The sequence below is a fragment of the Gallinula chloropus genome, assembly GCF_964237585.1.
Source record: "Gallinula chloropus genome assembly, chromosome: 8".
Taxonomy (NCBI): Eukaryota; Metazoa; Chordata; class Aves; order Gruiformes; family Rallidae; genus Gallinula; species Gallinula chloropus.
The window spans coordinates 25,646,008-25,705,951 of record NC_140093.1 but is presented as its reverse complement, the minus strand read 5'-3'; the positions used below and the strand labels follow the sequence as shown (position 1 = coordinate 25,705,951).

Genomic DNA, 59,944 nt, shown 5'->3' with positions numbered 1-59,944 from the left:
GCTCAGCCCTGGTGTAAGTAGATGACTGCTGCAGGTGTCTGCAAGCTGGAGGATGAATGAGCACTGAGCATCTCTGCCAGGTAAGAATACAAGGTGAAGTGAAAATGCTTCTAGCAGAAAAGACACAAATGTGTCATCGATGGCCAGTCTTAGCCCAGTACAAACCCCAGGATTAGATGTCATAATACACTGCCACAGGTAGTGTACAGGCACTAACTTGGGGGGAGAAGTAATGGCACAGCTCTATAGGGAGATACTGGTCTCTAACTGCTGCTGCCTCTCCTTTTGGAGATGACTGCAAACATCAAGACTACTTGGGGCAGGGGGTAGACTAGGTGACTCTTTAAAAGGTCCCTTCCAACCTAATGCATTCTGTGAAATCAATCTGGCTAGCTGTCTTTTATGGGATATATTAGCTGCCACCAAGTCATCCTAAGCTGGGAGAAAAGTGCTCCTGTGGCACTTGTCCTTGTGGGGCGTCCTGCACTCAGCTCCAAAGATGTGAATGGCAAAACTGGCATCATCTGTTCTCTTACTGTCTTTCAGCAGAGAAAGTGGAAGTGCACCATGCAGGTGGGGGTGTGAGAGGGAATCCAAACCAAAACCCCCAAAGACTTCAGTGTCTGATGTAACTAAAGGTCTGGTGCTGAGCAGGAAAGCTCTCCAGGTTGCCTTCAGCACCTTGCAACTCCTGGAGGCAAGAAGCAAAAGCAGTAACAGTTGTTGCTGATTTCTGTACAATTAGTGGCACTTGTGTTGATTTGTCTTGTGTCTACCTTGGACATGGCTTTTTCTGCAGAAATAAGAAGTGTCACCTCAGAAACAGTATGGGTAAGATCTGAGCTGGACTTCAGAAAGTGTGACGTATGTGGGAAGTGACTAATGGGGTGTGAGGTGCCACCTCAGGGCTCTGGGGCAGCCTGGGATTGTGTTTCAGACTACAGTACTGCTATCTTGATAAATAAAGCTGCAATAGGAGAGTGAATTCTCCAGGCCCTTCTCTTTGTGGTGAGAATTCAGGTATCAAGGGGTTGGCACTCGAGCTCCCCTAGGGCTTGCACACAGCAGCAGTGTGCACTCTGTGCTGAGAGTGGGACTGGGGTTAGATTTGGACAGGAAAATAAAATGCTGTGACTTCAGTCTTCAGGTTTGCTTTAGCACAGTTCCTCTGTAAACAACTGTTGGTCCCTTCTGTCAGTCCTAAAATAATTTGCAAAATAAGATGCTGGCTTGGAGCATGGAACAAAGAGTAACTGTGGGTGTTCCTTCCTCCCCCAGCCCAGCCAGAGCTGGGCACTGAGGAACATGGCTTGGCAAATGTGAACGTGGTTATTCAGCCTGGGACTACCTGCCCAAGCTGAGCTCTGAGCAAACTGGTGGGGAATGTCACATGTAGCAGCTACTTGGGAGCTTCAAGGTTCTGCAGGACAGGGGTGAAATATGTCTCTGCTTGGGAAAAGGGGTTTTCAGCTCTGTCACTTCTGACACTCCGAAGCGGGGTGCTGGGTTTGTGTTTGAAAGACAATATTGACAAAAGCAGGGTTGAACTAAGATGCTGGTGGTGTCTGCCTGTGAGCCAGGGAAAGGACATCGGGATGAAGGGAAGGGAAACAAAATCCTGGGAAAGAGGGGTTAGATTAGCTGCTAAGCTTCCCTTTTAGCCATGTTGTAAAGACACTGTGCTCAGTCCTGGGAGCTGGTTGCTATCAGATTTCCAGTCCTGCCCAACAGAGTAACTGGAGTTCTGGGTAATGTGTTGGTTTTAGGCCTGTGCCTACTGTCATCTTGTTAACCCTTGCTGCAGCTGTTTGGCTGCTCTGGCAAGGCTCTGGGGACTCAGGCAGCCTCTGCAGATTGCCAGTAGTTAATGTCTTAAATCTTCCTCTTGGTGTCCAGGCATATCAAGCCTAAGATGACTGCTCATGCTGCTTGGGACTGCTTCAATCAATTCCTCCTCTAACTTCCAGCTGCTTCACAACTAAACTTGACTTTCACTCTGTGGAAAAACAGGTGGTTTGGAGCACCCTGAACACTGCAACAGACACCCTGCACCCTGCTTGAGGACAGCAGGAAGGCTGGGGAGGAGTTCCTCTCAGGAAGGAACCAAGACTGGAAATGTAAAGCTTGTAACTTAGTGATGGATTGGTAACTTCAAGCATGAGGGTAACTATGCAGAATTGCAGCTCGGGCAGTCTCACTCTTTCCCTCTGCTGTACTGGCTGCTTTCCCTAGGTATGTCTCTTTCTCCATCCTTAAAACTGGAGGTAACGTATCCTTCGTCAGCTTTTCTGAGGTGGAAAGCCCAGAGAGTGTGTCAGCTCTTCAGGAATGTGAGACTGGAGCCCCGAGCCAGGGAATGATTGTGGCAAATGCTGGTGGTTAAAATTGCTTTAGCCTAGAGACTTAAGTAGGGAGGAAGAGTTTGGTAAAAGTCACCATATGTTTCCTGAGCCAGCTTTGTAATGAAGCAAGTGGTTATTTGTGAAATACTCAACAGGAAAAATAGTAGGCTATTAATCTGCTAAACTGTGTATCAACTTTGATTTTGTAACTTCAGAGAGCTCTAAAAAGGCTGCTTTTCTTTTACAGCTTCCATGTTTGGGGAGGGTAGAGATGGGGCCAGATCCTCAGCACAGGCCAAGGGACCACTGCTCTTCATCCCTTGGCATCACACCGAATTCCTGGCCAGCAACCCTCTTCCTACAGCAGCCTTTCCTTTCAAAGCATGGCTGAGTTTCCTCCCAGCAGTGGAGTGGGTTAATAAAGATGAAAAAGAGAAAGAAATTCCAATACCTCTTTGTAAGCAGCGTTCTAAAAACTCTCCCTTGTCTTTCAAAGCAATAGAAAGCCCTTTAGCTTAGCCCCATCAACTTAAACTGCATGTATGCATTAGCAATGCTACTGCTACCTGTAGTGGTTGAAACCAGTCTAATACTGGTAATAATTTCCAGTATCACTGTAATGCCAGGAGGCTGTGAAGATCTCATGTGCCCAGTGTGATACCTGGGAGGAGACAAGCCCTACTGAAGGCAGCAGGGCACCTGAAGGTAGAAGTTGTGGAGGGTGCTGCAGGCTGCCCTCCTCCCAGGAGGCTGGTGCTGAAGCTGATGCTTCTTGCTTGAAGAAGCCCTGCCCGTGGCCAGGCTCCCTCCACCCCAAGACAGCCCTTGCCTGCTGGGTCTCCCTGCTCCCATGCTGAAGTGCTGAGCAGTGTTGCCTTTCCAGGTGCTTGTAGCCCCTGTCACTGTCCTGTCCCTATGTGGGTCAATGTGCTGGGGAGAGAGGCAGTTGATTTGGGGGGGGTTCTTTATTTTCCCATTTTGTTTTGATGGCTGCCTGATGTCTGACTCTGATAACTATGTCTGGTTTAACTAAGAAAGATGTGGAGCAGTAACCTGGCTGATGGCTCTTTGCCTGTTAAAATGGGCTGGAAAAGAAAGTCGTCTTTTCCCAACAACAGAAGCCAGCCCAGAGGGCACTCCAGCAGAGAACTGCCCAGGTAAAGTGTGGTCCTGCTAAGGGCACAGAAGATGAAATGTGTTGTGCCATCTTCCTCTGGAGAGGCAGAAGCATGAGGAGCAGCAAGGGCCGGCCCAGGTAAGGAGCAGTACAAATGAGGAGTGGCTTTTATTGACAACAGAACAGCTCTTGCTGAACTGCTGCTGTAGAAGAGCTGATGTGATCCAGCCAAAGAAGTCTCAGTTTTTTCCCCAAGTGTTGTGAAGACAAATGGAGATCTTGCCACTCTGGTGTGAGGTGTCGTGTGTCTGTGGGGTATTTACCTGGGACAATGTTCCTTAAAACTAGACTGGCTGTCATGGCATGCTATGGTGTGAGTGGTTTCTGGAGCACAGGAGGATGGGGAGAAATGATGGTACTGTGTCTCATAGCTCTGTGAGGCAAGCTGGAGAAAGGGAGGATAAGGACAAAGGGTTTAGCTGTGACTCTGGAAGCAGGAAACATAAAGCATTTTCATACCCCTGCTACTGCAAAGGAGCTCAGGAGGAGATGGAAGAGCTGGTAGGATGATCTACCTCTGAGTCAAAACACACTTCTCCCACCATCCTAATTCAAGGTCTGCAGGATGATGTGTATCAGATGATGAGGCCAGAGGGGAACATCTTACATGATAAGAAAGGAAGGTTAAAATAAGGCAGACTTTAAAAAAGCTCATAACCAATAGTTATCTATCTGTCTTCAGACAGTCACTGAAAACATGTCTCTGTGGATATGCCATCCTACAGCTGCACAATCATATAAAGTCCCTGCTGGGAAGTCTCTGTGAAGGCAATGCCATCCCTTCTCTTCAGGCAGAGAGCCAGAGTCTCACTTCTGACAACTGGCATGAAATAAGCAGGTTGGGGTTTAAAAAGCAGAAAAATAGTTATGCATGAGTCTCAACAGCATTGGGCAGCAAGGTGGCTTCTGGTGGCTGCTTGGCTGACGAGCATGATTAGTTGTGATTACAGGTATGTGTGCTGGGCTAAGTGTGGTATTGATGTTTGCACAGCAAGCATGGGCAAGGCCTGAAATACTGTGTGTGGAGGATTTTAGGTCCAACTGTGCCATGTGTTGCACTGACATAGTCATTGCCTGCTGTCTGTACGGGGCTGATTTGTTTGACTAGACCTGGAGTAATATTCTTGTCCTTGGTGATAGTCAGACTGCCACACACCAGGTCCCCAGGGCTTCAGCCCAGGCTCTCATGGACCACCACAATGCCCAATAAACTAGTAAACTTACTGTGGAGCTTCTGGTACAGCTGGTCCTGGTATGAGGAACTGGTGAGATGTCCCTGCACAAGGGTGTGTGTCTGCAGCCAGCATCCCTGCGTGCAGTGGGCTGAGGGAGCAGGTCTGCTGGAGCTCAGCTTGGGAACAGGTATGGAGCAGTAAAGCACCAGGGGAAATCCTAAAGCTCCTTGGGGGCTACAGAAAGGGTAAGGTCTGTAGATATGGAGAGCGCTAGCCTCGAGGAAATAGATGCTTTGCTCCCCTGGATTCAAAGGGGATTCAGGCACCTGCACTCCTCCGAGGTTCTGGGCTGGGCTCTTGGAGTAACTGTGCCCAGAGGGTACCTCTTCTGGAAAGAGCTATTTCCCCCACACTACCTCATGCCCCCTCTCCCTCTCAAGCCTGGGTGAAGGCTCGCACAGCCCTGGAAGAAGCGAATGGAATCAGCCACCTCTTTGTTACAGGAGCATCCTCGTACAGCCTCCCCTCGTCAGAACCGTGGCAGACGGAGGGCTCCTCGTGGAAGATGTGAGGTACTGCAGGTCCGGTTGCGCTGGCTCCTTGGCTTGACTGGGGTGGGCAAAAACGGTTTAAGGAAGGCAAGAAATGGAGAGAAAACACAGTATATAAGCTTAGGAGCTGGGCAGAGAGGAACAGCGGCGAAAGAAGCACAGTGACACGGTCATGAGGTGAATGAGGGGGGAGGGTGCAGGTTCCAGGGGGGAAGAAGAAGGGAAGAAAAGTGGTCTCTGGAAATGCAGAGGAAGATTAGGAAATGGGGAAAGGCTGAAGCTGAAGGCAGAGCAGAGTGTATTTAACCACAGGTGTATTTTAAAAACTTCAAGCTCGACCTGTTCTTCCTCCTTCCTTTGCTGCCCAGCAAGTACCTGGGAAGCCCGGTAAGGCAGATACAACTTGTCTCTTGGGGCAGGCCAGGGGCTGGAACTGCTGCCTGCCCCCCTCCAGCCTCCTTAGGGCTCCAGCCGCAGGGCCCTGGGGCCTGAATGGGCCAGACCCCCTCCCCACTGCCAGCTTCCCCCACTGGGGCTTGTCTCTCCTGGGCTGTCCCAAGCAGCACTGGCGTCACCCAGCTCCTGTCTCAGCGGTGGCCTCGCTGCGCCTGCACACTGATGCCCGGGTATTCACACGTTTTCCAGGCCTGGGATTAGAAGCCCCATCTCTTCCCCTGAGCCGCAGCCAGAGCCGTGCCGGCAGCCGCTCCGGTTCCAGGCCGGACTCTGGGCTGTGCCGCGGTTGCAGCTGCCCCGAGGGGAAGGAGGGAGGGAGGGAGGGATGCTGCTGCGGGCTGCCCAGGCAGACGGGTAGCGGTACGGCACCGGGCCTGGGCCCCTCGGGGCGCGCTGCAGGGCGCTGGGCCACCCCCTCCGCGCCGCCCTCCTGCCAGCAAGGGGGGAGCCGCGCTCGGGGGAGCCGCGCTCGGGGGAGCCGCGCTCGGGGGAGCCGCGCTCGGGGGAGCCGCGCTCGGGGGAGCCGCGCTCAGGGGAGCGGGCCGGGCCCAAGGCCGCCTGTCCCGCAGGAAGCCGCAGCGCTCCGGGGAGGGGGAAGGGGGCTTCCCCGGCCCGCAGCTCTCCTGCCCTGCCGCGACACGCAGCCGGCGGCGCTTCTCTTCGAGCGAATACGGCGGTGCCCGCTCCCTGGCCTACGTCAGCGCGGCCGGGGCTGCGCCGCTACACGGGACACCTCGGCCCGGCGGGGCGGCGCCGCTACGCGCGGCGTGACGGCGGCGGCGGCCGGGCTTCCCCCGCGCAGTCAGCTGATGGGCGCCCGGCCGGTCCCGCGGCAACATGGCGGCCGAGATCCACTCGCGGCCGCAGAGCAGCCGGCCCGTCCTCCTCAGCAAGGTCGAGGGGCACCAGGACGTGGTGAGCGCCGCGCTCCTCATCCCCAAGGAGGACGGCGTCATCACGGCCAGCGAGGACAGGTAAGCGGCGGCTGCGGGCCGCGGCCCGGCCCGCCGCGGCGCCTCGCGGGGCGGTGAGGCCCCCGCGCCTCGGGGCACGCTCCTTGCTGGGGGCTCGGCGGGGAGGGGGGGGCGGCTAGCGCGGGGTGCCGCGGGCAGGCCCGGGTGGCCCCTCCGCCGCTCCCCTCCCTCGGCGGCCTCCGCTCCGTACGGGGCTGAGGCTGGGGCTGAGCCCCCCATCCCGGAGCGCCTGGAGACGGCGGCGCGGTCCCCGCGGAGCGTGGCAGCTGGCCGGGCCGGGCCAGGGTCTCGGCGGGGCGGGGGGGCGAAGTCAGTTTTCACGCCGTGAGTTCGCCAGGAGGCACGCAGCCGCGGCCCTGCGCCCGGAGCCATAAGGAAACAACCGAGGCTGCGGTTGGAGGCAGGAAAATAACATCGGCCGGCTTCCCGCTGTCGCGGGGCCCGGGGAGCGCGGCCCTCCTGCCGGGAGGCGGCCCGGCCCGCTTCGCAGCCGCTGCGGAGCACGGCTCGCCCGGCTGCCTGAGAGGGTTCCGCAGCCTTTACAAGGGGGAACCGGGAACGTGGGAGCGCGTTTTCCTTTGCCTTCGGCTGGGCGGGCTGGCTGAACTCCTTGTCGGTGCGTTCCTGCTTCTCCCCCGTGAGGCGAGCCGGGGCTGCCCGAGGTGCTCCAGGCGCAGCGAGCCCGCTCCGTGGCTCAGCCTGAAGGTCTCAAACCCGCTTCGCGCGGGCTGAAGCAGTTCGGGGAGTGAGTTGGCAAATCTGCGGGAGAGGTGGTGATGAGCTGCCGGGGACAGCGGTCTCTGGTTGGAAGGAAAAGTGCCTTCAGAGTCTAGTCCTGGTCCTCGGCACTGGCTCACATAGCACGGGAAAGGTCTGTCACAGAAACTGGTAGCGTCGTTAAGCAGATTTCGGGCAGATGGAAGCTGAAGGGAGTAAGCCAGGTAACGCAGGTAGGAGAGAGGTGTGGGGTCTGCAGCGTAGTGGTGAGAGTTGGAATTTCCCCCCTGCTATGTGGGAAGCAACGTGGAGGGGGGTAGGAGCTGCTGCTTTAGAGCTCCTGTCCAGAAACTGCAGCAATGTTTGAAGGGGGCAAGTTAAAATACAAAAGTGCATTCTTTGGGAGGTAGGTTGGTGGAAGGATAATTGCACTGCTGCAATATAAAACTTGAAAAACTCTTATTTGCGTTAACTTGTGCATGAATTCTCATTTGGGAGGCCTGCTCTTGTGAGGGTATGAGTATGGAAAGTCAGCAGAGCCAGAGGGTTACCTGCACTGGTACACTGTCTGGTTTTGGGCATTTATTACTGGGTCACAAAGACCAAACAGACCAGCTAGCAACAGCACACGCTGGCTTTAAAAGCTTACTGTTAGCCAAGGCATTCAGAATTTGGGGGGGGGCAAGGAGAACAGATGGAGTGCAAAGGGTGTAAACTCATCTTGGTTGAAGTTTACCGTGTATGGTTAGTTTTTAATTAGCTATCATTAAAGCAGTAAAATTCGTATAGGATGCGTAATGGTGCTTTCGTGCAGACCGGGTAGAAACGCTGTCAATTTGTCATGCTGCTCAGTGACCTGGCAAAATAAATCTGATACTAAAAATGTGAAGCTCTAGCTGTACGTATCGAAGCTGATTGCCAGCACTTCTGAGAAATCAGAAAGTGTTGGTCTGTTCATTTCCTTTGGAGAGGTGGCAGGAATGTATTCTTCTTTGGCATGCTAAGAATTGTTTTCAAGTGCCAGTTGAACTCTTAAGAAAACAGATGCTAGAAGTAGTTGAATCTGGAAGAGGAATGCTTAATAAGTAGTTCTTTAAAGTGGCTAATTGGATTTCCCCCCATTTTTTTTTTTCCCCTCCCTAAAGATTAGCACACTTAATTGTTAGCTCATCTAAGAATTACCAGGAGTAGAAACTCATCACTGAATTCTAAAAGCCTTAATGTACAAGTACTGTAAGTTTGGAGTAACTGAAGATGAAGATTTCCTTGTGTTGTTTAAAGGCTATCTGAAAATATTCTTCTGAAGCACTTGGAGTCAGGCTCCTGTTGCTCAAAAATACTTTTTTCAGCCATCAGATTGGGTGCCTGTTGTAAGAAGCTGTCAAAGAAGTGCCCTTAAGTGCATTAATATTAGTGTAGGGGGTTATACCATCACTTTCTTGCTTGTGGTAGGTATCTTCATCTTCTCGCCCAAGCTTCCAGAATGCTGGTGTTTGGGGTGCTGGAGACATTCAGCACTGCACTAGCAGGATCAGAGGATAAAAGGCATGTGCCCCTCAAGCAGTATAATTAGATACTGACATATTAAATACTTTCTGCTTTGAGATTGTAGGACATCATGCTGTGCAGTGTGTACACTGAAGGGTGGGTAGTCAGGGAACCAGAGTTTTGTGCCTCCACTGATCAGCACCTGCCTCTTCAGAGCTTGATTTTGCAACTTAGTAGGGCTTAGTGCAGAATTCAAGAGGTGAAAGAGCTGCTGTGTGCAGCCCCTTTGAGCAGCAGGCCAAAGGATTTTTTGATTAAATTTTGATACAGCTGAGGCTGACAAGTATTTCATAATAACTGGTCAGAGGAATGTGTTTACAAGTTAAGGGGTGAGGAAAACATAGGTGCACAAACATTCTCCAGGAATGGTACAGATTCTCCTCTTGTTAGAGGAGCTGTAGTTCTTTCTGTTTTAAATTGTATTTCCTAGAATGAGAAGTAAGAGGGGTTTTTGGGTGTGTTTTGAGGGTATGAAAGATGCCTCAGTAGATCTGTGAACATTGATAAAAATCTAGCTCTTTCTTTAAAGTTTGAGCCAAAAAAGGAAGCAAGAATATCTGCAGGAATTAAATGGTTAATTTTCCCAGTCTAAGTTTTTGGCTGGACACTTGCCAGTTGTGAAGCTTTCTCAGAACTTACCTAGAAAGGATGTTTAACTCTATGTCCCTACAGGCATCTTTCCTGATCCTGGCTCCAAGACAGTGTTTGGAATTGCTGCGGTGTGTCCCTCAGCTCAGGCACCAGCTGCGAGGCAGACCTGTCTGCTCAAGGCTGGCTGGTGTTTTCTTGGAGCTGAGATAAGGCCAGTGTGGGCTGTGTGGATTTGTGATACAGGCAGATCTCTGGACTTGGCCTTACTGTCTTTGCTCTTGGAAAGCAAATAAGTGTTTCCCAGACATAGCTGAGGATACTGAGGGTTGATAACTTAGTGTACAGGACATTAAATGCAAGATGATGGTTTTATATTCACCCCAGGCTAACAGCATCTAGGTCTCTAGAGTCACAAGCACATCTGAATGCAGGTGTGCTGTGGCCATCAGCATTGTGTTGCAGCTGCTGCTTAAACTGTGGTATTAGGGTGGGGTTTTTGTTATGGAACATACATATTGGTCCAAACTAATGTATTAGTGGGCAGAAATTTGATAAAAAGCATCAGCTGCAAGCTATGTCCTTGAGCTTGTGTTGCACTGTGATTAAAGCAGATTCCTAATGCTGTTTTGGGAACGCAGTCAATAGCAGTCTGAAGACTTCTAGCTTGTTTTGCTTATTGGAAAAATGTGTTGTTCTGTCTGTGCTAGGAGAGCAATTGTTAGTGGTTTAAAGGTGTCTTTATAGGCCCTTGACAAGGAATGCTTAAGAAAAGGTGAGTGGTAGCTGGCTCTTCCCAGGTACGGAGCTCAGGCCTCTTCATTACAGACCAGGTTTTGAGAAGAATGCTAAAGGCTCTGGGGCCAATATGGTTGTTCTCATAATGAAACAGTTCCGTGGTAGGAGACTGTGGAAGTGGCATTGCTGGAGGAGTTCTCTAGTCTTTTGAAGTAGAGCGGTGTGGTGGGTTCATTTCTCCTACCAAAGGAGATGCCCCCCAACAACAGATCTGTAGGAGGGAGAATGGAGAAGTGAGATTCTGGCCCAGGTTCTTTGCTGACTGCTGTGAAACAGTCTCTTCAAACTTTGCTCGGCCAAAGCTTAGTATAAAACTGTCTGACAGCTTCGGAAGCACAAGGCTAGGGAAGTCTAAATCTTACTTAAACCAAAATAAGAGGCTTTCAGAAGTTAATTTTGCTAACTCTTGCACGCACTTAGGCCCTCAACTTCAGCGAGGGACTGTATTGTTGATCATCAGTGCACACATTGAACTTCCAGGGCATTACTTGCTTAGAAAAAAGCAAATCCTCACTTCCATTGTATAAATTCCTGGTTTAGTGTAGTTGACCAGAGTACTGAGATGAAATAGTCTGCTTTGGGAAAACCAACATGTCTCCTTGTCTTTTTATATCAAAAATAATTACATGATTTTAGCCAGAAGTGAAAGCGTTGAATTAGTAAAGGTGGATGCTACCATCTGAGATGTTCAGAGTGGTTTGAGTATGATGGAACTGCTTTAAAAAGCAGATTAAAAATCCATTAAAATGAGTGCTAACCTGTGCTACTGCTGGCATTTGCATCATGACAATGACTTGGAAGCACTGTTTTTTTTTCCTTTCTCATGTTACTGAGAAGTAGCAGCTGCTCTTCTGAAGTGTTCACTTTGAGGTAGGGTGTGGATTATTGTAAAGAGGAAGCAATACCCTGTAACAGACAGTCTTAATGCAAATTATATAATGGACTGGAGTGATGTATATTTGCCAGTAAACTGGTGAAAAAGTGACTTGAATCAAAAGCTGGAAGTTGTTTTGTGGCAGCATGTACTTTTGTTGAACTCTTGCCAACAACCCTATGTGATATTCAGCAAATCTATTCCCTGGGGGTTTTTTTCCTAAAGAATATAAATACCAGGCCTTTTCTTAGCTAAAAATAAAGAGAACAGCTCATCTCAGTGAAGTCTCTTGACGGTGTGTCCAGGTACTGGTATTTACAGATCACTTAGGTTTCCATTTAGGAGCAAGGAAGTTGTTTTTAAGCAGTTACAAGAAGGCAAACAATGGTCTGGAGAGGAAATTTCAAGTAGGCTTAAAATAACCTTAACACAGCCTGCATGTGTGCTCTTAACTTCTTGGTGTAGTGCCTTTGAATCTGCACATTGTAAGAAAAACTTTAATTGACAATGACTTTCCACTTCCTTGTTGATTCTGCTGTATCCCAGTCGTGAGAGCAGTATAATGCTAAACGTTCTTAGAGCTGTTTATCCTTTCCTGCCAAGGCCAGATTCTGGAAGGTTACAAACTAAAATCAATTTTATGAAGAGCATGCTGTCCAAGTTGTCTTGTCAACCTCTTTCAGTTCCTGTTTGACTGGCTCACCAGTCCTGTTTGTGTTCAGGCCAGAGGAGCAGTGGTACTGATGCTGCCTGTCTTTTGCTCTCACATGTGAGGAAGAGAGGAAACAATGCTGAACTAGATATGATGTTCCCTGTGGATGCCTACATCAGTATTTGGGGGTGGAGGTGTCAATAATGTGCTGGTCCTTCTGTTACTAATATCTAGTGTCTGGCTTGCTGAAGGATGAGTTGCACAGGGGAGCTGTAAAAATTCAAAAATTCAGACTTCCATAATGGAATTATTTGGTATTAAAAAAAAAAATCAAACAGTTTACTATATAGCACACTCTGGTTTGCTCTGCCAAAGCTGGAAAGTTCCTGCAACTTGACTTTGACTTAAATCAGCTGGAGCCAAGGGGGAGGAATTAAAGGGATGCAGTATGGAGCAATTTGAGGTGACCTGAAATAATATTTCCGTTTCATACTTAGTGCAACTCAGTGTACAAATGGTTCTGAAGAAAACTCTTCAGAATCCAAGGGTGGCTATTCTTAGTGCTGTTACTCTTGCTGTGCTCCCATACTATTATTTCTATTACGCTGTTCCTCTGACCATTGTGTCTGAGTAGCACAAAAGCTAAGGGGATTGCAGCTGAGATAGAAGCAAAAAACTGGTTCAGAACCAAGGAATGATGCCCTTACATCTGTCTTCTCCCCATGGCACAGAACAATACGAGTATGGCTGAAGAGAGACAGTGGACAATACTGGCCCAGTATCTATCACACCATGTCATGTAAGTACAATGCTGGAGATGGTGAGCGGTGCCGAGCATCGCCTGGGGTTTGTACCTGTGTTTTGGGAGACAAGATCTCCTTCCTCTTTCCCCAGGTGCTGGGTTTACTTGGTCTTGAATTTAAGAACTTTGTAGCAACTCTACCTTAGACTTTAATTTGAAACTAGCTGTGTAGTGGGTGAGATCTAAGGCGGCGTTCTCTCAGAACCAGGTCCTTCACCAGGTGAATTGCAGATGTCTCAAATGCTAGTAAATAACTCATCTGCCAAATAAATGAGCTTTACAGACCACAAGCTGAAAGTTCAGAAATAAGAATGTTCACTGCTTTTCAAGCTGTGCACAATTTTTTTCCTTTTTTATGCATTTAGATCATTAAGGAAGCAGTACTGAGTAGCAGCTTCAGTGCTGGGTAGATCTGGAGTCAGATCTTTCCTGTAAATTCTTCAATGCTGCGTAGGCACTTACCAGGGAATACAATGGCAGAAGAACATGTTATATGGGCTGGATTCGTGCTTGTGCAGTATGACCATTGTAATATTCCAAACTGGTTTGTCTGACTTTAAATTTCTAATAATACATTCAGGGCCACATTTTCTGAGGGTCTTGGAGGGGAAGGTGTTAGTTTAGAAGACTCTATCCTTCTCATACTTGAAGTTTGCAGGCTGAATGGGGGCACTCTTCAGTGAAATTTTGTTGCAAAATTTTCATTAGCACACTTTGTTGTAACTTTATCAGTGCTTACCATATCTATTTTAAACCTTAATTTCAAAAAGGGAAGTAGGTTTTCTGCTAAGAGATGGTATGTAATCCCAAAAATGTGAGTCTCCAAATGGCAGATGTTGAGACATGATTGCATGTGAAGTCAACATGCAGTTACCTATTTCTGCCTAGCACTGTAATGATAGAGGCCTGAAATGTAAGGAATGGAATGTCATTCTTGTATACAACTCAGGGCTCAGATAGGTCTAGAGACCTCAGGTTCTTAAGTGTAGCTAGCTGCACATGCTGTTGCTGGTAACCAGGCTTTCAGCCTGGGTAAAATTCCTCTTACTGAGTTGCACCTCATGGCGGGAAATCGTGTTTGCATGTGGTTCCCTGTGGTATATCTGAGCTGCTCCATTAGTGTCCTGTTCCTCAGCTTCTCTTACGTGAAGTTAGCTGCCTTACCAAGGGATATTTCTATCAAGTTAGTAAATCTCACACAGCTTTTGTCCTGAGTGAAAGAATTGTTTTTATTAAGTCATGTGTGTCCTAATACCTCTGTTTCAATAACTGCAATGTGCTTGCTGTTTTTGACAGCACCATGTTCAGCCATGGCTTACCATCATGACAGCAGACGGATATTTGTGGGCCAGGATAACGGAGCTATCATGGTACGTTGCTGTGGCTTTTCTTCAGGGTGCAGTAGGGGATTGCTTAGATTGCCTGTGAGCACCAGGTGTTGCTGGAGCTGTTCATTTGTTTTCTTCTTGGAATGCAGCTACCACTGAATAGTTGAACTTCTTAGCAGTTCAGCTGTGGTGTTCATGGGAGGACTGCAAATAAACAAGGGTTCTTCTGGCTGGATGTGAGCCAGCTAATCTCAAAAGTCATTGAGCCATTAGTGTAGAAGTAAACCCAAACTTGTTAAACTTTGTGAAGGAATTCCTGAGAGAAATGCATTAAGCTGGGCATACTGCCATGGCATTGTGCTCACAGAGCTTGTGAACTGCAGCTGGCTCACGTCTGGCCAGAAGGAAGGTCTGCCTGCATCTCACCATGCATGTGTGTCTGGATTTTCTTGCTGCAGATCTTGTGATGTGGGAATTTCAATACTGGTTCTAGAGGTATGGAAGGAAGGGTTGGTTTATTTGCCTTCTGGGAAGTCTTCCTTCTCTCTTTCTATACTCTTGCTGTATTTGCTCTCCGTCTCCTAGAGAGCAGATGGATATGGCATAACAGAAAGTGGTTTCTTTGTTCTTCCCCTCTTCTTGTCAAAGGTGGGGTATCTTGTGACTCAAATGCTCTAATGTCTTCCTCTTTCTCTGAAAATAAAGTAAAAATAACTACTGACCTATAAGGAGCCAAGTTGCTCCATGAGTGTCATAAATAGTGATTCTACTGATAACTACTTAAAATTTTAAGCTAAGGCTTTGAAAATTTCAGTAAGCTTAATGGATCATGTAGAGAATACTTTCATTTAAATCTGTACATTATGACATCTCAGATGCTTAAATCCTAAATATTACAGGACACAGTTTTGTTTGTGCCTGCTGTGGATAAATGAAGTCTTCCTGTAATCTCCTTTCAGCAAACTTGGTTCTGAAATTGAAAATGCAGTTTGATAACTTTAATTTACAGTTGGTGGGTCAAGTGTGCTAAGCTGCAGCCTGAGAAACTGCTAGTTTTTAATGTGATATATTGTGCTATGCAAATTCTGACCTTTGAGGTTACTTTTTTTTTGATATCAGTATTGCTTGTGTCACCACAGTATCTTTTTTCTAACAGTTCCACTTTGCTTTTTAGGAGTTTCATATTTCAGAGGACTTTAATAAAATGAACTTTGTGAAGACCTATCCAGGTAAACCATTATCCAGTGTCTACACCAACGTTTGTGCGAAGGGGAGGTGTCTTACATGTTTAGGGAACTTGACACCATCACAGATTAATCAAATCCAAATATGCTTTAAATTTGGCTGACCTTCTAACTGTCACTTAGTTGGGGATAACTGCTGTAAGATAAATGCTCTGTTATTGAGTAATCCTTAGTCAGCTGAGACTTAGTTGCAGTCATTATCATTAAGTTCAGTACATCATTACCCTGCAAGTCCAGTGAACCAGATCTAGTGAGTTCAGATTTTGCTCCTCAAGTGCAGTAGTTTATACTGCATGAACATTAAGTTATACTGCATGAATGTTAGGGTTACAGCTTTCTAAAGGTGCATTTTGGTATTTGCAATTTCTGTCCTTTCTGTAACCACTGATCTTGGTTACTTCCAGCTGAAGATAAGAGTCCTTGCCTTCTCTGTCACCGTTACAGTAGAGATTTTTCCAGTATGTGAGGATTAGCGATTATTCTGTGGAGATGCTAATTGCAGAGTTTGTCTGCACGTCCTTAAAAGAAATTCAAAACTCAGTTGCTGGTTAAAATTGGAATATTAATGTGAAAGGCCTGAGGAGACTCGTAAAGACTGCAGATTATGTGGTGAAACAAAGTGCAGTTTGTCTTCTGACTCCCTGACGCTGATAGAAACGATGCTCTTGCTTAGGAGAAAAAGACCTTATTCTTAAAGCAACAAAATCCCCTTTTGTCCTAGAGAAGATGACTTGACAACTCAGTCAAGGGAAGTGCTTGCATCTTGGGCGGAGGGTGGGCTTCCTTCTGATGCTCATGTAGCTGCTTGCTTAGTGGCAGCATTGTAAACAATCCTGGGTGGGTTTTGGTTGCTGTCACAGGTAGCACTTTGAATGCCATGGACTAGATACGCTTTTAGGTGTTTAAAAGCATGAATCTGAGCATAGCTCCCCTGGGCTCAGCAAACAGGCACTTAAAGAAAGCAATTAAGGTTTCTTGATGTTGTGTTACTCCCCAGAAGTCCTGGCCAAACTGCATGAAGCTGAGAGTGTGCCTGCTGCTTAACCAGAGCATCTTGGGTATCTGGGCTGACCTTGGCTTCTTTCTCTGTGGGAGAAAGGCTTAAATTAGCTGACTGACATATTTTGTTCACTTAATCTATTCAGAAGGCAAATACCAAACAGAACAATGCTAACCTTTTAGTTCAGCCTAGAGGCAAGTGTAATATGATGATAAAAACATCTCCTCGGGTCCTTGCTTACATTCCATCTTCAGCCTGTGTGTCTGTGAATTAGAACACAAGAATGCATCACTTTGGTTTTTAGGAAAAACTAGCTGGAATCTTTTTCTTTTCACAGCTCATCAGAACCGAGTGTCTGCTATTACTTTCTGCCTGGCATCAGAGTGGGTTATCAGCACTGGTCATGACAAGTGTATCAGCTGGATGTGCACCAGGAGTGGCAGTATGCTGGGGAGACATTACTTTACCTCTTGGGCTTCATGTCTACAGTATCCTTTGAAAAATGATGGCTAACCTTGAACTGGGAGAGGATTTTTCCTTTCACTCAATCTGTTCCTTTTCATGTTAAAAAAAAAAAGTTAAATCTCTTACAAACCTGCAAATCCTTATTCTGGTTGGATGTTTAATGGATTTATTTCTGTTAGCTGTTGTTAGATGGTAAAAGTGATGTTGTTACAATGAGTTACAGAAGACACAGTGTGTAGCAGTTCCTAATTTTGAGATGTTTGCCTGTATCATGTTGTGGCAGCAACTAGTAATGGCATCTATCGCCTGACCTGTATGCTTCCCAGGTCACTTTCTTCGACAGATGCCAGTGTGCATTTGAGTCCTAGACAATAAAACAATGTGAAAACCCTTTGGATTGCTTTAGTTTTTCAGTCTTTGCTCATGTTACCCCGTAGCTTAAAGATAGAAAAGTTTATGTTGAAATTTCATTCTGGTAATAATTTGTGGGCATTTGTCTTTCCTGCAAATTGTTTTTAACTGCAGCATTTGTAGCTTAAGAACTGTTTTGTTAAGCCCTGAATACTTCAAGACATTCTTTATCCTATGTAAAAGACTTAGAAACCCAGTAGCTTAAAATGTAGTTCATATACCAGAGTGTACAGGTTTGTATCCTTGTGCTCTTGCTCTTCTTTGCTGTCCTTGCTTTAGAGTTCAGGGCGTTTGTGTCCCACAGAACACTTTGTCTACAGCTCACCTCAGCTGCCTGCAGTGCAGAGCTGGGTTAATACAGAATGGGGAGGTGTGTTAGGGGACCCAAAACTGTTGTGTCTCTGAGCCTTGCTATTTGAATGCTCTGGGCTCTACAGCTAATGCTGTTGCAGATAATGCAGCAATTTATTATGAAAACAGAGAAAAGAATATGACCTTTTCTATCAAGATAAAAATAAATTTCCACTGAGGACTTTGGCCTTTGAAAATGTATTGTAAGTGATCCTACCTTTGGACTTGTGCTTGGAAGAGCTAGCTCTCTGCTCTGTGTGTGTTCTAGGTGCTGGCTCTCTCTGTAGGAGATTGCTTAGGAGCTCTTTGTTAACAATCCTATGCGTGAGCTTCTGAAAAACCCAGCAGAGTTGCCTGTTCTCTACTGGTCTGTGGGGATGATGCTAGCCTGAACGTCCAAAATGAGGACAGAATCACATCTTCAGTGACTCAGTGGATTTGGTGAAAGCTAATTTTTAAGGCTTAAAAGATTTCAGAGTGTCATCAGATGGCAGAACCTCTGCTTTTTCACTTACAGTGGTGGGCATTTTGGTACCCTGACTTTTTTAAAGATAGCCTTTCCTCTTGTGTAGGATAGATTACTTTGCCTCTGGAAGGAGGGAAATGATCTGGTTCCATCCACCTTGCTGTACTTCAGTGGCTGGAGCCAACAGTTCCCTACTGACAAAACTGTCTGCTTGAAATGATCTAAATCTTGCCCTAAACTAGGGGACGGATTATCTCATGGCTTCTCTGGTGGCTGAGGTGAGGAGAAATGAGACATGAAAAGGTTTAACTATTATGGTCTCCAGCCCCTTTAGAAATAATTATGTAGTTATCTGGCATATTAAAATGTTCTTTTCCAATTTGTTGAGGCTCTGTACCTGACAGAAGCTTCTCCTTGACTGGTGTTCAGATATGATTATGAAACTCAGCATGCATTTGTTGGTGATTATTCTGGACAGATTACTCTCCTGAAGCTTGAGCAGAATACCTGCTCAGTTATCACAACACTGAAAGGGCATGAAGGTAAAGTAACCATTCCTCTTAATTCCATCTGACTCAGGTTATATTACCTCTGCAAATCAGGATGAGGTGCTCAGTTGGCTATCTAGCTCTTAAGGATAGACATCGGATAAGGGACTCCTGCAGCATGGCAGTTATCAAAAACTGTTCAACCTGTACACGTGGCTGGCTCTTAAAGGACAGGTGTGCTCTTGCTGAGGGGAAACACTAGCCTTATAAATACTGACAAGTGCTTTTGTTCTAGATAGATAGATGTGCGTTCAGTTAAACGCAAGTTACCCACTAGATGGCCACCTTTAAAAGCTTTAGTCTCCTAAGTTTGAAAAGAAAGGAGGAGCTTGTGCTACCTTTATTTTTCTTTTCTTCCAGACCTCGTAGCACTATGGTAATGCCTAAAGTAGCCTTAACAACCCCCAATCTAGATTCGAAAAAGCCATCTAATTTTTCCCAGTGCAGACTTTGCTGTTTTAATTGGTCTTTATGAGACTGTAGTTCAGTTTCCTGTGTTTAGCTGAAACTAAGCTATGTGCAAGAAATCTAGAGAGCTTTTTAGATCAAAACTGTCTAGTCAAAGACAATGTCACATTGTGTGTAGTAGAGCCAAAGCTCTTCTATCAGTTGAAGAACCAAATAGACTGCAACATGATATGGAGCCTCTGCTGTCACGAGTGAGGCAAGAGGACAAATCACAGAGGAATGTGTAATTTAATAATATCCTGAGAGAAATAAACAAGATTTGATGCCTCTTCCCATGTGGTACTGGCAACTTTCAAATCAGCTGATTAGTTTGCGTTTGGGTAAGGTGAATTACTGAGTCATAAGTCTCAGACCCACTGGAAAAGGCTGCCTTGTTTGATAGCTCCAAATACAGAGTAGACTTTGTTAAAGCTGCATAGACTCCTGATTTACAGATGACTGTAAAATGATAAAGGTGGCTTTGAGTGAGGGAGGAAAATTGAGATTTTTCAAATGATAAATGCCTGTCCTGCTTGCAAGCAGAATGTCAGATTGTGTCAATTAAGAACAAAATAGTTCTTCTGGTCCTGGAGGCTCCTTTAGCTCTGTATGCCCTTGCACTGCTCAGTTAATAGGCAGCTCCTCGATAGATACTGCTAGTCTGGAATCAGTACATCTGGACATGGCACTACATCTAGTGCATATTCTGCCTTTTTTAAAGCAAACCAGGTTATGTGTAGCCTTTCTACTCCACAATATTTGCGTAGTGTTTTCAAAGCCTAGTCGCTCTAAACTTAAATGGCATCTACTTCTTCTCTGAGTGCAGCTGTGTTTGTTTGCCAGACTTAAAGTATGACCTCATCTTATTTCCTTTCTAGCTCTTGTCTGCCTGACTACATAAGCAAGCAGGGTTTGCTTTGCAGTTTAAATGGTTTTAGGACTTGTCCTTCAACAGTCAGCTTCCAGAATTCTCCATATTTAATGGTGTACTCTGTGCAATGCTGAGATAATACTCAAGCAGCCTTTTATGGTTGGGATGGTCACTGTTCTCTGAGGCAACTATTTCCAGAGGTAACAAAAATGCTCCAGAGAACTGGAAAGGACTGATTTGGGCTGTAATTGCTGCTCATCTTACTTTCAAACTAAAAAGGCTTGTGATGGCAAGTGAGCAATGGAAGGATGCCTCAGAGGGAAGGATGTCTGTAAAGGAATAAAACGTTCCTGCAACTTCAAAACTATAGGTGGCATGAGTGACAAAATTACTTCTTTACTCCCCTGTATAAATTACTGTGTGTATGGGTTTAGTGCACAACTGCTGCTGTCATATGACTTGTTTCTTTCTGTGTCTGACTAATGAGGTGCACAGCCAGGCTGGGCCTTCTGAAATCTATTATTGTAGTTTAGTATGTAAGGGTCAGATTTACTAACAGCAGTAAAACTGCCACGAAGTTTCATATTCCAACTATTTTAAGGTTGTAAATGGAAGGGAGTTGGTTTACATGTGTCACTGCATGCTGTCCTTGAACTGCAGACCAAGCACCTTAGTGTACTGGAGATACTAGTCTCTGCTTGGTGAGTTTTGGTACTCTTCATCTTCCAAAGGTTGCAGCAGCCTGTTGACATAAGAGCTGCCTAAATGCAGGGGGCAGAAAGCTGTAACTCAGACTTTCTGGGTTTTTGCTTTGCATCTAACTCTATTCTTAAGGATGCTTTGTTCTGTTGTCAAATGCTCTTTGTCTCTCTAGCAGGGCTGTATCTTGCTGTTGCTGTGCTGTCCTTTGCCATTCAGCATGTTACCACAGTAAGGGAGCAGAACCTCAGGTCTCGCTTTAATGACCCAGCAGAGCATCACTGTGCTGGTGAGTGACTCCCTTAGCTCTAACTGCAGCGTGTTCTCTCCTAGGAAGTATCACTTCCCTGTGGTGGGATCCTGTTCAACGACTGCTCTTCTCAGGTGCCTCTGATCACAGCATTATCATGTGGGATATTGGTGGAAGGAAGGGGCGAACCCTGCTGCTCCAAGGACACCAGTATGTAATGGTCTCTTTTCTACAAGTTCTGTTATCACCACAGAGTCATCATCACCCCCAGAAAAAAAATACCATGGCAAAATATTTGAATCTTTGTGATTAATGGAGAAAATACCTTTATGCAGAACTCTGAAGACTTTGAGGGGAAGAAGGATAATTGATACCAGGAAAGCATTACTGATAATTTTGGGGGTTTTTTTACTCATGTTTGATATTTCTAAACCATAAAAGTAGGTTATAGAAAGAAGTTGGTAAAAATCCTAAATCATCTTCATTGGACTTTATGTAAAAGTTGCATGGGTCTGTATTGTAAGTATTCCAGTGACTTGCCTGTAAGGGTGGGGCTAGAAACTTAATGCACAAACATGTTCATGTACCTGTGTAAATAAGCTTTGGTAGGTTCCTCTTCTGTCTCTTTCTATCAGTGAGGTGATAAACTGATAAATTACAGGGGTGGGTCTCCAGGCTTCAGAAAAGCAGGTCACATCTGCACTGTTCTGTGGATTAGGTACCTGTCTGTATTAAGTCAACTCTTTATTTTTACAGCAACACAACACTAGGTGCCATTTTTAAACTAGGGTCTTAATTCAGTCTGACAAGCAGTTCACCACTGAAGATATATTGATGGAGTGGCAGTGGAGATCTTGTGTATGCTTAAAGATGTATTTGTGTAGTGCATTCTCCTCTTGTTTAATTCCATAGATGTCTCAATCCACCTTTGATCAAGACTGATAGCCTTAGCCCTAGAACTTTTGTTAAATCTGGAGGATTTAGTTTTATGGCTAATGAACTAATAATAGAGTTCTGGTTACAAGAAAGTAACTGGAGGACTTTATACTGCTGTTACTGCTGCATCATGTCCTGGTGAAGACTTGTAACGCTGTTAGTTTCACTTCAGCCATCACACTTTGCATCAAACTTCATACTGAATGAAAGTAAGTTCTTCTGAGAAGGAGAATGGCTTTTAAAATTCAGCTTGGATGTCGCAAAGCAGTCTCATACTGTTGAGATCTCTTTGTTTAGTTTCTTAGGGTAGATGATTATTTTGCCATGACTCTATTTAGGATTAAACTGTCTTACTGGTGAATGCATGCTTTGCTTTGCAGCTACAGACTTACTTATTGTGATTTGTTAGCAGAAGTGGAAGCTTTGTTTGCTTCCTAGCTGTATCTTGAAAGAAATATTTCTCTTTATTTTTCCAGTTCTTGTTTTGGTAACTGGCTGCTCTTGCCAGGACACAAGAGTATTTGCATGTACACACTGAGCCAGCTGACCCTCAGCTCACTGTCAGTGCTTACTACCAGCAAATGTTAACATGGAACTGTACCTCTGGCATTCTGGTCAGGCCTGTAAGAACGTTGTTCCAGGCAACATCCTGATGCTAGAGTGATGCTTAGGTGACAGCATCTGTTCACTCATCTTCATAGCTCTACTTGGTAGGCTTAGCAAAGTGTTTAGAAGTGAGTTTGGGCTTCCTAGGTAGCTTTACAAGGATAAATGGGGTTTTGCTGGGAAACTAAGCTTTGTTTAAATACTGATCCATGGGTGAATCATGTCTGCTTTGCAGTGACAAGGTGCAGGCTATCTGTTACATCCAGCTGACGCGGCAGCTCGTATCTTGTTCAGCTGATGGAGGAATTGCTGTTTGGAATATGGATATCAGCCGGGAAGAGGTAAGCTCATGTCCTAGGTCAAAGATTTGCTTCATTTTTTTTCCCTTTTCAGCAGCTGATACCACTTTGTGTAGTTCTGCACGCTGTTTAAGGCTGGATGATATTATTAAAACCTGCTCTATGGTATTGACTTTTCATACTAGGTTGTAGTAGATGGGCTCCCAGGACAGGAAAAGTGCAGAACAGATTTGGGACAGCTTAGAATCTTATCTCAGTGAGACACATTCACTGGAATGGGTACAGCCCTTGCAACTAGAACACTCTAAATCAGGCAAACCTTTGCAGTGAAGAAACCAATGGACTGTACTTCAGCAGGTCTGAATCAGTTCTTGAGTCATGTCAAAGCAGATAATGAAGTAAGATGCTGTTTTTGAGATGCAGCCCAGAATGTAGGGATTCAGTCCCCAGACATTTTTTGAAGACCTCAGTACACAGCAGCTGAGCCTGCCACACACATTCTTGCTGCATCAGTTTGTACCCATCCTAGGAGCTGAAAATATGTATATCACTACTATCTTTGATTAAGCCATAATTATAGCAGTTAGTTTGCCTCCATAAAGCAATATATTGCTTTTCCTTAAGTGTGGACGTGGTTAAGAGCTGGTTTCTGGCATGTGTTGAGCTGTCACCTTAAATACGCTGACTGCTGTATCTGATGCCCTGAATGTTTGCAGTGAGATCTCTTCAAAATTTCTGTGATACTACAAATCTTTGTTGTTGCAGGGAATTGACTTATTATACAATTGGGAAAACAAGATAGGGCCATTTCTTTTTTGATGTGCACACAATAATTACGAGATCATCTAAATAATAGGCAGTTGTTACACAATTAAAATAATCCAGTCAACTTAAACCAGCTGTGCTGTCTCAGATCTCATGGGAAAAACTTAATCAAGCCCAGTGCAAATGCAAAGAAACTAAATGTTTGAAGAATGATGAGCATACTGCCTCTGAATAATTAGTTAGCTAGTTGTGTTATAGGATGTCTTCAAATATGCACTAATGCACATAAGATTACAAGACAGACTTTTTTGATTGAAAAGCATGGAAACTCTGCTCAGAGCTGTACTGTTGATCTGTGGCAGTCCCAGTGGTATGTTGGTAGTAGTGCTGGTAGTGTTGCAAGGTTTTTACCTCCTATATAATGCCTGAAAGTAAGATGGAAAGAATAAGAGGGTATCCTGTTTCTTTGGAAGAGGGGAGCCAGAAGGTGGATTGACTTCTTAAAAATGCTCTTAAGTGAAAACTGCTGTGATAAGTAACTGAAAGAAGCCCTATGGAACATCTCACTTGGTGGAGAGGTGACTCAGTTCTTTTTGTAACTACCCTTTACAATATTTTCTCCTAGCATGGGGGCAGGAATGGGATGCCACCAAGGTTGAAGATGTGGGAACTGGACGTCTGTTATTAACCTTCAGATGGTGGTGCAACTAACGATACTATTGTTTTATTACTATCCAAATAGATGTAAATGAATTGGGAAGAAAAGCTTCTTTGTTCTACTTTTCCTTCTGTTGGGGTCAGGAAGGGTCCCCTGGCAGATGTGAAAAGTTGTATAGAATATACATGTTCTAATTCAAGTCTGTGCCTCTCTATCCCTTAGAGTGATGCTCAGTTAAAGTATCTGAAAGTGTTGAAATTTGTGAAAGCTCTGTTTTCATTTGGCCTGTTGCATTTATGGCAGGAAAAATATATGTGGGTGAGAGAAGAAATGTTTAATGAAGATGTGGGTGGAATGGAAAGTGCAGATGAGATCTTAATAATATCAAACTGCAATCCTAGGGAAGCAGAAAAAAAACATTTACTTCCAGAATTTACTTCTGGACCCCTCTTGGGGTGGGGGGAGGGACAGCACTGTCTAAATAACTTACTGGGTTACTGTAGCTCTTAAAAATCATCTAGGTAACCAGAACAGCAGTCTCTGAATGCCTGCAGCAAGTTAAACAACAGATGTTTGAGTTAGTTTTCTTATTAAGGCAGTAACATCACATATTGCTGTGGGCTTAAAAAGCATGGGAGGTGTATAGGAAACAAATAACTATAGTCTTGGGGGTTTTGCAGTAAACTTCCTATGTTCTGTATTCTAGGCACCCCATTGTAAGGTTCAAAGCTGAGACAGGGTATCTTTCCAAGTAAAAGTGTATTTTGGGTCCCTAAAAATTCTTTTCTTGTCTGTCATACGAGGGAGAGCAATTCTGAATGTTACATCTCTTGCTCTGTTGTAGGCTCCTCAGTGGCTAGAAAGTGATTCCTGTCAGAAGTGTGAACAACCTTTCTTCTGGAATATAAAGCAAATGTGGGACACAAAGACATTAGGTTTGAGACAGGTGAGATCACTGACTCGAGTGCACAAAATGCAAACAGAAAAACACTAAAGCTGTTAGAGTTAAATCTTTTAAACTCAGTATTTTTGCTGCTTTCAAGTGAGGGTTTATTGAAAGGTCACAGTTTCTAGGCAGTGCTAAGATAATTCCAAATCCTGTGATGTGTTGCATCAAACTTCATCACAGGGCAGAGCAGGCTGTGCTGGGATGTTCTGTTGGATTCTCTGAATATTTCTTTGCATTGGAGCTGTGGACAGCTTATCCTCAAGTGTTGTGTGAAGTGGCACACGGTGCCCTGTAACTGAGCAAACGGCAGCATAACATGTTGCAGGGCACCCAGTTCTGTGAGGCCTTGCTCTTACTGGGTGAAAGCATTCCAGAGAGTTTGCTTTTTGGAGGAAATGACAGTCTATTCTTGGCTTTGACTGTTATTTCCTTGGTTGCTTGTTCTACCATCTTTTCCCCCTGCTCCCAGAAGGAGCTTGCAAAAGGAGAAGGGGATGCACAGGGGTGATATGGAGGTAAACCCATTAATGGCCAAAAAGGCTGTTCAGAACTCCAGAGTCCTTGGTCTTTGCTTGAAGTAACAGAAGAGCTCCAAACAAGTTGCAACACAGATGCTTTGTTGTTACTGAATGAACACTTGGTAAGGTGGTCAGGTGGCATAATGCAGTGATTTGTTTGTTTGTTTGCTGTTCTTCCATGAAGCATCACTGCAGAAAGTGTGGGCAAGCAGTGTGTGGCAAGTGCAGCACCAAGCGGTCAAGCTACCCCATCATGGGGTTCGAGTTCCAGGTCCGTGTCTGTGATTCGTGTTTCGAGTCAATCAAGGATGAAGAGTGAGTATTAAATACCCAAATTAAAGTAATAATGCTGAGGTGCAGAAACACTTGTGCTTGCACCATGTCTGCACATAATGGTACACAGACGTGCCAAGCTGACACTGCTAGTAGACCACTTGCCTTGGGAACTCAAGGCACCTCAGTAGCAGAGATGCCTCACCTGGCTCTGCCAGCTGATTTGGACCAGATGTGGTATAACACTTTATCCACTTCATTTCTTCTTTTCCATAAGCCCAGATCTAGAATCAAAACATACTTACCTCAAAATTTCTGTTCAAACAAAAGGTTAAACATAACTTACTCTCCCATTAAACTCTTCTTAGCAATTAAGGAACCCCCTTTTTATCTTGATAGGAACAGCACTGTCCTGTAGCCAGCTTGGACATTTGGAGTGATAAAGGACCAAAGTAATCATATGCCATTTGGGGGGATATTTTGAGTTTCTTTTTTTGTTGTTGTTGTTGTTGATGTCATTATTAGTTGGAGGGGTATTTTTTGTTTGGGGGGGTTGTTTTCATTGCTTTGGGTTTTAAAGGGAGGTGCTGTGTGCTGGTTGACTCACTGTAGCCAGCAGGAAAACATGTAGCTGAGTTTGCCTTTATAACCAAGAGTAGAATTATTTACTATTGCAGTGTCCCACTTCTGCTCTGTTATTATTAACAGTCAGACTGCTGAAGGCCAGGAAATGTCACACCTGTGTAACTACACAAGCAGTGCTTTAGAGTGACTTGCTAATGTAATTCTGCCCCCTTTAATATGGCTCTGAAGTTCTCAGGTCTGATTTGTTAGTACTTGAGCAACTTAATTTTCTTCTGAGTTTATTTTGCACTGCTCTAATGATGCCACCAGCTTCATCTGATGGCTGCCTTTCATTGGAACTGTACTCTTGCAGCCGTACTTCCTTGGCAACCTTTCATGAAGGAAAACACAACATTTCACACATGTCCATGGACATCTCCAGAGGACTGATGGTGACTTGTGGGAGTGACCGGATTGTGAAGGTATTCACACACCTCTTCCCTGCGTTTACCGGAGAGATTTAACAGAGAACTAATGTTCGTGTATACTTCTTTCTTTCTGACAACTGTTGCTACAAAGCTGTCTGATGTGGGCAGCCAGGAACTGTATTAGTTGCAGACTGTTCTTTCTGCAGCTGAATGAGGAAATGACCTGTAACTCCAGTTACTGGTAACTGGTAACAGTTGGTTACTGGTAACTGTTGGTGTTGTCTGGACAAACAAAGCAGGTGTCAGCAGTAGGATAATCTGCCAGCAGCCTTAGAAGGCACAGGCATAATGGAATGTGCAGGCTGCCTTTACTCTGAGCCCCTGGCTGCTTGGAGCATTGCCACTAAAAGCCCTGGTTATGAGACAGTGACATGGAAGTCAGACTGATGCCGAATCTTGCCGTGCTTGAGCTAGGCAACCTCCATGTGTGTCAGAAGTGAGACTGTTCCACTCTGTCCCTGTTTCCCTGGGAGCATGTTTATAACAAACTGCATAGCGCTTTTCCTCACAGTTCTCTGATTTTAAGACTTGTGACCCTTAAGTTTGGCTTTTGGTTTGTAAGGCTGGTATAATTCTGTGACATTTTCCTCAAGTATTGCTTAAACAGGATTCGTTACCTTGTGTCCAGGGAGGTCTCTATGTTTGCTTCTGTGCCTCTTACAGTTATATCTCTTAGGTCCTGTAATGATGCTGTGTAATTCTCCGCAATATTTTCTTCCAGATCTGGGACATGACACCAGTAGTTGGTTGTAGCCTTGCAACTGGCTTCTCTTCACGCTGATCTCACACCTGACAGGTTTATGCACCTTATGTACAGCAATACGCACCGAGCGAACGGAATCCTCCCTACGAATACTACCGCAAACACTGGTCGCTTGATTCTTCTCCTGCTGCTGTTTGGGGATGGACAGTCACCTCTGTAGAGCACGGCTGTTCTGTTTGGGCTCCCTGGGAATCTCCTTGGTGCAGTTTGGCAGCCTCTTGGACTAACGTAAAATGGCTTACCTGCAATATGGCACCCTGATGGAAGGACCTGTTGTTTCTCGGTTTACATATGTAGTGTTAACAATGTGCTATCTCTGCTGATATATCTTGTACAGGTACCTTGTAGCCTCAACATTATCAGAGTAAAATGTGTGTAGTAAATTCAATTTGTGCAGGTAGTACCTTATCTTATCCTCTCTTCCACAAAGCAGTTCCGTAGAAATACTTCTGAGCAGCCACTGTCTCAACTGCCTCCAAAAGGTATGTTGGTTATTCCTGTGGAAGGAGGAGATACTTCAGAGTGGTGGGTAGCTTCTTTCAGATTGAGATAGTACAAGAACTTTTGATCACACAAGATTTCCTTTATTGGCTTTCTTGTAGTGTTTGTCTTCAAGTTCAGTTATTGGTGAAATCACTTTTGTGGGACAGCTGTTCTGTTTAGGTAGCTGGTGAGTCTTTGAACAATTCCAGGCTCTGTGAGTAGTGATTTAACATAGCTAATAAACCCCTATAGGTTCTTATGGAACGTGCAGCCCAGCTACTCTACTTTAAAGGCAGGTCGTAGGTATGAGCCATATACTTTGGCAGCTCTATAATGCTGTTAGACTGGGAAGCTAAGCAAATCTGCCTTGTTAAATGTAATGGCTTAAGAAAAAATGGCCAGCTAAATTTTAGGGGCTTTTTCCTGTGGAAAGGCTGATGTTTCTTTAATGGTAGCGAACCCATCTCTGCTAAAGTGCAGTGTCAATTAAAATACTGCCTTGACATTGCTTAAAACTAATGGATACTGAGCAATAATTACTGAGGTACAGAACAGTTGTTTTTTCACCTGCACCTAGGTCTGTTAATCCTGAGATCTGTATTGATCCTTTTGTGTTTCAGAGCTGAGACACAGAAAGGAGAACTGAGGGGGCTTTTTTAACTGCAATTGGCACATGCAGGAAATAACTGTCTGTCAGTTGTGTGACTTTCCTACATTTGAATACTGTAAGGAGAACTTATTTTGAAGCTTTGAAAGCTAAGGTAACATGTCACAGAGTTTAGGCTTGGGGTTAGTTAGATTTTTCTGAAAGCAGATGCACATGAGTAAGGACAAAAAATGTGGGTAGGTCAGCTGGCCCCAAACAGGTTGCACAACTCTCAAAGGTAAGAGGCTCTTTCTGGCAGAGGACCTGATGGTTAGACTGTCTTTATTTACAGCAACAATCAAGTGGTGCTATGAGTGAATTCAAGTCCTAGGTGTGTAACTTGACACTAATAATCTGCATTGGACCATGCTGTAGGCTGTAATAGACTAAGATTGTGACATCATTAGTACATCATTATTCACTTGCATTTTAAGCCAAAAAAACACCTGGTAGTCTCCAAAGGGCATTAGAATCCACAATATGGATTTGGAACTGGCTTTGTCTAGTTTTCCATGGGCCTTCTCTGGAAGTTTTGTGAAGAGCCTTCTGATTTGCTAGGTTTGTGGGGCCACTGAAACATAAACAAGTCTCTCTTCTGTGGAAATCACAAAACTTGTCTTGCCTTCAGTTAGGGATTCGTCACTTCTCACAGTGATTTGATTGATCCCTTGCTACATGCTGTATAGCTCGTGTTTTTGATGAAGGCTTATTTCTAAGCTATTAAGTGAAAATCAACTTGTACTGGAAAAATAGTTGCAGCTTTTTGCTCTGAAGGCCTTCACCCTTGTAAATTAGCAAGGAAACTGCGGGGTGGAAGGGTTGAATAAGCCCTGGTAATGCCCTGTGTTCACTCTCAGACTTCCCCCTGTCTGGCTGTGGAAGAGGATGGAAGCCTTCTTCCTTGCATTATGTAAGGCAGAACATGAGTTACATTCCTAGAACTGTTTAGGATCCTACAGTGCTGCGGTAAGGAGGATCTAGGGTCACGAGTTAAGCTGGGAGATCAATGTAGATATGAGTTGAATAGCATATTTTTCAAACCAGACATACTGAAACCTACACCAGTGATACTGAGGTGTAACTCCTTTGCAACTAGCACTCCTGAACTTCAGCTTTTTTTTAGTTCTGATTATTCAACATGCCCCTGCTCAGCATGCACCTCCCCCTCCCCTGTGAATACTTTCTCTGCTTCTTGACAGCCACTTACCTTACATTAGGGTTTGCCACTAGATAATATATTCTCTACTACATATTGTCAAACCTAAGGAATCTATTTTCTATAATTGATATCTTAAAGATAGCGTCAGTTCAGATATAACATGACAATTATGGCTGCTAATTAATTAGTCATTTAAGTATACTCTTGGTGTTGAGTGAGTAATGCTTACAAACCACTAAAGAGATAGTGTTTTGTTTATAAACAACTATTCTGAAGGCATTTGCTCTCTGGTGAAACTGAACATACTTCAACTGTCAGCTCAAGTGTGTGATGACTGAGAAGGCTTGATTTGAAGCATTACTAATCTCACTTGTATAACCTCCTTCAATGGGCAGGGAAGGGGAGCAAAGGGTACTTATATGTGCTAATTCTTTACTAGTTGTATTTCTGTACCCTGCATAGTTAAGAGATGCTAGATAATTCTGTCCCTTGCTCCTTCTTGTCTGTTTTTTAAACTTTGATTACATGTACAATAAAATATTTCTTGATATTCACTTAGTCCATTGGGATGACCCATCTTTCTTCCCTTCTGTGAATGAACAGTGCCTGCTTGTATACTCTGGCTCCTCCTTTCCATGGCCTGTGTCCAAACTCTAGGTTGGAGGGGAGCTTGTCAGATGTGTGCTCTTGGAGCTGAATGAGCTGCACTAGGGTTAAAAGCCCGAGATGAGAGGCAAACAACTGCTGCATGGGTCCAACTAGGGATGTATAACTCTATCCTGTGTCCTGCTTTCCAGCTTGTGTAGACCTCTGGTTCATCTGGTTGCCCTCCAGAGGTCTGCAGACGTTCTTACAACATAGAGTATCAGAGGATCAACCCCGTCCCCAAGATCCCTTGGACCTGTCAGAGGTATTAGAGAAATACTGATTTCTGCTGGATGGGATGAGCATTGTTCACAACACAATAGATACTGAGGACATAAAACTGCAGCCACCACAGGACGTGGTCACACTTGCCTTGTGATACTTTCTCACAGACAAAGGATGGGGACAAGCTGGGAAGCAGCCTTGTCCCTCACAGTTACTCAGAGCCTTCACAGACCCAAATACAGCACAGGCTGGGTTTGTAACACTTGGAAGGGCAGTGGTGGTCTGTGAATGTGGTGTAGCTCACTGCTCCCTAGGCTGTTCAGGAGCAATAGGAGGCATCTTTACCAACTCCTTCCATCTCTGAAGGAAGGGTGGCTGTGTAGTCTCTGTTTGTTTTGCTTTAACAAAACACTTCTCATTTGACCAGGTTAAACATCTCACCTTTCCCAGGGCAAAACACTCTTCCAGTTTCAACAAAAAGTGACTGGTAATGATCAAGCTGGTTACTGGTTTGTAGTCAGAAAAACCTGTGCAGACATCAGCGTATACCATCTTAAAGAATGTTTTAAATCAGGCTTATGAACTCTAGATTAGTCAAGTTTGAAAATGTTTGAGAACAGCAAACAATGTCCTTGTACTGAAAGCACTAAAATACATGTATTGGTTTTCTACAGGGGAATGCAGAGTTGTTCACTTCTCACACTCCTTACCTTGCAAATTTCATTTATGTTTCAGATAAGCTGTGTGAGAGGTCTTAGTGATGATTTTTTTGGTGTGGCATTGACTTACTCATTGGAGAGCTTTAGAATATCCTACATTGAGGAAAGAGACAGATTGGTATGTGGATCAGAGTTAACTACCACATACTTCAGAAGAAAGGCTTCTTGTCTCTGTAGATGAAGTCCTCAGTTCTGAATGACCTGGCTAACAGTGAAATACCATGAACAAATTCTACAGAAAATGATGAATTTCTGTCAGCTTAACATTTAAAAAAAATGTTGTCATCGACTAACCATCTTTCAGTGGGTTGCAACGTGGCCTTTGAAGGCTTGCTCTGCTTCTCTCATGGGTATAAGGCAAGCCTTCTCAATGCTCTCTTGAGTGACTGCTATCAAATGATTCTGCAAAGCTTTTTGCCCCTTCAGAGGAAGACTTAGCTCTGTGTGGTCTGCTCAACTCTATTAATATGTAAAAGCTAATAGTTGAACACGATGTTACTGGTTGTGTCAATTAAGCAATGGAAGAGATTATGAACAACTAATAAAAACTATACAATTTATACTTCATAAAATTAAACATAGAATATTTTATCAAGTAAAATCTGTGAGGCACTAAAAACTGAGGTATCTCATAGCATTTATCCAGCTCAAAACCAAGATAAATTTAAGTAGAAATACAGGTTGACTGTAGGATTTCCTATTTGTATTTTTATATATGATCTGTCCATTTTTCTTCTGAAACACTCTATTACTCTATTGTTCAGGACACTGGCTTGCATTAATGTTATAGAGGTACATGCTTTTGCTTTTCTCCTCTTTTAACTTGTTTATATGGAAAGACGCACAAGAGGATTTAATTTGCTCCTAGCTTTGCTACTATAGCTCTTCCAAATAAAGAAGATCCCCTGACCCTCACTATCCATCCTGATTATTTTTCTTTCTGAAGTCCATTTTCCTTAGGATTTCAGCTGCTGTCAGAATCCACATGCATGTGTCTGTCATGAACTGAAGCGCAGCCCTGTCTCGCTGGTGGGGAGCGGGCACTGCTTGCTAACACGCCTTAATGCAGATGCACTACTTTAGGTTCTTGTGCTGTCCTTTGTCTATGCTCTGTTCTCATTCATTTCTCCTTCTTTCTTAGCTTATGGCTCCTTCTTCAAGTTTCCTCCTCCTCCACAGCAGCATGTCCCTTGAGGCAGGTGGCAGCAGCTCCTGAAGCACAACTGAACTGCTTGCGTGAGCCTCCTGATCTGCAAGTGTGCAGTGGCGGAATTAAGGATGACAGAGGCAGCAGACGTGGAAGGTGAGTGCCATTTAGGAAACAACCCATCACCTCATCCTCAGTTACAAACCTGTCCTGTTAAGCACCCAGAGCAACGCAGCCATAACTGGCTCTTCTGTTTGCTACAGCCTTTGCAGTTTGGGAAAGATTACTGCAAAAGCCACTGCCTCTTAAATCTCCGTGTGGTGGACACCAGAGTTTTTAAGCTTGGTGATTAGTAGAGAAGGTCTGGTATCAACTGGATTGCCAATCGTCCTTAGAGGTTTTGGAGAACATCAGGGTGAAATCTGTAAGGGTAGAGAAATGTTGCATGTGGCTAAATGGTGTCTGTGGGACACTCAATCCTTGATCTTTATCTAAAAGAGAGAAACAAGGCTCTAAGCTGTGTTCATTGCAGTCCTTTTATGGAGAAGAAATGCTGGGAACATAAGCATGCTTCTAGGCAATGCGGGATGTTTCAGTCCTCCTACTCCACAACTGAAGTTCCCTTGTCTCATGGTGTGAGCATACCACCTGGGTGCTCAGCTGTTTTAGAGCATAGTCTGAATATACTTAGATTTTACAACCAGGAAAAATGTGAAAGAAACTGAGGCAAGGTGGAAAGGGCAAAGATCAGAATGGCAGCGTGGTTGGAGCCTTGATGTAAGGGATGTGACTGTGGATCCAACAGCTCATAATCCAACTGAACACAAGAGGGCTACAATAGCACATTTTCTCTTGATAGAGAGAGAGTTCTCCATGGAGCTTTATTAGTGTCTGCATGCTGTTGGGTCTGCTCTTTTATACAGCTGGGAAATGAAATAAAAAGCTACGTGACACCCTTTAAGGCGTGTACACCTGTCACGTCAGTACAGGCTGTAGGGATTTGAGACTCCTATTTTTAACATTTTTCTAGTGCTTTAAACTGCTTAAACATTGGGACTACTTGCTGACCACGCCACTGATAAGGTACCAAAATCTGTGGCACAGATACATAGTTGGGTATGTTCTCTGGTGATATGAATACTTTGTTCTGCCTTTAAATTGTGGAGAATCCAGATTGTGTGAGCAAGTCAGGAAAAGCCAACGCATGAAAAGCAGTGGAAGATTGTCTGGAAAAATACAAACCCCTGCCTAGTAACGAAGAGCAAGTGTTAGATTGCTTCTCTATTGATCCAAAGTGCAATTAAAAGCTGCCTCCTGCAGCTGAATTTAGATTGGGCTTTTAAAGTTTTCTCTTTCCCCTGTGGACCTAGTGTCAAGTGGAAAAAACCTGCACAGCGGGTCTCCTTATAAAATTACCAAGTGGAGTGTGCCTCAGCCTGAACTCCCTGGTTTGCTCAGGGCTGCTACCTGGAACAGGCTGTGGCTCTGTGTGCCTAAGCTCAGCTCAGGTGCTGGCTAGAATCAGGGTAAATGGCCAGTGTGCTGCTTCATTTGTTGGGGGACCCAGTGTTGCTAAAAAGGCTTCTTTCTGCAAAAAGCCAGGCAAGGCTTTGGTTTGTGGGGTTTTTTTCAGAAGGAGATCTTTTGTGGTGTTTTAGAAGGAAGGGAAAATGTTGTATTTTGTTCTCTCCCTGCTGTTATTTAGGCAGTGGTTTGTGTCTCTTAATTGGAGCAGTCAGGATTTGTTTGTTTCCCTGGAAATGTACCTGAATATGACTTCTCAATCAATTGTAAATGATTATAAATGTATAGATTTCCTTATGTGGTCCAGGATTAGCTTCTGCAGTCCATAAAGCCTGCAGAGATTAGGAGAGCCTAAGACAAAGCTTATTGGGGGTTTAGAGGTTCATCAGTCCGTGGCATCTGACATTTTAGCAGTGACTTCTTGTCAAATACATGATGTCCAGGCTCACCAGAACTTACACCTAGGAGCTAGAGAAGCTCATGGCAGCAGGTGTAGCACACAGGAGTCACTGAAGCCACTGTAACTCTCAGTGTGAACATTTTTTACTTCTGAATGTGATAGACTGCTGGAAGAGTGGGGAATATAAGCCAAGAGTACACAATATCCAGTAGCAGTAAAAAGCTGCTTGCTTCACTTAAAAGCCTGTTTTTCAAAGGGCCTTCAAAAAGAGAACATGAACATTTTCCTTCAGGCAGAGACAGAAGCCAAAAGAGAAGCAGCTCAAAGCCTTTTGCAGCCATTTTTGAATTAGAGAAATAAATTTGTGTTACTTTGCAAGCTTTTGTGTTCAGACTAATTAACTGGGCCTAAGGGAAGGACCCAAAGGAGTCCACGATCTGGCATTTTTCTGGCATGCAATCACCCTCCCAGTTCACCTGGCACAACTACTTGCGGCAGCTGCCTCCCCCTGCTCCCAGCCACCAGTAGTGCCCACCTGGGAAGTCTGAGCTGTTTTCTTTCTCCTAACATTATGCAGGCACACAGTGCTAGCAGGAGGTGGGGAGGGGAGAATTCCAACTCCTTACTGCTTCTAGTTAGGCAGTCATTAAGCACAGGCTGGCTTTCTGTGCAGGAAAGCATCTAATTTAGGCATGGTCCTATATCTGCAGTCTTCTTTCTGTAGGGGAGCAAAATTCTTGTCTCTTGCTAACATGCCAGATTGGCCACTGTGGTCGATGTGCACCATATGCAGGATGTGTTTGCTGCTACCTGTTTTCCTGATGTGCTTGCAAAACCACAAAAGCAGCAGGCTGGTTTTCTTGAGTTCATGAGCCTAATTAGGTAAGGCCTTGGCATAGAAAAGTAAGTTTATTGGGAGAGGTTGTTAAGCAAAAAAAATTACTGTTCAGCCCTGGTGTAAATTGCATCACTGGGTAAAATGTAGGCCACTGAACTGAGTTGTTCTCGTTAAACTGTATTTTTTTGGGGGGGTGGACGGAGTTGAGGGGTGGTGGGGGAGTAAGGGAAATGCTCATCCCTTAATTTTGAACTTATTTTGGAGATGAAAGTGTTGACGCTGCGCATAGGCAGTACAGCTGCATAGTGTGTCCACATTCTTACATGTTAGGCAAAGCCAGTTCCAAGTGTACACAGAGAGGTGGCTTTCCCAACGCTGCAGTGGTATCTATGGACACTCCCTGTTCATCAACAGTGAGGAACGTTACAGCTGTAAGTGCAGAGCCAGCTCTCTGTTGCTCTGCATACACCATGGCAGGCAGAGCTGGGGTTGCTAGGGACAGGAGCATGGCCATGGTTGTGGGAAAGCGGTTTGCCTCCTGGGGAAGGCAGCACGGGTACTGTTGCACTTCGTGTGGCCTGTTCACTCGTCCCAGTAATCTTTTGGGAAAGGCAGCCCAAGGTTTTGGTCTGTTTCCACAGACGCTGATAGCAGTAAGCACGTATTTGGCAGGCTCACTGAAGGCAAGGTGGTGCCACAGCAAAGCCAGCAAGGCCAGTGCTGTCTGACAGCACGGCACAGCATGTGCTGCGCCGCAGCTGCGCGGTACAGGGCCAGTGTGCACACAGTCTGAGGTGGTGCTGGCCTTGTGGGCACAGCATCTGCTCTTGGGAAGTGACGGAGGCCGGGGCAAGCGAGTAGATGAAGCGTCACTGAGATCCACAGGCAGCTGGGGCTTGAGCTTTGTGTGCTCCAGAAGTGAAACCAAAGCACTCAGCAGCTGGAGCATCACACAGCACAGGGTGTGTCATGCTGGGGACGGGGCTGGAATGTGTGCATACCAGAACTGAGGGAGCAGTGGAGGGCTGTGACACCAGCATGTCTGTATAGACCAAATCAGGGCTTACAAAGGGCAGAGGCGTAGGGAAACGTGGAGGTTACCTCCAGACTGTTAAACGAGCATAAGGAGCACACCCCTGCTTATGCTCTCTGCTCTTGCAAACAAGCATTTCCAACTGGAAGCAGATTTCAACCCATTTGCCTTTTCAGCTATGCACACGATTGCTTTTGGCGGAGGGGCCTCTCCCTCTTGGCTGAAGCCAGAGGCTGTAGAGGTGTTCTGCTGGTGCCAGCCATTGATACCACTGTGTCCCCTGGACTCCCTGGGCTCCTGCACATTTCCTTTTCTTGCTGATGGCTCAGATCCATCTAACACAGCACACAAAAGCAGGGTGCAGCTCTGCCTGGAGCAGGTGGGAACCTTATCCTGAATCCAGATGCACCGTGCTTGGGCATAGATGCATCCCATGTTCTGGGAATCATCTCTCCTTTAGATTACAAACATGGGACTTAGATGTACTAACTCTTCTCAATTTATACTCTTGTGGTACTTTGCATCTGGACCGTGCTCCTGGTAAGAGGTTTGGAAGCCTTAGGCCTGGATTTAGTGCATCTGATTCGCGTGCTGAGTCTGTGGATGTTGTGCATTCTTTTGGCACCGGCTGCTTATCAGCAAATCCCTGCCAGAGGTTACAGGGATTTGCTGATCCCCCAGCAGAGCTGCTTATGCCTTGCTCCCTCATCCAGCTCCATCGAAAAGCACAGGTTAGCAAAGCCCAGCCATGCAGGGCATTCAAACCATCAAAGCCCAGCCATGCAGGGCATTCAAACCATCTGCATTTCATTCCGATGGTGATGGACCCCAGAGCGGTCGGGCCTGCAGCTCTTCTGGAGGGTCTTCAGGGCAGGAATGCCAGGAAGGGTGGAAGCTGGAGCCGGGACAGGACGCGAAGCGCGTTTTTGTTACGCTCGGTGTCACCAGGGCAAGAAAGGTGCCCCTGAGCCGCCAACAGGTGCCGGGCAGGTGGCAGCTGGGCTCAGCGGTGTGCGGCCGAGCTCTGCCGCCCAGCCTGCCGCCCCAGCCTCGCTATCCAGGAGTGCATCGGGCCCGGGGATGCACCACTGGTGCCAAAAGCTGCCCTCCTGCCCGCGCTCTGTCCCGCTCTGCAGCCCGGCTGGGGGAGCGGCGGCAGACAGCGGGCTCCCACCACCGGGCTTCTGCCAGCGGGCAGCCCGGCCCGCTGCCCCTCACACACCCGCGCCCCGGGTCGGCTCGTCGTTGCCCGCCTGCCCCGCTGTCCCCGGCCAGCAGCCCCCGCCCGGCGGCGGCGGGAGGAGGCGCCCGGGGAGTTCCCGTTCGGGGCATTGTGGGAAGGCGCGATGCGGCCGGGGCCTCACCTGGCGCGGGGCGGGGAGGGGAGGGAGGGAGGCAGGAGGCAGGGCAGGAGGGAGGCGGCCGGCAGCCAGCCGGGCCGGGCCGGCTCCCAGCCTGCCGCCGTCACCGCCGCACCATGGTAAGTGGGTCGGGGCCGCCGCACTTCACCGGGGGCCAGGCGGGAGAAGCCGCCACCTGCCCCGCCGCAGCTGCCTATAGGCAACCCGCTGCCGAGCCCCCCTCGACGGGCGCGTTCTCTCCGGGCTTCCCCGCCGGCGCTGGCCGGAGGCTGAGCAGAGCTGAGCTGCCCCGGGTCGCCTGAGACCCGCGGGGGCCAGATTCCTCCGCCTGGAGCTGTACACCCGGGGCTCAGCTGCCCGGCCGCGGCCGCCTGGACCTTGGTTTTCCGAGAGCCTAAAGCAAACAGGAACGTTTGCCCGGCAAACCAAAGTCCCCGTGGAGGTGGGCTCAAACCTGGACGCTCTGCCGTCCGAACACCGCTGTCCCGGCGTGCCCGGGGACAGGGCACGTCCCGAAACGGTGTGCCAGCGGCTCGCCGGTGTTTGGGCAAAGAGACTTGGGTTTATTTTCATTTTTTTTAACAAACCCATTGCGCTGGAGCAGCCTAGGTTGGCTTTAAACCAAGGTAAAACGCCTTTAGAAAGCATACGGCAGTCTGCATGCTGGGGCTGAGCTGGCTCCTCCGAGTAGAAATGCTGTTTCCGAGGGGGTTTGAACGAGGCTTCGCACCAGGTCTGCACCAGTTTTAAGGAAATGAAAGCCACATTCTTTTCCTTTCTGTTTTCTGACCTTTGGGGTGAGCTTGGGTCATGCTGACAGCCTTTCATAGCCAACCAGGAAAACGCGGCTGTTACGGTGAGGTTTTGTACAGTCTTCCTGTAACCTGAGGAGCCGAGGTTCGAGCCGGCTCCAGTGCTTGGAGAAGGATCAAGTGTGGTTTCATGTGGATCTGTGTCTCTCGGCTGGTTCTGTCTCCAAGCAGCGCAGTTGTGGGCAGTGGGGTTGTGTGTGACGGGAGCATTGGGAAGAGCTTTTCCCCATTCCCCGGTGCGGGGTAAGTGTGGAGCTTGGGCAGCAGCCTTGCCTCCAGCTCGGGTGCTTCTGCTAAATGCCCTGGGCTCACGGGTGCTGAGGGAGTCATGTGCAGCTCTGCCTTTCCATCCATTAGTACCTCTGAGAGAGAATGCCTGTCTGTTCCTTGTATCTTGTGTACTGGCAACCAGTCTACGCGTGTGACCTGGCTTCCCAGCTGGGTGGAGGTGGCAGCAGTGCCTTATTTTAGCTTGGAAGGGAGCAGCAGCCCTTCAGGTAAAAGGACTGACAGGTAGGGTCCTGGGAGGGAGGCCCTTTGGACCTCCAGTGCTGTGCTTGGTGGTGGTTTGCTGGGATCAGAAGAGGTTGCCGTGGTTATTCCTTTTTGTTAAGCGTGATGACCCGACATCCTCACAGTAATGGCTAGATTTTCCCCAAGGAGGACTGCGGGCTCTCAAGCAGTAGGATGTTTGGTGATGCCTCTTAATTGAGAAGCCATCTCACTGCTTGATAATTCAGACTTGGGGCAGTTCTGTGGGCATGCCCCAAGCTGCTGCCTCGCACAGTTTGCCTATTGTGTGCATCTGCAGTATCGGTTAACTCACAGCACAGCTGAACAGAAGCCTCTCCACTCCTTCATCCGAGGCCAAGTCTTGTTGTTTGTCTCTGGCCTCAAAGGCAGAGCTGTGTTGTTTCTTTCCAGTGGTTTAGCCGGAATGCTAAATATCTGTTAGTGTGTTTAGGAAGGTGTACCTGTCATTACATTTGCAAATAGAATATGCACAGTAATTAATTTACAGGTGGCTCTGCAGTCTCCACACCTTAAATCCCCATATAGATAGAACCTCTCTGGTTACACCCCGAGACAGCCCTACGTATCCACTTCCCTTGGGTAAAGCTTGTGTAAACAACTGGAGTTCCTATTTTGCCCTTGAAGGTCAGTAAATACGGGAGCTGATTTCAGGGAAGCTGATCTCAGAACTCTCCCTGATGCCTGCACTTCACAAATGCCAGTTTCCAAAGCACTCAGAGTGGACCCAGGGGAGCGCTGCTTACAGGAGTGCCGCTTATTGACAATTTGGACAGTGTCTGTTGTATCGATTGTTATAATTTTATAAGGTGAGTGTGCATTCTTACAATTAATAATTCTTTTTCCCTCTTCTGAGGTCATAGTACAAATGCCTGCTGGTGTGGTCACACTGGCTAGTGCTGTCAGCCTTGCCTCAGTCTCCAGTTGTAGAGCAGTGCTGATGAAAGGGTGCTTTTGTCAGGGTACTTTTTTGCTATAATATTCCTCTTTCTTTCATCCTGTCTCCGTGATGGGTAACACATCCAAAGAAACAGGGGGTACCAGGTTACAAAACAAGAACAGGCCTTATTCAGGCTCCAGGTGGAGAACTTTGAGCAGGTCATTTAAACACTCCCATCTGTTGGTTCCTCCAGTTCAGAAAGGCACAGCTGTGAGTGATGCTTTTATTCTGTGTCTTGAGATTTGAATTGGAATGTGCCTGTGTAAATGGTACCGTGTCTTCACAAGAAGGTTGCTTCAGTTGCTTGCTCTGTTGCAGGTTTGTGGGTAGGTTTCAGGAAAGTGTTTAGCAAAGCTGGCTTCACATCCTGCCGAGAAGGGCAGCTTTTCTGCCTGGCTGCTATGCTGTGACATGTTAGAAAAGGGCTTTTTAGAAAAGAGACTAAATTTTGCTCCCTGACACATACGGGTGCAGCAGAGAAACATATCCTGTAGGATTGATGTCTCAACAAAGTCAGAGAGCTAGGAGAGAACAGAGAGGAGGAGAAAATGGTTAGTTTCTCTAAGGACACGTGTTTCTCCAGTCTTTCATGCTTGTAAGTGTTTCAACACCTTAATCCTACTGCCACCTCAGTATTATCAGTACCACTTCCATGACAGTGGCCCTGCTTGCATAGCTTTGAGTGCAGAATTGGTGCCTGCATAGTAAAGGGCCTGTTCCACTCCTACCAGTGCTGCTCATCAGTTCAGTGAGAAGAATTAGTACTTGTGGACATGATCTGAAACCCTGGAGAAAGATCAAAAGAATCCCATTGAGCACAAGGGCTCTAAAAATGCACTTGGCCTGAATAGAAAAGGAGTTGGCAAGCAACGTTTCCATTTAGTGAGGCATTTGATCCTCGTCTCTGATCTAGAAGCTTGGGTGGAAATATTAGTTGAAGTGAGTGCAGCTGCTGACACCTACCTGGTGTTTGGAGATGAACTCTCTGCTGTTCTGAATATTGACCTCACCAACAGTCTCAGTGCCCTTAATTGTTGAAGTAGACATAGATCTGCAAAAGATGATGTCTGAGCTGCAAAGAATTTACTGCCTACAAACAACTACAGTTTTCCTCTGTGATACAGCTGTGCATTGGGCTAACAAAGACAATGAACTTTCCCTCCAGGCATTTACCTCCCAAAGACAGGAAGGGCAGCGCATTAGGGTAGATGAGGGAAGGAGACAAAAGTGTAAATAAATTATTCTTGTTTGAGGCAGCGATTTACATGAAAAACAAGCGTCATCCATGTGTATGTCTTTATCTTGTAGTGAACTGTTCTTGTGGGAGTAGATAATGGTAATGGAAGGGCATCCTTTTTAGAAGATACTGGGTACACAGACTTTTGAGTTTGGAAAAGAAGGACTACAGGGGAAGTGATACAAATGCACGAAGTTGTGAGTGCTGTAAAGAGTGATTGCTTCAAGAAGAGTCAGGGTACATCCTGTGAAATTTTTAGGCAGTAAATGTAAAGAAAATAAAAGTGAGTAAGCTTTTCATGCAGTGTAGATTAATGTTGTTGCTTTGGGGTATTTTTAATCCACTGCCAGGGGTGCTGTGGGTCTTCTAGTAGTGAGGCAGTTCAGGAAGATGGATCCACAGGTGGTTTGTCTGGATCCAGTTTCTGGCCCTAAATCCTTAAGCCAGTGATTATTGGATTCTTCTTATACTCTCTCCTCCTGGAAGCTGCTTGGATCAGAGCATTACTTGGGGTGATCCATAATCTGGTATTCAGGTGCCATTTTGTGGGATTTGACAGGAAAAAATGTTTTTTAGGGTTCTTCTCAGAAAGTCTGTAATCTCTGACTGTGTATGTGATCCTCTTCCACTTTTGGATCTTGTCTCTCAAGTACTTCACAATCATTAGAGTGTCACTGCTACACTAGAGACTGCTCTGGACCGGCTGGCTAAAGAAATGTTATGATAGATCATCTGCTGATTCTTTGCTTAAGACATATCTTTAAAATCTATTTTCACTCACAAATAAGGAAATCATAGGCATGTCTCACAGCCAGCAGTCACTAGGATGTGAAGTGCCTGGAGGGCTTTGGAGAAAGCCATGGCATCTGGGGTAGGCAAATACAGGGAGAGGGCTGGGGATAATGGCTAGCTGGAGCTATGGGGAGGCAAGAAAATGCTGCCAAGCATGTGGACCATGTAAAATGTTTGCTGCTTTTGTGTAGCTTTAGTCTAATTACTTCAAAATCCCATGCTTTGCAAACCATCCCATAGGCCTTCTGCAGGCATTGGTTACGTGCAAGAGCGGTGAAGGGACAAAATTATCGAAGTGCTGAGGAAACTGATGGGTCAAAGAGAGGAGGAGGAGCTGTTCCTCCCCTAAGGATTTACAAGATTTGTGCTTTGGCATATACCTGGGGCATTCACGTTACCCAGTTGTAGCGATGCCTAAATGAAAACTGTCCTGCTCCTGTTGAAAGAATTCTTTCTGTATCATATATGGGCAGCTACTCATTACCCTCCCTGCCCATTCATCTCCCTACTGTCCTATTTCTACCAGCTGTCTTCTGCATTTATGTGGCTGCTTTGAGTGTACTTTTCCCTCAGTGGGCCTTTGCATTTTTGCAGATGTTGCCACTTAGAGAGGTGCAAGATCCAGTCATGCACCAGTGGCACTTCATTTGTGAGTAGGAATATAGCATGTGGAGTCAGTGGGGTTGGATGGGAAAAGAGAATTTACATTTGTGTGTTTGAAGACAAGCAGGATGTGTGCCTTTCTGGCCAGACATGTCTTTCTGGCCTGATATGCCCTGGATGTATGCTGCTCAGCATCACAGACCTAACCCCAGGTACTCTTTAAGTGCTGGGTTCTTTTTGTTTTCTATCTTGCTGCATTTGTGTAGGATGTCCATCTGCTGTCTTGTGTTCAGATCTGGAAGAGAGGACATTAAGGTCCCCCAGGAAATGCCTGTTGCTGCCTTGCTGCATGCTGTTGGAGCTTGAAGGTGGTTTTGCTGAGACACTCACAGCTCTCAATGGCTTGTTATCAGTACAGGAATTCCTTTACGGTCATCACCCTCTGCTTAGTTCCCCTAAGACAAGCAAAAGGCACAAGCTGCAAAGGAATGAGAAACTGAGTCTTTTTTATTTGATGAAAATGCAGAGATTTATCATGTTGTGTGCTTTGTCTTGTAATGCTGCAGGTTGGAAGGAGAACATGTGAAACGTTGGGTGAGTGTTGTCTGCTCCGAGCTCTGGCAAAGCCATGGGAATAGCTGTATGGAACTGTCACAGCTCAAGCAGCCACCAGGTTCAGGAGATGGGGAAGTACCTCAGGCACTTCCTTTTCTCCAAGTCTCGTGTCAATGCCCAGATGAATACCAAAATTAAATTTTGGTCCATGGTTTCATTCAGGAGGTCAAATTTTAGGCCAGTGTAAGGCATTTTCTGACTTACTGTGCTCTGACCCTTCCTTCTGGAAGCTTCTTTCACAGTCAGGTCCGTGTTGGGTTTTGCCTTAATGAAAAAGTGCCATTTGAAAAGGAAAATGGATAATTTATCTATTGAAAATACCTAAAGTAAAGGCTTCAGTGTTTCATGTGTATCTTCCATCCTCTCAGAGCACAGGTCCTCCATGAGTGTCCCTGTTGGGAGCTGGAGGAATGGGTGCGAGGCTGCCACGGACCTGCAGGGCTCCTGCTCCACTGGGCTCAGGTGTCCCAGGGCTGAAGCACTGCCTGTCAGTTGGCTGAGGAGCTGGGGAGCTCTTGTCACCCTGTGGTGTGCCTGCCCCATCCCACAGCACAGCTTTAAAACTCTGGTCCCTGAAAGTTCGGAGGCAAGGGAAGGGCGCTGTACTACCTACATGTAGCCAGGCTTTGCAAATAGCTGATAAGGCCAACTGGAAATGGGAGTAAAGGAGGCTGCACCTTTTTCCAGAGTCCATTGGGCTGGATTTCAGCTCTGTTTCTTCACAGGTGTTCAAGGAGCAGACTGGGAAAATGGCCTCTTGTGAGTGGAAAGTACACTGGAGCCATAGCGAGTTAGGGGTAGCTCTTGGCAGCTTGTTCAGCCTCTCCCCTTGTCTGCTCCTCCTTATACAGCAACCTCAAGAAGATTACCCCTGCCTCCCAAGAATGTACAAACAAATCAAAACACCTCTGAGAGCCCAGCCCAGGAGGCAGAAGGGATGTGATTACCTAGTTAATGATAGTTCTGAATGGCTTCAGAGTGCACTGAGTTGTGTATGGTCAGCCTGCTGGCATCCCTGCAGCTGTGTGCCCCCGCAGCCCAGGCTGAAGGTGCAACTCCTGGTCTGGAGTTGGTCTTGCTCATTGCCTAGAAGCTGCAGTTAATCCCAGTTGCAGGAATAAAAAAGCACTTATTTAAGAAACCTGAGAATAATGACCTTCTGTAAAAATACATAAATAAACGGGGGGTGATGTCACTGCCTGCACCTACATCTTAGGAGCTGCCCTGGAAAGCTGAGCTTGCTCTCCTCTTGGAGAGGTGGTGGAAGCTCAGCTTTGCTGTCTGTGGGATGCCTAGCAGCCTGTGAGGAGGAGGCACAAGGCTGTCTGTACTGTATGGAGGGAGGATGTTGTTGAAGGAATGCTGCCAGTTCACGAGAAATGAGCCAAGGTCAGGAGGACTAGACCTGCTAGAAGCATCCTTCTTTGAAGATACTGGGTATATAGACTTTGCAGTTTGGAAAGGCTGCTTCCTTGAGCTGCTCTCTGCTGCTTAAGGAGAGATTAGAAGTGAGGAGCTTCAAGATGCTTTTGGTTCAGAACTTCATCTCAGCTGTACTGTTTTGATGATAGTTTTATTTAACTCGAGTGAGACTATCAAAAGGGTTGTTGGCTGGAGAAGTACTACATGGTGTAAATATCCTTTAAATGCTAGTATGCTGGTCAATTTAAAATCTTCAGTAATAAGATAAGGGTGAGTCCTGCATCATGAAAAGCGTAAAATCAATGTGTAACTATAGTCACATGTGCCTGTAATGATCTGGCACAGCTTTTATTGCATGGACTTTGGATGTATTGTTTAGGGGAAATTGTTCAGAAATGCTCCTAATGGAGATTAAGTGGGAAAGCATTCTGTGCCAGTTGGGCACCAGTGTGCCACTCCAGTATTTGTGTGTTGCTGCTGTTTCACTTCTCTTTCCCTACCTGTGTTCATCCTACAGACTGAATTCGTGGTTAAATTTTAAGGTTGAGATTCTGCAGTATTTACCAAACAGGTCTGTGCTGCTCTGAATGCAATTTTTAGAAACAGAGTAAACAAGTAAGGAAATGAATTTTTTTTCAGTAAAGTGGCCTGTTTTGGATTGTACAAAATAGCTTTGAAAGTCCTCAAACCCCCAGAGCTAGGTATGAAAGGACAGCAGGCAGATGGGGACTCTGTGCAGCAGCAGAATACCAAAGTACCCATACCTCAGCTTGTTGTCATTCTGTCTCTTCCTGATGTGGCTGGTTGTTAATACATTAGGCCGGTACTTGTCCGTTCAGCATGTCTTTCTCATCTCACTCTAAATGCCTGGCATTCCAAACCATCTCCCTGTTCACAGGAGAGAATTCTATTCTTTTATTTCTTTATTTTTTTTTAAATTTCAATATTTACTTCCCCCCCCCAAAAAAAACCCAACCAAACCCCAAACCAGCCACTAAACAAAGCAAAAAAGTAAAAGGAATTTTTTATTCTTCACATGCTTTGAAAAAGACCTATTTTGATGGCTGGAATGATTTGTATGTTTGTACTTTTAAAAAGAAACACTTCAATGAAAGTGGGTTTTGTTCATTTTCAGATGTGATGTAAAAATAACAGAAAGTCTGGACATCTATGTTGGGAAATACAGTCTTTCCTATTAGAGGGAAGAACGGAAACCAGTAGGAGATAAGCAGAATATGAACTCAACTAGACTAAAACAGTGCCAGAAGATCCAGCAGACTCCAGGGGAGTCAGAATAAGTTAAAAGAGAACTTTATGGTAAAAAGTCATTTCCTCTCCACCAGGTACAGCCAGTCAGTCTGGTTTTCCCCAGGCAGCCGTTGTCATGTCAGCAGCTGAAGGTGTGGCTTTGTTCATCCCATTTCCCTTTTTATGTGGTCCCTGAGTTTTGTGTTACTCATGCCTTGCCCGTTGCCCTTCTGAAGCATCAGGCATCAACAGAAAGTTTCTAAGGAGGGTTTAAGAGCTTTGGGGTGCTGCCAAGCAAGCTGTCTTGTTTTAGGAGAGTACTTCCTAATTTGCAAATTGTAGTTAATTTGAGAATTTCAGGAATCTTTCTGGTTTGTGCAGGTGACTTTGATTTGAGAAGGCTCTTAACTCAATTTTGGAAAGGCTGCAGCTGAAGCACTCTAAACCCACCCTGATGGGAGTGACAGAGCTGCCTAGCGGAGCAAATCCTTGCCCAAACCAAGCACCCAGGGAAGAGAAGGATGCTTGCTTTTCACACTTCCTCTCCCACCACTGGTTTGAAACCAGTTGGCATGCTGAGTTACAGGAGGAGGAGAAGCATTTCTGGCACACGTTCTTCTCCCAGGGGGGTGAACCAGACCCTCCCCTCATTGACCACTGGAGTTCACCTTGCAGGAAGAACCACGGCATCTTTGACATGTTTAGGGCAGTGAACAGGAGAAAAGACCCTGACAGTCAGGAAAGCTGCTTTGTCTTCCTGTGTGATTGTCTTTGGTATCCCTGTGGGCAGGTGATTCTGTGTGTAATAGCATAGTCTGGCTTTAGGCCGTTGTCCTAAGCGTTGCAGTAAAGGTTACATTAAGTTTTAAAACCTCTGTAAGAGCTGCAGTGATCCAGGTTTGAAACCAGTGAGCCAACTGTAGTGTTAGATTGGTCTGGAGTGTGACATGGCCAGATACTGGGGAATGCCACAAGGAAGGGCCCCTCGAGGCTGAGAACAGCCCAGGAGACAAGCTTGGGTGAGCTGCTTCATCAGATCATGGCAGTCCATTAGCATATGAAGGGAAAGGCCTCCCAAGGAAGGTGGGGGAAAAAAAAATCACTATGTCTATTAGTTTTACATGTTTCAAAGTTTGTGAACATGTAAACATTCTGTATTGTGCATATTTTTTATGTCAGTCCCATTTACTCTTAAATAATCTCATATTGAAGGCTAACATTGTTTTTTAGCCCTGAAGCTCAGGCTGTTGGTTGTTAGCCTGGTGCAGATTTGTAGATCTCAATAAATCCGGGGGCCTCTTGACTTTCCAACCTGCTGGGTAACTTTCAGCTGTGATTGATGCAGAGATGCATGAGAAGGGCACAGAGTTCAGGCTTAGAAATCTGGTTTAAACACTTGATTTATAATAAAAAATAATTTCCCAACTAGAAAATAATGGTGTACAAATATAAAATGCAATCATTTAGGCCACTTACTGACGTTTATGGAGATCATTCTGCACAATTCTGTAGGTGGCTGGGTCTGATTCAGTAAAGCAAATTAATAAAATTAGACTCAGTTCCCAGACCAAAGCTTGTCTCCTACAGACTCTGCGTGCATGCAGAGGCAGGCAGTGCTCTCCTAGGAACTGCATTCCTCACATCCTGACCCACTCAGGCTTGGACCTAAAAACTCCCTCTGGTGTAGCCCCTGGGTCTGGTGCCCGGTTAGTCACAGCCAGCACGCCCCAGAATGGTGCTTCAAAGGTATTTTGCTTGAAGCAAGCCCTTTGCCATTATTTTCCTCTGGAACTAGAACTTTCAAAGATGAATAAAACATTGCAGGATAATCTCCCTCTATTTGTAGTTTGGCTGCTGAAAACCAACCAAAAATTCCTTAATCAACATCCATCTTGTCATTAGCAGTACAGGAAAGCAAATACGTTTTCACAGTCAAGGAGCAAAGAGCAGATGAGCTCTTAGACTTGTTTGTGCAGTACTTCAACGTTTCCAGGTTTATTGATGCATCTAAATCTTTCCAGTGAGCTGTAATGAACAGAGCTATGAGAGCAAGGAATGTGTTGCATCATGTCAGTGTGGCTGGGCAGAGCAAGGCTGAACTGAGTCAAACGACATCTATAGCAATTGGCTCCTCACACTTGCAGGAATTAAGCCATTTAACCTCCTGAGAATGAAATATTTACCTTCTACTGAGTTCTCCAGATGGAGTGGACTTTAGAAATTAGGAAAAGGAAGAAGAGTAGAAAGAGGAATAAAAAACCCACAGGTTTTTTTTCTTCTAAGCATCCACAGTTTTCTAGTATGTTGCTGCTTTTTACAGAAGCTCCTAGCTAGCCAGTAAGACATACCTAGGCTGGAGGGTATGCTGTTTGCTGCAGACTGTAAAGCTAGAAGTGGTCTACAGTAGAGACTTTTATCTGTTTCCTAGCTGTATATAGTAAAATTGCCTTCTGAGGAATACAGTTATGTTCTGCATCCAAAACAGTGCGTGTGGGAGACCCAAAAGATAGGATTTTTGAAGCTTGTTTATAAACCTTGGTGGTACGTTATGGGGTATTAATGGATGTGTTCTGGTTCCAGAGAACCTGCTCGTGAAAGTGGTGGTGAAAACAGCAACTGCATCTCTGTAAGAAACAGTGGAGTTTTCAGAGCAATTTTAAATGGAGAGCAGCTCACTTTTCTGTGGGTGAAGCATAGCATACTGAAGTAAACTAATCAGAAAAAAGTAATAATGTTTGCAGTAATTCCCTGGCCTGTTGGTATTTAACCTTTCAGAGGCATAAGATTGGTGTCCTGGAGGTACGTGTGCTGCAGATACTGGGATTTAAGGTCCTTTGGGTCCAATAGCTGAACTTAAACCAGAATACCTGTGTGCTGTCTGCCTCCATTGAAGCACTGCAGGCAAATATATTTCTTCCAGAAGATGTCTCAGACGGCATAATCTTGTTACCCTGAACATGCTGTCAGCCTTTGCTAGGGATTCATTGACTGATTCCCTGCATTTTCAATCAAATCCAGTCACTCTCTCCTCTCCCATTCACCATGGCTTTAGATGTTTGTTTGTCGAGCAGCTGGTACCTGTGCCCCCCCCATCGCTCTGAAACAGACACCTGCTGCTCTGGGCTGCAGAACCTGGCTTTGGGGTTCATGTGGTGTGCAGCAAGCAGAGCAGCCTGTTGTTCATCCAGCTCCTCTCAGAGGACGAGTGTACCGACAGCAGGTACTGCCCCTTCATCTACTGGGAAGGGCTAACCGTGACAGCTGGAATATTACCATGTCAAAACCCAGTTGGTAATATGAACAGAGAAAGGCAAGAGATGGGGCTTTGATCTCCACTGTAATCAGGCCATGTGTACTGCCAGCAGCGTAATTGTTTGTATTTAGCAGGCTCATCTGGAGAATATTACAGGACTCGATGTAAGGCACCTACAGAATCCTTGTAATTTTATCCATCAGACTAATGATGGCAAGAGCCATATTTCCAGCAGTAGATCCTGCCACAGGCAGATAGGAATAAGACAGTTCCCCTTTCCCTAAAATGATCCCACATTTGAAGTTTTTCTCAATGTAGTCAGAACTCTTACCTTCTGATTACTCAACAACTGTGTGACTTAATATCTAGAGAGTGGCTGTGAATGATGAATAAATGCTTTGTTTAACATCTACTAGCTGCTGCTTTTCTTCCTTTTATGTGGAAGCTTCTGTGGTGCACTTCTCTGCTTGGACTTCACCAGAGCATAGGACAATTTTGTCTCTACAGAAATCTGCATTATAATCTGGATAATAAATGTGAACATTCACTTCAATCCTCACTGGGGAGATGAAGTGATGGGGAAGTATAGGCGCAGCAATAAGCTGGAAGAGAAAACAAGAGGGAGGGGTTAGGGTGTAGGTTGAAGGGTAAGGCTAGGCAGACTGGGGATGGGAATGTGGGAAGGGAGTTTGCAAGGTTGGGAGCAAGTGAGGAAAATGATGCTCCTGTGCTTCTGCCTGGTCCTCCCAGGAGAAGCCTTGTCTCAGCATGCCTGTCATCATGCACGTGGCTGTGACAACAGTTAGAAATCTTTCCTGCAAATCCCAGGTCTCCAGGTGTGTGTACTGGTGAGAAAAGTGATGTATTGCCTGTAAAGAACACAGACATTCACACTGTCTTGAGCTGTTGGAAGTGTCTTTGCCCCCAACAGGTTTTTCCCATTTTGCAGAGGATGTCCTGTTGTGATGGATGTCATCCTCAGATAGATTTCCTGTGTTCTTCAAGCCATTTCCATGCTGTGGGTAGATGACTTACTGTACTGCCTAAAGGCTGGGCATGGTCGCTTATTTCAGTCTGCTAAGGAAAGTATTTGTGTAAATGGGAATGCATCCTTTTCTCCCAAAGGCATCTAGAGCTGGTGTTTCTGTGCTTCAGTAATGCTGCCAGTGCTAAGAATGAAGAAAGAAAAAAATCAGTCGTGGCTCACACCATGTAAAATTATGATTGGCTTTAAAATTGAAATTTTAGAGCACTGTACATACTGTGCTTTATTTAATATCCTTGGTCGCTGAGGGAGGTCTGTCCTTTGTCATCACAGTCATCTGTGTTTCATAATCTGGGTGATCTCTTCAGTGTAGCTAGTCAAGCTTCCTTTCCTAAGAAGTTGGTTTCTTCTGCTCTTTATGGCCTCTTCCAGGAACATGCTGTGTTATTGATGACCTGAAACAGCAGAGTATCAGAATTGTCAGTGGTTATGGTTACCATCTAGCTACTCGTATTTCTAGTCTTGTGCCACACACTGCATCCTTCATCTCCCTAGCCCTGTATGCAAGTCTTCATTCCCTGCACTGAGGGGTCCAGCCTTGCTGGAGGAGGGGCTGGAACGCTCTTCTTACCACTGTGCTGTGGTGATGCTCTTCCAGTTCCCTGGGGAAGTGGCAGAATTAGAAGCAATGCTACTGTTTCCACGAGGGCAAGGGGAAGTGGGTGGGAAAGGGTGCAAAGGGGACGCCTCGGGGAGAGGTCCCACAGGGAGGGGAGAGCTGCTTGGGGAAGAAGCAGGAGAGAGGAGGGATCTCTCTGAGCCCCCACGCTCAGCCTGCCCAGACCTCACTGACGCCACGTCCAAACGTCACGCTGGGGCTGGAGATGCCTCTGCTAAGATCTCCGCAGATTTCCGGCGTCAGGCAGAGGAATGCTTTCCTCTGGCTGGGGCCCCAGCACTAACCATGCTGCTTTGTTTACTCTAGATACACTTCATACTGCTGTTCAGTCGGCAGGGGAAATTGCGGCTGCAGAAATGGTACACGACGCTGCCCGACAAGGAGAAGAAGAAGATCATTCGAGAAATCGTTCAGATTATTTTGTCTCGCAACCAAAAGACCAGTAGTTTTGTTGACTGGAAAGACCTCAAGCTTGTTTACAAAAGGTGTGAGTAATTTTATGAGAATGTATAATTGCTATTGGTATCGATAGCACATGCTGGAAGAGCGAAAATAAAGGCTCTCTTTAAGAAAAGCACCAAACAAATCTCTTAAGTGCTGGACTGAGCTAATAGGAGCCTGCCATCGGCAATCTAACAGTGCCTAACAGCAGTGTCCCTGGATAAATCGGCAGGGCAAATTGCAGGGTGAAAAATACTTGTACAATCTGTCAAATGAGAAAAATGTGAGTAACCTAATAAGTATTAGTGGTTGAAAAATCTGTTAGAAGGGTTTCGGCTTCACTGCTCCTTCTAATTCCCCAAGGTAGCCTGCTGAGATGTGTGCCGGGCTTTATCAGGCTCCTCAGGAGGCTGCAGAAACTGTTCTGAGGCACTTTCAACATCTTGTCAAATTTTGTCTTTGAAATATTTATTGCTCCGGAAAGTGATAATTCTCATTTCCTTTTCCAACCAAATCCCTGGTCCCCACTTACATGATGCTTAGCATTAACTGCCTGCTAATTCCTGTAAAGTTGAAGTAGATCACTACTCTCATCTTGGGCTGATTTAAACGTAAAGTTTTGCTGCTGTGAAGTTATGGAGCTTGTTTAGCCTGAGCAGTTTCATGCTTTCTGGCCCTCTGAAAAACACAGTCAGCCATTTGATAGCAAGCAGCTTGCTGAGGATGTAACTCCTTGAGCTTTTTGGGTTTTTAGTAAAGAGCAGTATCTGATTCTACAGTTTAATTAACCCCACTTACCAAAGTGCTGTTGCAGTGGTGAGACCTTTAAAGTACTATTGATTTACTCTTTGTTTTATTAAGACCACTGCTGGAGGCATCTCACTTTGCCAAGGGTGGAGTTTGCTTTTCTAACTGAATTAATAATTTGTTTAAATTCTCTGAACTTTTAAAGTGTTTTCGGGGACACAATGAGAATGAAAGAAAATTATTCTTCTTAAGGACAAGGGAGACGTTGCCACTTGCATAACTCCTCAGAGATGATCAGAGCACTGTTCACACTCAAGCTCTTGCCTTTGTTTCCCTAGGTATGCCAGTTTGTATTTCTGCTGTGCAATAGAAGACCAGGATAATGAACTCCTGACGCTAGAGGTTGTTCATCGATACGTAGAGCTTCTGGACAGATACTTTGGAAATGTAGGTTTTTTACTTTCTCTCATGAACTGCTTGCCTGGCTGGCTGATAAACAGACAGTTCTCTGTAGCTGGTTTGCTTCATGCCTCCATCTGCGCTACTTGGCCCTTAGACTCTCTCAAACCAGAGTGAAATTCATTATTCAAACATTTTATTAAATATTGTTGAAACTGTCATAAGTTGGTGGGGTTTTCCGTCCTTTTTACCTCCAAAAATTCATCTTGATGCTTTGTATGTCTTTTTGAGGACAGTTTTCAAGGTGAAAGTAGGAGGAAAATTACTTACACCCCCCTGGGTGGGAGTTCTATAATTTTCCCTCCTGAACATCTTCAGATATACTGGGTTTGTTTGCCTCATACTATTGTGTAAGAATTAAGGACATATAAAGAGGGAAAACATTGATGAAGCATTGTGTTCAGGTTTTTTTAAAAGAAAATCCCTGAAGGTCTTAGTAAGTCCTTCAATAAGTCTTTTAAAGACTACGAGAGACCCACCTTTTCTATGAATATTTTGTAAATTGTCCCCACTACCTTAATTCATTTCCTATTTAAATCACTGTGCCATGACTCACTGTTGTGGTTTTACCCTGGCTGAGAGCTGAGATCCACAGAGCTGCCTGCTCTTTAAAGGAAAAGAGGAGGGGGAGAAGGAGGGTGGGGGGTGAGGGAAGGGAAAAGAAGGGGCAAATAACAACCCCAAACCCAAGAAACCAAAAGCCCGTGGGTTGGGATAAGGACAGTTTACTAGAACAGCAGAAAGATAAAATATAACTATGCTGACAGGACTTTAGAGCAAAAAATATATGAAACTGTTGATCCAGGATGCAGTTTCTCACCGAACCCACAGCTCAGGCCCTGCCACCCAGAGCCATCCTGGAACCCGACTATCCCCCAAAAACTGCGTGTCCTGGAGCTGCCCCTGCTCCTCCTCCCCTCAGCCCCCCTTTATACTGAGCAGGACGTAATTGGCATGGAATACTCTCTTTGGCCCATTTGGGTCACCTGTCCTGGCTTCATCCCCTCCTTTCTTATTAGGAGGGAAATATGAAGAACTGAAAAAGTCCTTGACTGCTTGACACAACTGAAAGCATCAGGGTGTTATCAGCACTGCTCCCATTTTAACACCCAAACACAGCATCCCATCCGCTGCTACAAAAGAAGTTAACTCCATCCTGACTGACACCAGGACACTCACATTTGTACATCCTCAAAATGAATAAGCAGTTGGTGACTGTAAGGTCACGAGGACAGGGAACTTGCCTGGTTCTGTGAAGCTGTGCGTGAACGGCTGTAGCCCATGTCACAAGTACTACGTAAGGCCTGCTCTGAGGTTAGGGGGCTAGGAGGTCAGCTTCGGTCTCTGAAAGCCAGTATGGTTTAGTGACATTATTAGTAGTAATATATTTTCATGTGTATTACAACTTCACTGTAAATCTAGGCCATATGTGAGGGGATAATATATGCAGAGGCTGTAACACTACATAATGTGCAGTGCCTTTCTTCGCCCTGCCACCCGCCGCACGAGTGCATGTGTGGAATGCCTTTCAGCAGCTGAGCTTTTGGCCCAGGAGTCCTTGCCATGCTGTGAAAGTAATTTAAATGCTGGGTATCTTTTTGTTCCGGCAGGTGTGTGAGCTGGACATTATCTTTAATTTTGAAAAAGCTTATTTTATTCTTGACGAGTTTATAATCGGTGGGGAAGTGCAAGAAACTTCGAAGAGGTCTGCGGTGAAAGCCATAGAGGAGTCTGACATGCTGCAGGAGGTAAGGCAGGGGAAGGCAAAAGGCAAACACCACATCTTCTGTGTTTGGCAGGAGCTTAAAATACAGATAAGCACTTCTGCTGCTTAAATACCCAAATGTGTCTCGAGTTGAGTTTCGATGGGTACAGCAGTGCAGTTCAGGTAGTGGTTACATGAGTTTTCAATTCAACCCTCTTGCATCTTGCTGAGTCATACAGAGGGTCTTTATACACTGCTGCTGTTCTCTTGCTGTCTTAACTGCTAGAGTTTCTCAGGTGATATATTAAGAAACAGTTTAAGATATGTAAGATATTCAAAGATATTTAAGATATTAAATATCTAAGATATTTATATAAGGACATAGTCCGAGATTGTATTTTATGTATAGATGTGTATGTATAAATACAGCAAGGTCTGCTGTTTCACTGATACATTGGAAACAGGAGACCTACCATGAACATTTCAAATGGGAAGGAGTCTGTGCTGGCAAACTCTGCTTCCAGTCATGAGCACCCTGTAGCTTTTCTGCAGGGCTCAGGTTTGTAACCTTTATATTCCCTGTGCGAATTCTCTTCTGTGACCTGCACCCTTGAGCCAGGAATGGCAAACCCAGCTGAGTGCCATGGATCTACTTCATTTTTCCTGAGGTAGTGAAGGATCTGTCTTACCAGTGAAGGAAGTGGCACGCTGGCAGAACCAGCTGGGAGCGCACCACGCAAGGCGAGTCCTGTGAAGCCGTCTGGCACATGTAACCAGGCCAGCTACGTACAGAGGCCAGCCAGACATGAGGAGTTCAGCCACAACTGTGCTATGTCAGGAGATGAAGATCAGATTCTAAAAGGCTCTTAAAGATTTTTAAAGCAGAATTATTTCTACACTTAATTAATCTGATCTAATTCCATGTAAAACTGCAGCTGTCTTTGAAGAGAACAGGAGAGTCTGTTTGAATGTTACTGTGCCACTTTGTAACGTGCCAATTGTTTGTTTGTTTGTTTATTTATTTATTTATTCTTCTCTCCAGACAGTGGAAGAGTACATGAACAAGCCTGCATTTTAAACTACCTGAAGAGGAACTGCTGGATGCACCTGTAAAACACACTTCCTGAAATAGTTTCCCAATGTGCCAGATCCTCAGAGAAATACCAAAAAACAATAACTAAAGGGGTTGGTTTGTATAATGGTGAAGATGAAGGTCAGCTAATGTAGCACAGGGTTTAACAATTCTGCACTTGTATTACTCTGCATATGAGTTTCTCAGAATTGTTATTACCCTTCATCTAGTTTCTCTTCTTCCTGGACTAGACACTTGTTTTATACCATATCTTTTAGCTACGGGTTTTGTCATCATAAAATGTTACTCAGACAGTACTTTGAAGAGGTATTTTTACTAGTTTTGGTCTACTGCTGACCGTATGACTCTACTTTTGTACAAATGTCCATTATTTTGAATGTAATGATTATTCTGCTCTAATAATAATGGTTTTTTTCTAAAAGACAAATTGTTGTGGGCCCTGATTTCCCAAGTTCATTTTAGAAAGATTAACCCATCTAGTATAAGAAGAAATACACTTCCTTTTGGACCAGCCCCTTTTTCTCACTGTCCTCCCTTTATTTTCTGCTCTAGTCTGCTAATAGGGCTGCTCCAACTGCTCTTAGAGCACACTTCACACCTCCATTTAAGCTGGCACACTGTGCTGACTCAAGGCAGGCTTCTCCCAGGTCTCATGAGTCCTTTTGCTGCTGTATGCAGATGGTCTGCTTCTGTCTTTCTCCTCATTCCCCTACCCCTTTCCTAGATCCCCTGGACAAGGGCTACAACCTTTGGAAGTGTGCAGTTCGAGAGCAGCAGATATCCTGAAGAGAAGAAATTAGGCTTTGGGATTTTGGGGTGAAGATAATCTGGTATATCTTTTGACTCTGTGTACACCAATAACCATCTTTCCCAGCAGAGTTCCACAGTCCCCAGCTCACACACCTATCGGGATGATCAGCTTTCTAGTAGTTGAGCATGACCCGTTTTTGTCATGGTTGGACAATTTAATCAGCCTTTTATAACTGTGCAAGCTGCACAAAGGGGTAAAAAGCATAAAATGAGAGAGAGGAGAAGAATCAGCTGGGCTGAGCATCTTGCTGTGTGTTATGAAAAGACTTGTAGCTGTGTGGGGAGCCAGGTGTGTTCACTTGCCTGTCTTTCTGTCACTGCAACTTGGACTCTATAATTGAATTGGCTTCCTCACAGAGATTATTTCATCCTTTAACAGAATTCAAAGCTCAGAGAAATGCTATTTATCTTAGTCCATAACTCACAGCTACACGTTATGTCAAATCATGAAATTACCCTATACAAAATCAGGTAAGTTATTGGACAAATATGTGAGAAGGATTTGAGCATTGATTCGCATCTCCCTTTAGCATATGTTTTCTTTGACTTCTGGGATGTACAGTCAGTCTTTTCCTTCTTGATTTTTCTATTCTTTAAATGTCCTGCATGCTTATTCTATTTTTTTCCTCCCTCCCTCCCTCCCTCCCTCCCTCCCTCCCTCCCTCCCTCCCTCCCTCTCTCCATCCCATGTTTGTATCTTTTTGGGGAGGGGTTTTGGGGTTGGTTGGGGTTTTTTTGAAGGGTGGGAGCACTTTGACACAACACAACAATTTTGCTAGCTGTCAACCCACTTTTCTGCCTGTGTTACCTAGTCTGTTAGTAGAACTGTAACAGGCTGGTGCACAGTGTCATGCTGCTCTTTTTATAATTACTTCATCCATCTGTTTTCTCTGTATGGATGTCAAAGGGATACTTTCAGCATTGAAAAAGTAGTGAAACTGCTGAAGAGCTTTTAATAGCTCTGCAGACATTCAATTTAATAGTAAATTAATGAAATTGTATGAGTTGTGTATCATTTTCTCATGGTTTGAAATGAAGTTTTTTGAAGTAGAGTGTTTAATTGATTAAGAAGCCACTTCAGAATGTGCAAAGAGGCTCTTTCCGCTCTCGACTTTTATAAGTGACTTCTGTTTAGTGAAATCATGAGTAGTTTCATTTGCTTTTACTCTCTTTTGGAGCCTTGCTGTGATTCTCTGACTCTTACAACTGCCATGTTTCTTGCATTCCAGAGTGTATCAAAATAGGAGTTCCAAAAAGATTTCTTAGTATGAGTAAGGATATCATAAACCTTCCTTTTCAGTCTTTCTAAGAAGAGCTGTAGGACATCTTCCTCTCATTTCAAATGAATTCCTTACAGAAAAAGCATAACATGTTGGTTAGGGGTACTTATGCCAGCCTTATCAATTTGGCATCTGAAGTTGATAGCGATGCCAAGCTGACAGACCCAGCTGAACTTGAGAAGTGTGAAGGAATTAGTATGGTTTCCTTCCCCTAGTGCAGAAGGTCATTGGAATGTGGTGTGCCTGCTGCCAACTGCCTTTGTGCTGCCAAGTTGGGCAAAGAGTGCGTGTTAAGCGCTCCGGAGAACCGCTAAGTTATATTCCTGCTCTGGGAAACATCTCCAGGTCCCTGCTGCCTTCCCCTCTGGATGGGCTACACAAAGTGAGTGGTAGCATGACTTTTGGAAGTGTCAGTCTGTGTGTGTAGCGTATTTAGGGACAGATGGGTTTGAAACTTAAAAGCTGTGTTTGTCCTTTCTACAGCCTGCAGTGAGAAAGGGTTCGCTCACCCGAGCGGTGCTGTGATGACATTCAGCTCAACCCAGGTCTTTGTCTGAAGGAAAAAAAGCCCAAATGAAACCCAGCTGCTGTCAGGTTACCATTGGGTCACTCTGTCGCGTGCCCGTGCCTCCATCTCTGTGGGATTCCACTGCCATCAACAGGACTGTGTGTAGACTGGGGGAGTATAGCTCATCAGAAGGTTTATGTCTCTCTTGATATCTTAGTTCTCTGATTTTCCCTGAAGCAGGAGACAGGTAGAACTTTGTTCACAAACCATTCTGAAGCATTGCCCATTTTGTTTGTGCTTGCTGTTGATCTTTCTCTTTTCAACCTTTCTGGCTGTTCTAGGAAATGCTCAGTGCAAGGTTTTCTGAGATCACTTTATGAAGTTGCTATCAAAAAAGCACGAGAAAGTCAGTTCCTTAACAGTTTCCCAATCTCACTGATGTCTCTTGCGGTTATCTAAACTCTCACCCTGCTGACAAGCTTCAAGCACACATGTCCTAGTTTGCAAAATTGCATTTACTAAAGTAACCATTAATGGTGGTGATGTTGCTAGCCCAGATTCCCTTCCTTGTTTTGCCAGCTGCATGAAACAAAAAGCTTTTTGATTTTCTTATTAGCATCTCTGCCTGGAGGATTCCTACTGTGATCTTACTGCTTACCAGTTGTTGACAGAGCTGGTTCTCTGTCATGCCGCTATTTGCAACTCATGAGTTGTGACATCTTTGAACATATTATGGCAATTAAAAAGAGAGAGACAGACATTAGACTGGGATAAAAATAAATGTAATAATGTCAAAAGGAATATTAAAAATATGACAGATCATCACGAGTGAGAGGCGAGAGTGGCAGGGTCCCGCAGGACTCATGAATTCTCATCATTTCTGTTTCTTTTTTCATTACTCATTTCTGAGTGTTGTGGCTCATTAAAAGGTGTCAACTCTTACAAGTAGCTGTAGGAAAATTGGCGCTTGGTCACCTCCTATCAGCCCGTGCTTAAACAAAAAGCCTCTGAAAGTGAATGCTCCAACACCCCCTTAGCTGCTCCTACAAAAATCCACCTGTGCCTTCAGAAACCTGTGTGGGAAACATGAAGTTCAGGTTGCATCTGAACTTTTGTCAGAGTAATGCTGTACTTATGAAAGGATGACTTACCATTTTTTTTTCTTTTCATTTATTTTACAGCCCTTGCAACAGAAAGCACATTTTTAATGCTCTGCTGAGCACTGTGCTGTGTTGGAGTATGACAGCATGCAGTGATGGTACGTTAGGGGTCAGGAGGGACCGGCTTATAAGGAAAGATGAGAAGAGTTTGAACAGCGTGAGAGAGGTTTCAGAGATACCCAGAGACATTCAATCCACAGTCCCCACAAAATAACAAGGCTCAATACAGTTCATAAGAGAGAAAGCTCCTGTCCTGTCTGTTCGTGATGTTCTGCTCTGTTAGAAAGTAGCTTTAGCACAGTGTCTGCGTGAGGGGGATGTTGCTCTCGCCCCACATACAATGACTAAACCCAGAGGTCTCAGCTCTGCGGTTTAATCCCCGTGGTGGGATTTTCATTAACTTTATCTGATGCCTCTGCGAGCGTGGAGTCTGCATCATCACTTACATCATGGTATTTTTGGCTTAGGCAGCTGCCAAGAAACCTGTGAGCTCAGGCCAGGTGAAAGCATCCTTCTGGGGAACCTGACCACATTCTTATGAATTCAGCAGCGTGCGTGTTCCTTAGCAAGATCACAGCACGAACCCAACACCACTCTTGGTTTAAATGCCTGTTAGGGTTTTTCAGGGAATTTTTTCCATGAAGATAGCTGGTCTAGGCTGAAGTATAGAAGTGAGCTTAGCATTTACAGCAGAAAAAATGGGCTGTGCTGCAAGAGGCTTAATGTTTGCTGTCATGGAAACCTGTTGCCTTGGAACATGACTAATGAGACCCAAGCTAAGGGAGAGGAAGAAGCTATTCTTGAAATTATTGTTCAGTGAGCTCTAAGGAAGGCCAGCAATATACATTTTCAAGTTCCATTGCCTAGGTCACTTAACCTTGTTTCTGTTTA

General features: G+C 45.3%; 2 protein-coding genes across 2 annotated transcripts; both read left to right on the top strand.

The window, feature by feature from the left end:
- Positions 1-6,538: 6,538 nt before the first annotated feature.
- Positions 6,539-27,742, top strand: WDFY1 (WD repeat and FYVE domain containing 1; the record flags this gene model as incomplete). The annotated part of the gene is made up of 12 exons (XM_084267307.1): positions 6,539-6,675; positions 12,584-12,651; positions 13,951-14,024; positions 15,157-15,211; positions 16,564-16,714; positions 18,349-18,461; positions 20,818-20,944; positions 22,512-22,617; positions 24,843-24,944; positions 25,650-25,780; positions 26,676-26,784; positions 27,512-27,742. The coding sequence occupies 12 exons, from the start codon at positions 6,539-6,541 to the stop codon at positions 27,569-27,571; spliced, it is 1,233 nt and encodes a 410-aa protein (XP_084123433.1). The 3' UTR covers positions 27,572-27,742.
- A 10,049-nt stretch (positions 27,743-37,791) lies between these two features.
- Positions 37,792-55,716, top strand: AP1S3 (adaptor related protein complex 1 subunit sigma 3). The gene is made up of 5 exons (XM_084267261.1): positions 37,792-37,852; positions 51,157-51,335; positions 52,377-52,485; positions 54,108-54,245; positions 55,245-55,716. The coding sequence occupies exons 1-5, from the start codon at positions 37,850-37,852 to the stop codon at positions 55,278-55,280; spliced, it is 465 nt and encodes a 154-aa protein (XP_084123387.1). The 5' UTR covers positions 37,792-37,849; the 3' UTR covers positions 55,281-55,716.
- The last annotated feature ends 4,228 nt before the right edge of the window (positions 55,717-59,944 follow it).

Excerpts from the sequence above, each read along its gene's own strand:
- AP1S3 (XM_084267261.1), top strand. Across the intron at positions 51,336-52,376 it reads CTCAAGCTTGTTTACAAAAG|GTATGCCAGTTTGTATTTCT; the intron begins GTGTGAGTAATT and ends TTGTTTCCCTAG. Across the intron at positions 54,246-55,244 it reads AGTCTGACATGCTGCAGGAG|ACAGTGGAAGAGTACATGAA; the intron begins GTAAGGCAGGGG and ends TCTTCTCTCCAG.